Below are 71,200 nucleotides of genomic sequence, written 5' to 3'. Positions count from 1 at the left end.
CTCCTGGCTGCTTTTTGCAAAGTGTTACAAGAGAGCGAGCAGGCGTTCTTTCAAGTGTTGGCCGAGAGAGAGAAGTCCACAGAGGAGAGTTCTCAGAGTCGCAGAAGCCGGCCGATGCTCGTCTCTCAGATAGTGGTTAGTAGGGCCATTGCCCTCCATAGCGTAAGAGGCTGATCCTAAGCTCTTGGTGCCGAGGCATCCATTTCAAAAGATATCGTCTTGAATAAACATATTGCCAGCTGTATAACACAGCTGCTGACAAAACAATCAGGTAAGGAGCCTGGCTGCCCCCGCGCGAGACGTTCCCTCCGTCAGGAAGCCCTGGGTGACCTGGGTCACTGACCGCCTGGGGATCTCTGCTTCCTAATTCTCCCTCTTAGGCTTTACACTGGCCACTGAAGAGAGAACCCTTGAAACCCAGGCACCTCACCCTTGGGCCTCAATAAAGTCAGAGATCCAGGTCCACGCTCCTTCCCTCTCTTTGACATCCGCATCGCTGTGTGGCCCTCAGGCTTGCCGTGACCCTCCAGGACTTGGAGCAATAAACCTTGTTCCTCAAAGCTCCCTGATGGTGCTGCTGAAATGCATCCTGCCATCATCATAAGAATAAGAAGAAGAACGAGGGCCAACCACCCGCAACATTGGCTCTGGTGGGGGAAGTGTCTGTGGGGGCTGCCACAAGTGGTACCAACTATTTGTGAGTTCGTACTACTCACAAGGTGAGTGACTCAGGTGTTCCCAGGAGAAATATCACTATCAATAGGCTGGGACCAACACACCTTCCCACCCAAGACCTTTGTTTCAAATGACCTCAGGTAGCCACCATTAACATGATAGGGAGACCTGAGTAAATCAAGAAAAGTAAAGCCAGTCCACGAAGGAACTTTGGGTGTGGTTACTGACTCAAAGCAAATAGCCTACTAAGTTTTCTGGAGAATCATTCTGAAACCAAGACCCCAGCCCCTGCCTGTTTGAGCCTCAAAGCCATACCCAACTTCCTAATTTGCACCAGAGGAATCAGTGTCTGATGGCCCGATTTGCGCAGCAGAAGTCCCAAGAAGGGCATCTCCCCCGCTGTTCAGTTCAAATGTGGCCACGGAGGGGAAATGGACAAGGAAGAGCTGCTCCAGAGGGAGGAGCAGGCAATGGAGTCTCGCCCAGAGAGCCAATGAATTTATTCCACTTCATAGCAGGGAACTTTTAAAGAAATCCTGCCCCACGAGATTTGATCCTTATTATGGACTAGCAGCTGGTCTTATATTGTACATTGGGTGAGGGGATGGCCAGATAAATGGACTTTTAGTTCACAAATTATTGGATCATGGGGGAAACATTCCATCCTGATGAAGAAGACTGCATCACCCAGAGATTTTGGACTCTAAATGCATCCGCTGGACAGGACTTCAGGTTGCCTTCTTCAGGGCGGGCTGTCAGTGGATTCTATGGGTGGGAAGAAGCATGCTTCCATGTATTTGGTGGTTTGAAGGATGGAAGGTGGACTTCTGGCTTTCCACAAAAATCTACTCTTTCCTTCTTCTGTAATGATAGAATCGCAGCCTGGCCACATGGCTGACCACCTACACCACACTTCCCAGCCTCTCTTGCCGCTAGGCAAAACCCAGTGTGGAATGTGAGAAGTATGTGGGGCTTCAAGATCGTGGGCTTGCCTCCCCTGTGCTCTGTTACTATTTATTTTTGTAATCTAGAGTTCGCAGCTTCAATCTTATAGACAAGACTAATGCCCTGGGAAATGGGCAAGAAATAAGACATAATGGGTCTGAGTCTCTGAACGACGGAAAGGAGCAGAGTCGTCCACTGACCTAGACTCTGTTATATGAGAGAGAAATGAACCTCTATCTTGCTTGAGCCATAACTCTTTTAGTCTTTTTTTAAAGCAAATATTATAGGTTGAATTATGTCCTCTCCCCAAATTTATATGTTGAAGTCCTACCCCCCAGTATTTCAGAATGTGACCTTATTTGGAAATAGGACTGTTTTGTATATAATAGTTAAGACGAGGCCATACTGGAGTAGGGTGGGCTCCTAATCCAAGATAGCAGGTGTCCTTATAGAAAGGGGACATTTGGAGATAGACATGCACACAGGGAGGATGCCTTGAAAGATGAAGGCAGACATCTACAAGTCAAGGGACACCAGAGATGACCAGCAAACCACCACAAGTTAAGGGAGAGGCATGGAACAGATTCTCTCCCAGCCTCAGAGGGGACCAACCTACTGACACCTTGATTTCGTACTTCTGGTCTCCAGAACTGAGACAATACTTTTCCATTATTCAAGCCACCTGGTTTGTTGTATGTTACGGGAGCCCTAGGAACCTATTACAGCAAGTAAGCTCTTCATCCTGAGTAATACAGAAGTTGATACAAGAATTGGGGTGCTGCCAACACAAAAATGGAAAATCAGTTTCATTAGCTTAGTGACCTGGTGGTAAGGACATAAATATTGCAAGCTGGAAAGCTGGTGACTCTCACTATGCCAAATAAGGACATTTGGTAATACTGTCACTGTGATAACCTGGAAGACAGATCGTGTCTACTCACCCTGTGTTTCTAGAAGTGAATGGGAAGAGCTAGAACGTCACTATGAGGTGGCAAGGAATTACAAGGAAGAGCTGATCTTAGACAGGAATTGGCCACTTTTCAGAGTCAGAAACATCACAAGATTGGAAGAGCTTCCTGTCCCCCAAAACAGTATAGGCAGGGCCCTTGCCTCCACCCAAGGCTATTGTTTCAGATGACCATTAACTGACAGTGACAAAGATGTAGGCTTCAAGGAAGTGAATACTGCAAATTAAATAGACACAAGAGCTCTGGCTTGGAAAGAACATTGGATGTGGTTCCTATGAACGGAACTAACTAGAAGCAACTAGACCAGATGCCAGCTAAGTTCTTTGAAGGTACTATGCTGCTAAAGAAACCAAGAATTCAGTCTGGAAAATCTTATGACTTTTGAGCATTTGCATTTGTGTCTCTTGGTTATAACTGCTTAATCTGAACCTTAACCCACAGTGGGACTTGAATCCTGGTCTCTCTGGTTTCTGGAGCACTTCCTTCTAACTATGATTGTTCTTCAGGCTGCAGCATAAGCACCACAAGGTCAGGGATTTTGTTTGTTCCCTGCTGGACCTCAGCCCTTAAAAGCATGCCTAGAATGGAATACTACTCAACAAATAGCTGTTGGAAGGGTGGAGTAATAAACAAATGAGCCGAAAGTGATGCGAAAGAGATATCTAAGATTGAGACTACGCAGGGAAATTCAGGACAGATGGGCACTGCATTTGGATGCTCAGAAGTTCCAGTGCTGTGGTCACTGAATAAAAACTGGCCTCTTGCTGATGAGGGCCCCCAAGGCACTCTTCATGTCGTTGTTGCGTAGGCTGTAGATGAAGGGGTTCAGCATGGGAGTGACCACACTGTACATGACCGCAGCAGCTGTGTCCTTCTGGGCCGTGTGGGAGGACGTGGGGCTGAAATAAACCCCAATGAGCGTCCCGTAGAACAGAGACACCACACAGAGATGAGAGCCACAGGTGGAGAAAGCCTTCCGCTTGCCTCTCGTGGATGGGATCCTCAGCACAGCGGCAAAGATGTGTGTGTAGGAGACCAAGATGCCCACGAAGGGGGCGATGACAGAAAGGGCACCCACAGTGTACACCATTGCATTGTTGAGAAAGATGTCGGAGCAGGCCAGCTTCAGCAGAGGGCTGAGGTCACAGAAGAAATGGGGGACCCGGTTGTAGGAGCAGAATGAGAGGCGGGTCAGTAATACTGTGTGAGTCAAGGCATTCCCGAAGGCTGCAGTCCAGGATGCCGCCACCAGGAGGCCACAGAGCTGCGGTGTTACAGATGTGGCATAGTGCAGAGGGTGACATATGGCTGCATAGCGATCGTAGGCCATGGCAGTCAGCAGGAAGCTGTCGATGCCAGCAAACCAGATGAAGAAGAAGATCTGGGTCAGGCAGCCTGCAGAAGGGATCCCTTTGTGTCCTGACACGTGGTTGGCCAGCATCTTGGGGATGGTGGTGGAGGTGAAGCAAATGTCCACGAAGGCCAGGTTGGCCAGGAAGAAGTACATGGGAGTGTGGAGTCGGATGTCGCTGGTGATGACCAGGACGATGAGCAGGTTCCCCAGCCCTGTGACCAGATACACGCTCAGGAAGAGTATAAACAGAAGCTGCTGTTGTTTGGGGTCCTCTGAGAGGCCCAGGAGCAGGAACTCAGAGACCCAGGTGAGGTTTGCCCCTTCCATGGCCATCCTGCGTCAATCAGAAAGGAAACAGAGGAGCTGTCCATGGTCCTGGCCAAGCACCCCGCCCCTCCCCCGCTCCCCCCCTCCCCCGCCCCCCCCCCCCCCCCCCCCCCCCCCGCCCCGCGCCCATGGCGCCCTGGATCTCAGCTCCTCTGGTTAGTTCGGACATTCATCAATTCTTCCCACTCTCTCCTGCAACAGGATCCCTCCACTCATTTGCTGCATCATTGCCATCAGTGGACACACCATTCATTCCCCACAGGCCCCCTGCAGGGTGTCACCTGCAGCTTGGTACACAGCTCCCAAGTACGCTGACCATTTCTCACCTCCACCACCCACATCTCTATGCCCCAGGCTTTGTCTGGCTACAGGAGGAAGCTCAGCCTGCACACAGGGTAAAGAGGAAGCACTGGGAGTTGACACCCCCGGGAGTGAACTTGGGCCAATGAGGAACAGGGCTCGTTGGGTGAATCCCCTGACCTTAGCACTCCTGAGTGGGGCAGTTCTGGGGTGTGCGCTCCAAGGGGTCCCTATAAGGATCACCCCTCAGTTGCCTGGAGCAGGGAGCTTCTTATCCACACCTCCCTTCCCCAAATGCCCATTGGGTCTCCCGGGATTATCTCTCAAGTGAACTATTTGCACTCAAGTCCTTGACACAGAACCTGCTTTGAGGAGAATCCAGACTAAGATGCAAGGATTCCAAAATTCCTTCTGTCTTTGAAGGAATCCCTTCTTTGTCCCAAGTACCCCTCCAGCTCCTGTGTCCTTTCTCTGGCTCCATTGGACCTCAACACTCCTCAAAAGCATTGTCTGTCCTTTCATGTCAAGAGCAACCATGACCTATTGCTGCTAATCCAAGGCTAGGGTACCACCGGTACGCACCAGTACGATTGTCTCATTGCTGAAATCCGGAAGTGTTTGGCAAACGCTGGAAAATACCCTTATAGTAGTTCCAAAGAATAGTAACAATAGGGGCTGGCCCCGTGGCCGAGTGGTTAAGTTCGCGTGCTCCGCTGCAGGCAGCCCAGTGTTTCGTTGGTTCGAATCCTGGGTGCAGACATCGCACTGCTCATCAAACCATGCTGAGGCAGCGTCCCACATGCCACAACTAGAAGGACCCACACGAAGAATATACAACTATGTACCAGGGGGCTTTGGGGAGAAAAAGGAAAAAAATGAAATCTTTTTTAAAAAAAAGAGTAGTAACAATACAAATTATAATGTAAACATAATTTCAAGTTAATCGTTGTTGAATGCTGCAATGAGCTTTGATACAGGGGTGACAGTTGAGAAACATTCGTGTAACTCTTTGCCAGTTTGGCTACGGTCACTGGGAGCAGTGTGTGCTTGTGGTTGTGTGCTTATGAAGTGCTCTGTGCTATAGGAGAGGTAACAGTTTATCATTACCCTTAAATTTTGAGGTTGGTTCTGGTTTTAAATAGTTAAGATTTACTTTGGTGTTTGTGGTTGTAATTTTTGTGTAAGTTGTAAGTGTGCAATGTTTTGATAATTATAAAAGCAAAAGTTTATAATAAAACATTAGAAGAAAGCATTCATAATGAAAAGGCAACAAGGCTTGGACAGCTTTTCAACGTTCCTATTAAATATCACGAACCATGCTCTGCTGGATGTGAGGGAGAACAGAGAAGAACTGGTGTCCATGGTGGACTCCAGCCGGCACGCCGGGCACTTGCAGAGGTCAGAGCATCCTGGAAGAGTTCCGCTATTGTGTACGACTCACTGTTAAATGTAAGAGTTAATTTACATTTTTGGAATAAAAATTCATTTTTAAAAATAAAAATATGGTAGTTTATGGTAACAGGTGATTAAATATTGGATGCAAATGCTGCTCAAAAGCTCCATTTAACTGGGGCTGGCCCCGTGGCCGAGTGGTTAAGTTCGCGCGCTCCGCTGCAGGCGGCCCAGTGTTTCGTCGGTTTGAATCCTGGGCGCGGACATAGCACTGCTCGTCAGACCACGCTGAGGCAGCGTCCCACATGCCACAACTAGAGGAACCCACAACGAAGAATACACAACTATGTACCGGGGGGCTTTGGGGAGAAAAAGAAAAAAATAAAATCTTTAAAAAAAAAAAAAGCTCCATTTAACTATCATTAAAGTTGGAAATGCTGATACTTAAATACTTCATCTGAATGGCAATCACGTTTTGTTAGTTTTTGGCTCACATCAAGAAAATTTGTGATAGTTGATGAGGAAAAATTAAAAGAACATCATTATTCAGTGTCACACTAAAAAGCATTTGAATAGCAAAAACTTCCAGGAAAAAACTGTTTTCTGTCAAAGTATGTTGGTAAAGCAGACAGAAACCATGTAGAAAGCAGTGTAAGAATTTTTAAACACTCTAATATACAGTTAAAAGTAATTGACACCCTTCAGATAAGAAATAATTAGTAGAACTTCAAAAAATGTAAGATCGATATGGGCATGACGTTGCCATTTAGACTCGTGAACCTGCTCGTGGCAAAACCCATCTACTGAAAAGAGAAAACAGCTTTGTGGAAAACCACATCAAGTCAGTAAACCGTTAACCATCATTAGTGAGGGTTCAATGATGTCACTAAAATTGTTTCCGTAATTTATTTAAAAAGCGAAATTCAAGACTTGGAAGATAGTTTAAGGTTTGTTCTTGACCGCACAAGGATGTGTGATTTATTTCAGAACAACATGGTCAATAAAATCTGCAAAAAGTCAAATAATGGAATTAAATTTGTTGAATCTAAAACGTGGTCAAATGATGTTTGTGAAGCTTTGGTGGCATTTTAGAAGATGTCATTTCAATAAAAATACGAAATGCGTGAAAACTTTCTTGGACTTTGTTCAGCTCCAGTGTAAGTCTGGAGTTTCAGGCAAAATTGGCAAAACTTTCTGGGTGTTTTGATTCTGTGTCATTCAGTCTCTTTGTTCAGTCATCTCTGGATGAGACACTAAACATTTTTCTCAGCACTCTGTGTATGCCGCCATGCATCCGACAAACGCGGAGAGAATAAACCAGTGTGTCGGGAGAGCTGGGGATGGGAAGAGTGGAACCCGGTGGAGTGTTTGGGGCCAGACGGACGGTCTGACAGCCTGGAGCCTCAGGAGTGCCGGGAAATCACGTCACCTCCTGTAAATTCTCCTCAGTAGAAATGGTGAGAAAGTAGATAAGCATTTAGAAAATAAGAGTGTTGTGTTTGGGTTTTTTTTCCTATTTATATTTGGCTTTAATAAATGCAATTCTAACAGGGTTGTCAATACTTTCTTTGGTTTTACAAGAAAGCAATGTTTCAGTTTTTAAAGCTGACAGTAATTTGGTACATAAAAAGTATCGAACACTTTAAAGCAAAGAAAACGATGAAATAGAAGAGTGAGGTATTGTAGAAGTGAAGAAATGTCACGCGCCATTTGAAAACCAACAAAATACAAGTCATTCGTGAGGTGCCGGGGCGGGGGGACAGTAAGGAGGTCTGCTACTCAATGTCATAAAAATAAATTTCTTGCTTGATGACAAGAGTTAAAAAATAAATTGATTGAATCCTAGAAGTTGATCAAAGTATATTCATGAAGCTCTGTGGAACAAATATTAATAAAATTAAGCTCATCAAACAAATAGGACAATTACACCATTGCTCAGACTTAATCTCTAGGAGTGTTAATGCGTCTATAAAAATCTCAGACAGGATTATGAAGGCTAGGACTTTGCTTTTGATTTTAATTCTGCTAGTTCAGTAGAAGCTGAGAGAGGACTCAGCACCTTGAACAACGCTACTGATGTTAAAAGAAAATAACTGACTTTTTGACGCTTCAAGAGACCTTCTGTTGATCACCTTGAATTGTTCCTCTCTCCATCTTTCCCTCTCATTCCTGTTCTCATCTTCTCCTCTCCCCTGCACTCATTCTGGTGTCACTGATGGTCCTTGAACAAGCCAGGCACACGACTGCCTCAGGGCCTTTGCACTAGCTGTTCCCTCTGCTTAGAGCACTCTCTTCCCCAGACATCCACATGGCTCTGTTTGCCACTTCAGGCCCCTATATTAAGGGCTCCATTAGGCAGGCAGGAGGAGCTTTTCCAGAAGTAAATTGGATTTTTGTCCTTCACATAGCACCTTCCTCCACATAACATTCAGAGTGAAGTTCCAAATCCCAGTGCGGCTGCTATGGAAAACAGTATGAAGCTTCCTCAAAATATTAAAAATAGAGCTATCACATGATCCAGCAATCCCACTTCTGGGGACATATCCAAAGGAAATGAAAACAGGATATCAAAGAAATATCTGCATCGCTATGTCCATTAAGCACTATAGTCAAGATATGGAGACAGCCTCAGTGCCCAGCGACAGACGGACGGATAAAGAAGATGCGAGATATATAAATGCATATTATTCAGCGCTGAGGAAGAAGGAAATCTTGTTATTTGCAACAACGTGGATGGACCTTGAGGGCATTATGCTAAGTGAGATAAGCCAGACAGAGAAAGACAAATACTGTATGGTATCACTTATGCATGGAATCTAAAAAAAAAAACGCCTAACCCTGCAAAGTCTAACCCCTTCTGACCTCCCCAATCTCCACTCACTTTATCGTCGCCCAGCCACACAGGTCTCTTGGTTCAAGACTGGTCCTGCCTCAGGGCCTTTGCACTTGCTGTTTCCTTTGACTTGGATGCTCTTCCCTTATGACTTCTCTCTAGCTTTCAAGACCCACTTCAAATCCTTCCCTCCCCTATAGCTCAGCCCACAGCGGCCGCTGGAACCTCTGTCTTCCTAGGAACTGTGTTCTCTGGACCTGGAGAGGAGCTTTCTCTCTGGGTCCCTCTGCCTGCTGCCCTGTTTCTCTCTTCCTCTTCCCAGGAAGTCTACATGTCCTGCCTCGCTTCCTTGTTGATTAGTCCACCACTTATTGAGCATCTCCAGTGAGGCATTCCTCGAGCTATGGAAAGAAATTTTGAGACGATGACAAAGACAGGGTCGCCCTGCGGACCCAGCAATTCCACCGCAGAGGGATTCTCTCCAAGGCGCACAGTGAGCACGTTCAAGGACGGTTAGAAAGAGAAGTGTCCCTCCCCAGTAGGAATGCGTCCATCCAATGGGGACCCTCACTCGGGGGACTTTCCTACAGTCGTAGAAATGGGAGCAATGTGGACCTGGTGTCCTTCGACCAGACTGGATGCGTCTCAAAGGCGTGGGCAGAGGAACAGCAACTGGAGAAGGACCTGTGCAGAGCAGTGCCATTCATGGAAGGTTTAAAATCACGCAGCACAGTTCTGTATGTCGTTGGTGGACACATCCCGTGTTGTGAGCATGGAAGTGTGCGGCGGGTGATGAACACTCAAGGTGGGATGCTGGTGACCTCAGAGAGGGAGGGAGGGGGCAGGGAGAGAGACGGGCAGACGGAAGTATGGGGGTGGGAGGTGGACGTGGAAGTTTGATTTCTTTGACTGGGGGTGAACACAAGCTGTGTTCCGGCTGGAATTACAATCTGTGCCTTTTTTGAATGTCACACACAAATGCGTGCACGCACACACATGCAGTGTGGTCCCCACCGACCCTCAGGGACTCGCCAGGAGAGGGCTGGGTGGTGGGAGATGGATGATGGATTCTACTCCCATTCTCTTGTCAAGGTCACTTGTCCCCCGAGCTCCCCTCCCGAGGGTCCAGGTGCCGCGCCTTTGCTGAGCTGGCTCAGGCCCCCACAGACCCCGTGTGGAACCCAGCTCAGCGTCTGCCCCAGTCCTGTCTTCCTCAGTACCTGAGCTTAGCACCAGTGCCGCTAGCCGCCCAGTCACCCCAGCCAGAGACGCGGGTGGCAGCTGGGTCTCCTTCTGCCCCACTCACTGCTTCCTGACGGTTTCCCCCGACCTCTCTCTTCCTCCTGACCCCCGTCCTTCCCAGCACCCTCCCTGATTCTCCTCTTGTCACTCTTCACTTCAGACCTGCCGTCTCTCTGCCCTCTGGCTCCAGGCTCGCTCTTCTAGTTCAACATCCACAAAGGCCACCACGAGGGTGAAATGACCTGCCTCTCCCTTGCTTAAAATCCTGCCCTGGCTCCCTATCGCCCTGCTGCTAATGACTAACATTTCTTTCATGCTTCCAGCACACCTGACACCATGACAAGGCGTTCGAGATGCTTCATGTTACCTGATCCTCTAAGATAGGCACTCTTACCTCCATTTACAGGATGAGGAGGTGTGAGGAGAATAATCCACTACCCGGGATCTTACAGTCTCTCTTGTTCCAAAACTCTTAACACGCTGCGAGGCAGGACCCAGAAGCTGAAATCTCTTAGCAGGGCTTATACACACAGGGTGATTCCTGTTTTATTTTGTTCTTATTATAAACAGTCAAATGAACTGAGGCCCAGAGGGGCAAAGTCCCTTCTCCGAGGTCATCCAGCAGGCCTGGCTGAGGACTCGCAGCCTGCTGTTTCCTTTCCCTGCCTGCCTCCCTCTCTCCCCACTCACCTGTGGCAGGTGTGCCCCTGGCTGCACAGATATCTGGCAGGAAGGGCACTAGCTCCTGCTGGGAGAGCGTCTGAGGCTGCATGTGACGTGGAGGCAGGTCTTTGGCCCCACAGGAGGGAACGCGCAGACCTGGCAGAGCCCAGTTCCCCCTCCATCTGCGCACCTTGGGCTCAGTCCCCCGTGTCTTGTTACGGCCCCAGCTAACTGTCGCTCAGCACTCTGTCCCTGCTGGCCTGTCTCTTTGGGGAGGAGGCGACCACAGCTGGGCATCCCCTCTACGCCTGGGCCCGGGGAGGTGGGGACTCTGGGCCTCTTTGGGGGACCTCCCTGAGGGGCCTGGGCCCAGCAGGATTCCCCCAACTCTGCTGGACCCTCCTGATCACTGGGGTGTGTCCGTGGCTCCCCGCTGCTGGAGCGATGGCCTCCTCACATTCAGTTTTTAATTGAGGTGAGATTCACAGAACATCAAATTAACCATTTTAAAGTGGGCTTTGGTGCAATCACAATGTTGTGTGGCTGCCACTTCCGTCTAGAACATTTCCATCGCCTGAGAGAAAGCTCCTTCCCCTTCAGCAGTCCCTCCGCATTCTTCCTCCTGCCAGCCCCGGCCACCACTCGTCGACTTTTCTGTCTTTATGGATTTGCCCATTCTGGACATTGCATATAGACGGAATCATACAATGCATGGCCTTCTGTGTCTGGCTTCTTTCACTCAGCGTGGTCTTCTCAAGACTGCTTCCTGTCGCAGGGCGTGTCAGGGCTTCACTCCCTTTCACGGCTGAGCGCTAGTCCACTTAGGGATGGACCACATTGTGTTTATCCACTCACCTGTTGACAGACATTCAGGTTCTTCCCCCTTTTTGGCTGCTGCAACTGTGACCGTGCAGGCGCCTGTGGGAGCCCCTGTTTTGGCTCATTTGGGTGTATCCCGGAAGCATAGCTGCTGGATCCCGGAGCAGTTCTGCGCTTGACTTTTTGAGGAACCATCAAACTGTTTTCCCCAGTGGCCACACCATTGTCCACCCCACCAGCAATGCACAAGGGTTCCAATTTCTCCACATCCTCGCCGACATTTGTTATTGTCTGTCTTTTTTATTATAGCCACCCTAACGGCTGTGAAGTGCTCATTGTGGGGTTTTTCCCCACATTTTTTATTGTGTTGAAATACACATAACATTTCCCGTCTTAACCGTTTCTAAGCATACAGTTCAGTGGTTTCAAATGCATTCATGTTGTGCAGCCATCACCACTGTCCATCCCCATGACTCTCTTCATCTGGTAGATCTGAAACTCGATGCCTATTACACACTGACTCTGCATTCTGCTCTCCCCAGCACCGGCATCCCCGTCCCACTCCTGTCTCTATGAATCTGACCCCTCTAGGGACCTCATATAAGTGGAATCACACCGTGTTTGTCCTTTTGTGACTGGCTTATTTCATGTGGCATTATGCACTCAAAGCTCATGGTGTGCGTGTGTCAGAATGCCCTTCCTCTTTAAGGCTGTGGAATATTCTGTGGAAAGGATAGACACGTTTGGTTTACCCATCCACAAGCACTCGGGCTGTTTCCACGTTTTAGCTATTGTAAGTAAGGTTGCCAGGAGCACGGGCGTACAATATCTCTTCAAGAGCCGACTTTCAATTCTTTTGGGAGTATACCCAGGCGGGGACACCGGGGTCATATAATAGTTCTATTGTCTTTATTTTTCGAGGAATCTCCACGCTGTTTTCCACGCTCGCTGCACCAGTTTGCATTGCCACCAGCAGTGTGTGAGGACTCCAATTTCCCCACGCCCTCTCCAACATTCATTTGCAGTTTTTGAGAAGAGCCGTGCTGATGGATGTGAAGTGTCAGCTCTCTGAGGTTTCAATTTGCATTTCCCTGATGAATAACCACGTTGAGCATTTGTTCATGTTCCAAATATTTTTGATCTTGCATGTCTACTGGGGAAACATATTTGAGCACATACCTCTGCTGTATGCATATTTATTTAAAAACTGAATATCGCACTGCTGTAGTAATGTTATGAACATTGCACGCCTCCCAAATTGAAACGAAAAAGACGAGCTCTTAGACTGAAATAAACTTTTGGGTGTTTCAAACCATCCTAAAAAGACACTTATAGTAGCTGATACTTTGAGGTGCCCCAGGGCAAGGGTCACAGTTAAGGGTCATGGATAGAAATGCTTGTCACAAATAGGCTTTTCGACAGTTGGACAATGTTTGGCTATCGTCATCGCGCCTGAGCGCTTTGCCGTTGCCTCCTTCCTCTCGGTGCGCCCGGTACAGAGTTCATTTTAGGGGTAGAAGTGTCCCCACCAGCATTTTTTGGACCGCATTGGGGCACCCTATGGTCTTTCAGGTCACAGCTTCATTTTTGATGATTGGGTGAAATAAAAGTGAATGATGCAATCTGTAAATCTACTCGTCTGGGCACGTGGAAACTGTGACACACGTCAAAATGGGCTGAAAGCTAGAGTCAGTCTGATGAAATATAAAATGTCAGTAAGTACAGCTTCTTTTTTAAAAACTTTTTATTTTGAAATAATTTCAGACCCACATGGAAGTGGCAAACACAGGACGGAGAGGCGCTGTATATCCTTCACTCAGCTTCCCGCAATAAAAGCGTCTTACATTTGTATAATCACAGCCGCTGGTCGCTGAGGACGGGACACGTTCCGAGAAACGCCTCGTTAGGCGATCCTGTCGTTGTGCGAACACCGTAGCAGGTACTTCCCCAAACCTAGATGGTGTGGCCCACCACATGCCTAGGACCTGTGGTGCCCATCTTTTAAAATTTTTTTCAGGTGTACATCGTTGTATATTTGGATTTCTGTGTGGATTACATCATGTTCACCACCCAAAGACCACCATCCACCACCACACACCTGTGCCTAATCACCCCTGCCACCTGCACCCCTCCCCCTTCCCCTCTGGTAACCACCAATCCAATCTCTGTCTCTATGTGTTTGCTTGTCATTGTTTTTATCTTCTACTTATGAGTGAGAGCATACGGTATCTGACTTTCTCCCTCTGACTTATTTCGCTTAGCATAATACCCTCAAGGTCTGTTGCGGTACTGATCTTATGGGACCACCGTTGTCTATGAGTCCACCATTGACCAAAACTTTGTTATGTGGCATACAACTATATATATAATTTATATATATAAATATAAATATATAAAATTAAATATGTTATTTTCATTATGTTTCTAGAATTATATATAAAAATTATTATATATAATTATATAATATTTATACAAATTATATATTATATTTTAGAAATGTACAATATAAAATATATAAATAATATGCTAATATCGAAATAATATCTAAATGCATATAATATATGTAACTATTTTTATATTATATATGATTATATATTATTTATGCATTATTCATTTATATTTATATTAATATATATTATATTCTATATTATATTTAATGTTATATCATATGATAAAAGTTTATATTGTATTTATATATTATATATTATTATATGTATATTTATATATATCTAAATAATACCTAAATATAGTAATATAATTATATACAAATATTATTATTTATAATTTTATAATTGCATATTATACATAAAGTATATTTTATTTATAATATTATATATATAATTATTTAATAAGAGTACAATTACAAAAACCAGGACTTTGACTTTGGCACACTGCTATTAACTAAAGGCCTCATTTGGTGTTCACCCAGTTTTACACGTACTTGATGCTTTGAAACGCTCTGTGAAACTGTGTCACCTGCATAGATTCATGGGGCGACCACCACAGTCAGGGCACAGAGCTGCTCCATTGTCCAAAGAAATCCCATCCTGCTGCCTATTGAGGTCAGCTCCCCACTCCCTAACCCTCGGCAAGCATAGTCTTGTCAACATAACCCTCATAATTCTGTCATTTTGAGAATGTTATGTAAAAAGTATATACAGTGTTTGACCTTTTGAGTTGGCTTGTTGTGCTCAGCACAATACACTACCTTTGAGAACCGTGCTGGTGCCACATGTGTCACTAGTCCATTCCTGTCTACTTCTGGGTAGTATTCCATGGTAGGGATGGACCACTGTTTACACATTCACCAGCTCAAGGACATTGGGCTGTTTCCACACACCATTTTGCATTCCCATCAGTAATGCATGAGAGTTGTGGTTGCTCTGCATCCTTGTCAGCACTTGGTATTATCAGCGTTTTTATTTTACCCATTCTAATAGGTCGTGGCATCTCATCATGGCTGTAATTTGCATTTCCCTATGGCTAGTGATGTTGAGCATCTTTTCATGTGCTGCTTTCTTTTCTGTATATTCTCTTTGGCAGATTGTTCAAGTTCAAGTCTTTTGTCCATTCTCTAATTATTACTATAGAAACTTTTTTGAAGATAAAAATGAGTGTAAGAAATAAACAATTTGATTAAAAAACGGTCAGAGGACCTGAATAGACATTTTTCCAAAGAAGACACACAGATGACCAACAGGCACATGAAAAGATGCTCAACATCCTTAATCTTCAATGAAATGCAAATCAAAACCACAGAGAGATACCACCTCACACCTGTCAGAATGGCTATTATGAAAAAGGCAAGAGATAACAGGTGTTGGCAAGGGTGTGGAGAAAAGGGAACCTTTGCGCATTGTTGGTAGGAATGTAAATTGGTGAAGCTACTATGGAAAACAGTATGGAGGCACCTCAAAAACTGAGAAACAGAACTACCACAGGCTCCAGCTATTCTACTGCTGGATGTTTATCAGAAGAAAATGAAAGCACTAACTCGAAGAGATATGTCTGTGCCCCCATGTTCACTGCAGCATTATTCACAACAGCCAAGATATGGAAACAACCTGAGTGTCCACTGATGGATGAATGGATAAAGAAATTGTGGCACACCCCCCCCCCCGAAATATTATGCAGCCATAAAAAAAGAATGAAATCTTACCATGTGCAACAACATGGATGGGCTTCAAGGGCTTTATGCTGAGTGGAAATAAGTCAGACAGAGAAAGACAAGTACTGTACGATCTCTGTTATATGTGGAATCTAAAAAACCAAAGAAACCCCTAAGCACATAAAAAATGTCAATGAAAGTTCTTCAGTTTTCTCCTACATGCAGGGCCACTATACCGCATAATTCCCCTGTGTGTGTGTGTGCGTGTGTGTGTACATGTGTGTAAGTACCCTACTCATTGCAGTCTGTGTGCATGGCACCCCCGCCCCCCTTAGGTTAGTGTAGTGTGCGACCTGTTCCACTCTTCCTAGCCACCCTGTCTGATTCTTACTGGAACATCTTGCCTGCCCTACTTTGACAACAGCTGACGCTAGTTTATTCTCTTCCTGTGGGACGTAGTTCAACCTCATCTGCTTGGCCTTAGGGTCCGTTACAACCTGCCTCTAATGGACCTAGCCAGTCCCCTCTGTAGCCATTTCCCCTGGCTCCTCTATCCTAAAACCACCATTTCTCAAGCCTCAGGGCCTTTGCATATGCAGTCCCTCTGCTAGGAATGCCTCCACCCTTCCAGACTAATAATTCTTCATGCTCTGCTCTCCATGCCAAGTCAAGGCCCTTCTCCAGGACACTCTCCCTTCCCTACTCCCCAGCCCTGAGACCCTCATTTTACCCTCAACACTTGGGCTGGCAGTGTCTGTGTCCAGCTCTGTGCTCCCACCCTCAGACTGGAACTTCTCATGGGCAGGATCTGGGACTGAGCTTTCTCTGCTGCCCCAGGACCACTCAGCGAGGGGCTGGGCACAGAGGGGCAGCAGGAGGAGAGGCGTTGTTGTTGAAATAAGAAGCATGAGTTTCAAAGAGGACTCTGTGAGCCAGCACTCAAAGTTCTGCAATGGGCTCATAAGAATTTTGAGTTGGGCAGGAAGACTGCACAAGAGCAGGTCTGTTATGCACATGCATCTGTTCGTTGGTTCTCTGAGCACCTTCTGTGTGCCAGGCCCTGGGCCAGGTGAAGAAAGACAGCACCTCACCCCTCGTCCAGCTCATGTCTGAGAGGAGAAGACAGACAGAAACCCAATAATTGCACAAATAATAAATTTATGGTTACAAGCTGACATGGGCATTGGAGCACGCGATGGCAAGGGGAGCCTGTGTTGCAGTGAGAGAAAGCTTCCCTGAGGAGGTGACACTGAGCTGAGCTATGAAGGGTGACAGGGAGGTGAGTTGGCCAAAGAGGGGAGAGAAGAGTGATTCAGGCTAAAGGAACAGCATGTGCGAAGGCAGGAGGCTGGGCAGGACGGCCGTGGGCTGCTGTCCTCTCGGAGCCGGCCTTGCCTCAGGGCAAACATAGGACAAGCACTCCCTTTTGTGTATTCCTTCCTCTGCTTAGGAAAAAGGAGAAAGGATAGTTACACTTTAGCTTTTGAAGTTATTTAGGCGCCATGAAAACCCCATTTACTCGTGCATCTACAGGAATTCGTGCAAACGGAAAACATCAAACCCACGAGTAACTTTCCCACCTAACGACGCTTTGGCGGAAGGTTAAAGCCGTGACACCACGTTAGCTTAAGAGGACATTTCATCCAAATGTTTGCTTTTGATTTTTCAGCCTTACCTTTATGCTTTCAAACATCGGATTGTGTGGTCTTTAATCTTTTCCTCCTGCACATTTTCGGATTTCTGGAAAACTTACAGTTCGGCGAGGCCCTGGCGCCCCCCAGCGTCCCGACTGGGAAGCGCAGCCTGCGCGTCCCACCCCCGCCTCGCCGCGCCCCTGCGCTCGCCTCTGCCTAGGCGCGCGAAGCTCCCGCTCGGTTCTCTGATTTGTTTTATTTCTAAACTAGTCCAGATTCCAGTGTCTCCAACTGCCCCCGTGTCTAGAGTTTAGGGCCGTTTTCTTCTCTGACCCAAGACCCAGAAGGTAGAGGCAGGATCGGTGCTTCTCTGCTTGTCGTGCTTCTTCTGTTTCCTTTTGCACGGGCCAGTTCCTCAGCTTTTCAGGATTTTTCATGACATTGAAACTTAAAAAATATATTTATTTTTTTGCTATAAAACTTTCTAATGGTTACAGACGTTAAGAGAGTTTTACAATGAACCCCAATACGTCTTTCACTGAGATTCACTCGCACAGAGTTGGTGGAAATGAACCACAGACGTGGTGTGGGTCCTTCTCGTGCATCATTTCAGGAAGCACGTGGTGCTCCACCCCCCCCCGCCCCCCCCTCCCCCCACTGTGGACCTGGAAATCTCATGCTCAGCTGTCTCTGGGGAGAGCAGGAGGGAGGAGCGTCTTGGGGGAGAGCCAGAAGAGGCTGTCCCCGCAGAAGCTTTTGTGGGCAGAGGGGGTGCAGGGCTGTGCGCCAGGCTGGTGAGGACACAGTGCTTCCCAGGGCGCGAGGAAGAACATGTTCTTTCATTCCCACGTCTCACTCTCTGCTTCTCTGAATCGGTGCCATGTCTGTTTCCAGCTCTTTCTGCCAACTGAGTGCATCACGAAGGACCAGAAGGTTGGAGGAAGCTAGAGGCAGAGACAGGGGACTGTGGCGCTGCTGGAGGCCCCACGGCCCATGGCAGGCGACTGGGGCGCTGGCCTGGAGGCAGCTGTGGCTCTGGCAGGGAAGGGCAGAATCCTGCAGCGCGAGGTCAGAAGACCATGCAGCGCAGAAGGAGGGCTCCGGGGGGAAGCCACTTGCCAAGGGCCAAGCGCTTCTGTGGAGTTTGAGTGGCCGCGTGGGGACAGACCAGGGTAGTTTCTTGTAGGAATGGCAGCGCTTTTCTGTGGTTGCTGATGTTTGGGTAACACCGTTGTTCTCTGCACGTCTGACAATTTTGTGACCTAGTCCCTTTTGTTAAATCCTCCTCTGTTTGAAGTACCCAAAGTGGTTTCTGTTTTCCTGACTGAAGCCAGACTGAATAGGTGTTTGGTACCAGCAGTTGCCCCAGGAAATGGACTCTCAAAGAGACCACTTTGGGGTTGGTTGGCTTTTTGCTTGGGCTTTGGTGCAGGGTTGACCTACTTGCCGTGGCCAGATGGGGCCTGGGAGTCCACGGTTTGCAGTCACAAAAGAATAACTTCCGTGGTGGCCTGTGGCTGTCGGCTGTGAGCGCGCAGGTGGCTGCTGAGGGGCTTTGCTGGGCTGTGGATGACAACCACGAGCGTGCCGGGTGAGACGGCTGTTTTTGACTCTATTGAGAGTTTACGGAAAGAGAATGGCCGACTCGGACTTTAAACTTAGCCGGGATCGTGGCCAGAGGATGAGAGCTTGTCTATGACAGCCTGAGAAGGGTCTCTTATCCTTTGTAGCCGAAAATGGACCCAGAATCTGGTCCTGTGAGTGGCAGAGCAGCAGTGTGAGTTGGATTCACGGCCTTGAAAGATCATTCGGTTTGAGGTCTTCTGGTTCTTGGTTTGATGAGTGATTTTCAGTCACAATCTGGACTTTCAAATTGTGTTCTGAGGCTCTGGGTCTTATTAAGCTTCTGCTCTAGCTGCCTTTCTCTGACGCTGCTCTGCCAGGGGAGGGGGGTAGAAGTGGAAGCACAGGGTCTGGACTCGGCCTCCGTTGACACTTACGGGGAGACTCCTTGTTATTGCTGGGGGAAGGCCCCAGACCGTCCTCTGTGGCCTCACCGACACTGTGGGGGGGCGTGTTAGTGCTGGGAGCTGGTGAGAGTCTTGACTTTCCACTGGGCTTGCTCTGGTCCCGCTGCAGTGGGGAGGGAGCCTCTTTATGCCGAGTGGGGGTGGGGTAGAAGTGCAGGCTCCCTGATGCCGCCTGGTTAGTGGCTGGTGGGAACAGAAGTCTTGGCCCCTCGGTGGTCTTCTCAGACTCTGCTCCAGTGGGGGTGTCAAGGCGCCTTGTTCCAGTCTCACAGGGGGAAAGCCTTTGCCGGCGTGGAGGAGAGTGCGGCACCTTCTTCTCTCCTGTGCTGTTTGGCTGGAGTACAGTGGCTGCTGTGGACTGAATATCTGGGCCGCCCCCCAAGTTTCATATGTTGGAGCCCTAACCCCTGCGGCGATGGCTTGGGAGGTGATTAGGTCAGAGGGTGCAGCCCCCCGAATGGCATTGGCGCCTTATAAGAAGAGACACGGGAGAGCTTGCTCTCTCTTGTCACCACGTGAGGACATGGCAAGAAGACCACTATTTGCAAACCAGGAAAGGAGCCCTCGCCAGAACCCAAGCATACTGGCGCTCTGATCTCGGACTTCCCAGCCTCCGGAAATGTGAGAAATAAATTTCTGTGGTTAAGTGCCCCGGGCCATGGTGTTTTGTTAAAGCAGCTTGAACTAAGACTGTGTAGCTGTCTAAACAGTTTCTGTCTTGCTGCCTGCCCCTCTCTCGCTCCTTTGGCTGAGAGACAGGATTTTGTTGGGGCTCTTTCTCGGGGGAGGGTCTGTACCTGCTGGTGTTCCGGGTTGCCAGCTTCTTCAGATCCAAGTCTGGGATCTATGAGGCCAGAAGCAAGCCCGGGAACCCACGGCTGTGTCACTCCTTGGGTCCCGAGGTTCCTGGCTTGTCTGCCTTCTTCTTTCCACCATTCAGAGTTTCTTGTTGTTTTACAGCTAATGTGCAGGGTTTTTAGCTGTGCTTAGTGCAAAGAATGGGAAAAGTGTGTTCACTCTGTCTTCCTCCCTCCATCTGGATGGGTTCTGAGATACATATATAATCACGTCTATGATAATAATACATATATACATGATCATCTGTTTGGATCATATGTATATAATAAAAACATAGAGATTTCGGTCAATGATGGCTACTTCTCTCCTTTTTCTCCCTCCCTCTCCTCCTCTGTGTCCAGTTCTCTCCATCTTCAGGACTCATGTACCCCCTCTTCCTCTCCCACAGATTACCCCAGGTGTTCCCTCCTGTTGTCCGCAGGCGCGAAGGGCAAGGACTGACAGGTACCGCCGAGGCTGCTTGGTTGTTTAAGCAATCGGAGTTTATTGATAGAGGGAAACAGAACGAGGAGCAGGGAAGCAAACAACAGATCGGTGCTTACCACATCCACACCACGTCAGCCGGGAAGTCCCAACAGTTCCTATGCGGGCAGGATGCCGATTGTCCGGGTCTGAGGCAAAGCGTCCTTTCCTCAGTGAGACTCCCAATTGTTCCATGCCTGTGACTCCCTTTTATCCTAAGGTTTCTCAGGGTTTTGACTCAGGGTTTCAGACATTTGGATAGTTTGAGTCATTTCTTTTTGTTCCCACGGATGGGGTGCTTCTATCTCTTTTGTTCCCATGGATGAGATGTTTCTAAAGTCCTGCAGGTGCCCCTTGGGGTGGCCAGCCCAAACAAGGAACATGACACAGGACATCATCTTTGTAACTTGTGCCTTAGAGGCAGGGCCGAAGTGGTCATCTTTGGTCCCTAGCCTAGACACATTCCTTCACATAGGGCCCAGGCCCAGGGTCCTTGGAAGGCTGGGAGGTCAATGAACTCTGTACACCTACTGTTCCCTCCTTTGCTTGGCGTGGTCCAGACTTCAAAGAACCCTTTATGGCCCATGGGCTCCTCTGCCAGTGGCCCTGCCTCTCTGTCCTTTCCAGTGAATCTGCACTCATAGCCTCCGCTCCATCGTTCCTTCATCAAACACTTATTAAGCATCTCATTTCGGGGTACCCCTAAACCTGTGACCAGACACTCGGAGACGACCAGTGTAAGAGCCCCCTTTCCTGCAGCGGAGACATGAAGACAGGCAGGGGAACCCAGATGGCACATGAAAACACACAGGGTGCTCAACCTCCCCAACAACGAGGGACTGGAAACCACTGGGAGATGTCATTTCACCCTCCTCACCCAAGACGGATAAAAAAAGTCTGGCAACAGGAGTTCTGAGGGCATAGAGCAAAGAAATCCTTATGTACTTCTGGTGGGGGAGCAAATCAGGAAGATCACTTTGGAGAATAGCTTGCAATATCTCGAAAAGTTGAAAATGCATATATTCTAAAATTTAGCAATTCCCCCCTTTGTTTTAAGCCCTACAGAGATGTAGGATGTATAGACATGCCTTACAGAAAGTGTAGGGTATATGCATACAGGTAAGCACGTAAGAAGACGGAATCAAGAATGCACCTCGTGGACAAGCACAATGGGGCCCATCCACACAGTGGAATGTCATTCAGCCTTAAGAAGGAGGTAAATTCTGACCATGTTACAACACGGATGAACCCTGAGGACATTATGCTGCTTGAAATAAACCAGTCACAACAGGACAAATACTTCATGACTACACTTACAACAGGTCCCTGGAGGAGTGACATTCACTGAGACAGAAAGTGGGATGGTGGGCGCCAGGGGCTGGGGTGGGGAGTTAGTGTTCAATGGGACAGGGTCTCAATTTTACAAGATGAACGAGTTCTGGAGACGGATGGTGGTGACGGCTGCCCAACAATGTGGTTGTGCTTAACGCCACTGAACTGTACACTTAAAAATAGTTAAGATGGTAAATTTTATGTCATGTGTATTTTGCAATTTAAGAAATTGGAGCAGGCCAGCCGGGTGGCATAGTGGTTAAGTTCGCGTGCTCTACTTTGGCGACCCAGAGTTCCCTGGTGTGGACCTATGAGTTGCTCATCAAGCCATGCTGTGGTGGCGTCTCATGTACAAAATAGAGAAGGGTTGGTACAGATGTTCATTCAGGGCCCATCTTCCTCACCAAAAAAAAAAAAAAAAAATTGGACAAAAGAATATACATTGCGACACTGCTCATAATTGTGGAAAATTAGAAAACACTTAGCTGTCCATCAGCAGCAAAATGGACAAATGCATCAGGGTAGCTTCCCACAATGGAATACTATATCACTCTGGAAATGAACGAACTACAGCCATGCGTACTGACAGACATAAATCTTGGAAGTAGAATTCTAAGCAAAACCCAGCAGGTTGCAGAAGGATGTGTAGAATGATCTTATTTATATAAAATTTAAACACCCATTGGGGCACGATAAATCCCACATTCAGGATAGTGGTTACCTTGGAGGAGGAAGAAAAATGGGACAGAAGAAGCTACACATGGGGTTTCAACTGTAGCTGTGATATCTTACATCTTTTTTTTTTTTTTTTTTAAGATTGGCCCTGAGCTAACATGTTGCCAATCTTCCTCTTTTTTTGTTTTCTTCTTCTTCTCTCCAAAGCCCCCCGGTACACAGTTGCATATTTTAGTTGTGCGTCCTTCTAGTTGTGGCATGTGGGATGCTACCTCAGCATGGCTTAATGAGTGGTGCCATGTCCGCGCTCACGATCCGAACCAGTGAAACCCTGGGCCACCAAGGTGGAGCGTGAGAGCTTAACCACTCGGCCACGGGCAGCCCTGATACTTTACTTCTTAATGGGGGTGATGTGTGTCATATCATAAACTATGAAGTTTTTTCCTTCGGACCTTTGTTACTACTTTATTGAAATACACCTTACGTGCAGTAAAGGGCACGTGTTTAATTGTAGGATTTGATGAGTTCTGATTTACTCATGGCCTGTGAGACTATCACTGCAATCAAGATGCTGAACATGTTTTGAATGCCTGAGCTCTAAATGCTTCTCCTTCTGTCTCTGTCCCGCTCTGTCTCTCTGTGTCTCTGTTCGTCTCTCTGACTCTCTGTGTCTCTGTCTCTGTGTTTCTGTGTCGGTTTCTCTCTCTCTGTGCCTCTGTGTCTCTGTCTCTGTCTCTGTATCCGTCTGTCTGTCTCTCACTCACACTCAATGTGGTTCCTGGTTCCTGTCTTCCATTCTAAGGATGAGTGTGGGAACAAGGGAAATGGATCCACTGTCCTATATCTCTGGGTTCTGTCCACAGTGCTTGAGCTTATGTCATCCTCCTGGGCATCTCCAGGTGAATCTTCTTCAGGACTTTCTGCCTCCTTCATAATCCCCCCACCCCCAAATCAGAGACCAGGTATTGTCCACTCCCCCTTACCCTCTTGGCTAATTGGTCCCCACTCTGCTAATCTGACCTCCTATAATGGCCCTCCCTCCTGTCCCCTACCTTCCTTCCTAGTACCTAGTGCCTAATACCTCCACCAGATTTGCATCCACTCACCCTGGACTGCCCGTCTGTCCCCTCACTGGTCGGCCTAATGTCTCTTCTGACTCCTCCTTCACCCCGACAGTCCCCAGATCAGCCTCTCCTGCCTCTCCCATGCTGGAAACCTGCAGTGGCTCCCCTTCGTTCTGCAGCCGACAGCTCACAGGCACTGAGGCTCACTGGGTGCGTGAGTCCACGCGCAGGACCGTCTCTAATTCTCCAGGGGAGCTGCTGCTCCTCCTGTTCTCTAGAGGAAGACTGTGAGGTGCAGGAAGGTCAACTTGCTCAGGTCTCTTTGGTTCCGAAGCCCACTCTTAGTAAACATTACGACAGAGCAGCTCGCATGGCTTACACATACGGAGACTTTCCTGTCCCACTTATACAGTATGAAGACTAAATAGTCAGGGCTCAGAGAGGCAAAGTCACTTGCCCAAGGTCACACAACAGGTCTGGCTGACTCCAGAACTTCTGCTCTTTCTTTCTGCTTCCACCTTCTACTTCTCTCCCCACGTAAGAGCTGAAGTCAGACACTCGTCCCAGGGTGACGCATGCGCCTCTGCCGTCTGGATCTGAACCGCCTGCTGGGCAGTAGCCCAGCTGCACCCAGAATGGGATTTGGGGCTTTGAGCGATTGGGGTAAGTCTGCGGCCCCTCACGAAGGAGCTTAAGCACTCACACCCCATCCCCTGCAGCCCGAGTGGGGTCCCGAGAGCCTTGTTAAGGAGCCAGATGCCAAAAAATTGTCCGCCCCCAGTGGAACCACTGCTAGAGGTGCCCTCTGAGGGGAAGAGCGCAACACTCACCATTCCTTTCTTTTTCCTTTTCCTGTACTTTCATTGAACTCAGGGTGGGGAGAGATCCTTGTCTCTGAGGCACTCATCTTGGCAGAACCTTCCTCAAGGGCCCCAGAAATGGCAGAATTCCCTTGGCACTTCTAGGTCATTGGTGACAAAGCCATGGTGCCCCTCATTGCTCCGAATGCCACCGTGGCTCGCATCTAGACAGGGCCTCCACGCATCCCCCACACAGACTTTTAGAAGTGAAAGCATTTGAGCCAGGTTTCATGCTTACTTAGAAACGATGTACATCGACTACAGAGATAATATACAATATTTTATAAACCATCTCCTGCAACTATTCATTTACAAAATCAAGAATGAAACAAATATTATTTAAGTGGCTATGTAATTGTGGTGCTCCATAGTATTCTTAGTTTAAACTTCAAGGTGCAGACCCTGGTCCCGTCACTGCGTCCATACCTGTATGTGTGATAGTCTTCTCGATGTTTTCCAGTTTGTTGTGGGGTAGGCTGACTTCTGTCCCAGCTGTCTCAGTTCTCAGTTGCTGTGTAACAAATAACCTCCAAGGTTAGTGGGCTGAAACAATAACACCATTTATTTTGCTTACAAATTTCCTTTTTTTTAATAGGTGGAATCCATTTTCACCCCAGCTTTATAAAATTGTATTTATTTAAGGTGTGCAATGTGATTATTTGGTATATGTATATATTGTGAAATGATTGCCACAATCAAGTTAATTAACACATGCATTACCTCATATAATTACCTTTTTCTTTTTGAGGAAGATTAGCCCTGACCTAACATCCGTTGCCAATCCTCCTCTTTTTGCTGAGGAAGACTGGCCCTGAGCTAACGTCTGTGCCCATCTTCCTCTACTTTATATGTGGGACGCCTGCCACAGCGTGCTTGTCAAGTGGTGCCATGTCTGTACCAGGGATCCGAACCGGGGGACCCCGGGCCACCAAAGCGAAATGTGTACACTTAACTGCTGCACCACCAGGCCAGCCCCAATATAATTAACATTTTTTTGTGATGAGAACACTTAAGATCTGCTTTCTTAGCAAATTTCAAGTGTACACTACAGTAGTATTAACTATAGTCACCATATTGTATATTAGATCCTCAGAACTCGTTTATCTGATAACAAACTTTGTACCCTTTGACCAGCATGTTCTCATTCCTCCCACTTCTAATCCTGGCAACTACCATTCTACTCTATTTCTATGAGTTTGACTTTTTCTTTTTTAGATCCCACATATTAGTGACATTATACAGTATTGTCTTCGTCTGGCTTGTAGTACTTAGGATAAAGTCCTCCAAGTTCATCTATATTGTTGGAAATGGCAGAATTTCCATCTTTTTAATGGCTGAGTAATATTCCATTATAAATATATATACAACATTTCTTTATCCATTCATCTGTCGATGACCACTTAATGTTGTTTCCACATCTTGGCTATTGTGAATAATGCTGTAATGAACATGGGAATGCAGATATCTCTTTGAAATGCAGGCTAATATCCCTGGTGAATATAGACGTAAAAAGCCTCAACAAAATACTAGCAAACCACATTCAGTAGAACATTAAAAGGACCATACACTATAAACAAGTGGGATTAATACCTGAGATACACCGCATTAACAAAACGAGGTATAAAAACCACATGATCATCCCAATGCAGAGAAAGCATCTCATGAGATACAATATCCGTTTATGACAAAACTCTCAATAAAATGGACATAGAAGGAAAGTATCTCAACATAATAAAGGCCATATATGACAAAGCCACAGCCAACATCCTACTCAATGGAGAAAAACTGAAAGCCATCCCTCTGAGAACAGGAACAAGACAAGCGTGCCCACTCTTGCCACTCTTATTCACCATAGTACTGGAGGTTTTGGCCAGAGCAATTAGGCAAGAAAAAGATATAAAATGTATCCAAATTGGAAAGGAAGAAGTGACATTCTTGCTGTTTGTTGATGATATGATTCTGTCTATAGAAAATCCTAAAGAATCCACCAGAAAACTATTGGGAATAATCAACAACTACAGCAAAATTGCAGGGTATAAAATCAACTTACAAAATCAGTTGCATTTCTATACATTAATAATGCACTACTAGGAAGAGAAATCAAGAATTCAATCCCACCTACAATTGCAACTGAAACAAATAACATCTAGGAATAAATGTAACCAAGGAGGTGAAAGACCTATACACTGAAAACTATGAGACATTACTGAAAGAAATCGAAGAATACGTAAAGAAATGGAAAGATATTCCATGCTCACGGATTGGAAAAATAAGCATTGCTAAAATGTCCTACCTTGTTAAAATATCTACCTACATTGTTAAAATGCTACTACCTGAAGCAGTCTACAGATTCAAGGCAACCCCAGTCAGAATCCCAATGACATTCTTCATGGAAATGGAGCAAAGAATCCTAAAATTCATATGGGGCAACCAAAGACCCCAAATTGCTAAAGAAATCCTGAGAAAAAAGAACAAAGCTGGAGGCACCACAACCCCTGGCTTCAAAATGTACTACAAAGCTGTAGTGATCAAAACAGCATGGTACTGGTACAAAAACAGACACACAGATCAACGGAACGGACTTGAAAGCCCAGAAATAAAACCACACATCTAAGGACAGTTAATCTTTGACGAAGGAGCCAAGAACATGAAATGGAGAAAGGAAAGTCTCTTGAATAAATGGTGTTGGGAAAACTGGACAGCCACATGCAAAAGAATGAAAGTAGACCATTATCTCATGCCATACACAAAAATTAACTCAAAATGGATTAAAGACTTGAATGTAAAACCTGAAACCATAAAAATCCTAGAAGAAAATAGAGGTAGTATACTCTTCAATATCAATTTTAGCAGCATCTTTTTGAATATTATGTCTAATAAGGCAAGGGAAACAAAAGAAAAAATAAATAAATGGAAGTACATCAGACTAAAATAGTTCTGAAAGGCAAAGGAAACCAGGAACAAAATGAAAAGACAATCCATCAACTGGGAGAAAATATTTGAAAATCATGTATCTGACAAGGAGTTAATCTCCAAAATATATGAATAACTCACACAGGAGCCAGCCTGGGGCTGTAGTGGTTAGTTTCACGTCCTCTGCTTCAGTGGCCCCCGGGTTCAGATCCCGGGTGTGGACCTACGCACGGCTCAGCAAGTCATGCTGTGGCAGCGCCCACATACAAAATAGAGGAAGATTGGCACAAAAGTTAGCTCAGGGACAAGCTTCCTCAAGCAAAAAGAGGAAGATTGGGGAAAGGGGTTAGCTATGGGCCAATCTTTCTCACCAAAAGGAAAAAAAAAGAACTCATACAACTCAACAACAAAAAACCAAACTACCTGATCAAAAAGTAGGCAGAGGATCTGAACAGACATTTTTCCAAGGAAGATAAACAGATGGCCACCAGGAACATGAAAAGATGTTCAACATCACTAATTATCAGGGAAATGCAAATCAAAACTACAGTGAGATACCACATCACACCTGTCAGAATGGCTATAATTAACAAGCCGAGAATGGATAAGTCTTGGAGAGAATGTGGAGAAAAGGGAACCCTCATATACTGCTGGTGGGAATGTGAACTCGTGCAACCACTATGGAAAACAGTATGGAGCTTTCTCAAGAAATTAAAGATAGAAATACTGTATGATCCCCCTACTGGGTATTTATCCAAAGTAAATGAAATCAATAATACAAGGAGATCTATGCACCTCTATGTTCACTGAAGCATTATTTACAATAGCCAAGACATGGAAGCAACCAAAGTGCCCATCAACTGATGAATAGATAAGGAAGATGTGGCATATATATATATATGTATATATGTATTATATATATATATATATATATATATATATATATATATATATATATATATAATGGAATACTACTCAGCCATAAAAAAGACAAAATGTCCCATTTGCAATGTCATGGATGGACCTTGAGGGACCTTAAGTGAAATAAGCTAGATGGAGAAAGACAAACACTGCGTGATTTCACTCATATGTGGAAGATAAACAAACACTTGTATAAAGAAAACAGATTAGTCGTTAATAGAGGGGAAGGGGGTTTGGGGGTGGGTGAAGGGGGTAAAGGGGCACATGATGCAGTCTATACAGAAACTGATATATAATAAAGTACAAGTGAAAGTATACAATATTATAAACCAATATGACTTCAATAAAATGATAAAAAAATTAAAAACTCCCACTCAACAACCCCTTTCTTCAACACACACAATACCCCCACACAATGATTGGCACCTGCTATTCAAAATACTTAGGATGACATGTCAACTCAGCCTTCATATGGATAGAAATGGCTTTAATTCTTTTTTTTTTTTTTAAGATTGGCCCTGAGATCACATCTGCTGCTGGTCTTTTCTTTTTTTCTCGTTCTTCTCTCCAAAGCCCCCCAGGATGTAGCTGGATATTCTAGTTGTAGGTCCTTCTAATTCTACAATGTGGGACCCCACCTCAGCATGGCTTTATGAGTGGTGCTAGGTCCGTACCCACGATCTGAACGAGAGAAACCCTGGGCCGCCAAAGCAGAGTGCTTGAACTCAACCACTTGGCCATGGGGCTGGCCCCAAAATGGCTCTAATTCTTCATCCAAAGATACATTAGATAAACGTCTCTGCAAAGACAAGGAACAGAGATGCATCATTCCATGGAAATCATTAACTGAGTAATCTTAACTCTTGTGCAATTGGGTGATGATAATAGGAGTTTAAAAATGGCAGCATCTAATCTTAGATGGCCCTGATGTTCCATTAAGAATGGGTTTCACCATTTTATATCTCTGCACGATAATAATGGAGTCAGCAAAAGTAACACATGTGTGGACTGAACAGCTAGGGTCATCTTGAGTGACAGCCTTCCACTTCTGTAAAACCTGAAAATATGACTCAAACAAAGACACAGCTAAGAACCATCAGGGTCAGGGACTCTCTGAGCATCACTGTAAGAGTAACAGCCTCTGGATCCCTTTTCATGCTTGGATTTCAATGTTTGGATCCCAGATTCATCACTCACTGTGATGAAATGTATAAGAATGGAGTGTAAGGCAGGACACTAAGGCGTGGTGAAAATACCCAGAAGCTGGGGTTCATTTCCCTTGTTGGGTTGGCGTTCTTCAAGTAAAAATTCCTACTGTTTAAGACTGAAAAAAAAACCCCTCCTTTTGTTTAAGTGATTGGGATCACTATGTTTGTTTCCTATAAATCCACAAGATCAGAAGTGAGGCTGGGAGGAGGAATGGAGCTGGTCATAGTACATCTTGCACCACATGGACGGTGAATGAAAGAGGTTTCTACTGTAAGGGAGGGCCCCTGGGACAACACAACATCCCCCTTGAGCTCATCTCTTTGACCTGAAGCCAGCTCTGTCAAGGACCTTGACCAGAGCCGTTCGAACTTCTCGATTCCTTAGGCTATAGATGAGGGGGTTGAGTGTTGGAGTGACAAGACTGTAGAAGAGGGAGACCACGTTGTCCTGCTGTGGGCTGTGGTAAGTGCCTGGCACCATGTACATGAACACGGCTGCCCCATAAAACAGCCCCACCACAGCGATGTGCGAGGAGCAGGTGGTGAAGGCCTTGTGTCGGGCCTCAGCTGAGTGCATTCGGAAAATAGCCCCCAGTACTTGGCTGTAGGAGGTGGCTATGAGTGACAGGGGCAGCAGCAAGATCAGCACCCCCGAGATGGACAGCGCCAAGTCATAAGCTGAGGTGTCAGCGCAAGAGAGCTTCAGCAGGGCAGGCAGTTCACAGAAGAAGTGGTCCACAGCGCGTGAGGCACAGTAGGGGAAGTGCAGGATGATGGAAGTCTGGATGCACGCCACAAGCACACCTGACAACCAGGAGGTGCGCATCATGAGCAGGCAGACCTGACGTCTCATGAGTAAGGGATAATGCAGGGGGTGGCACACGGCAACATAGCGGTCATAAGACATGAAGGATAGCACGACACCCTCAGAGACACCCATCAGCATCAGAAAGAACATCTGAGCTCCACAACCTTGGAAGGAGATGGAACTCTCGCCCTGCAGGAAGTCGACTGCCATCTTGGGGATGGTGACCAGTGGAAAGCCAACATCCAACAGGGAGAGTTGGCTGAGCAGGAAGTACATGGGGGTGTGGAGCCTGGAGTCTGTGCAGACCAGGAAGAGCAGGATGGCGTTACCCAGAAGGCCCACGGTGAATATGGTGACCACAAGGGAGAATAGGACCAGAGGTGGCCCTGAGTGGCTGAAGAGTCCCATTAGAGTGAAGTCCGAGGTCACGGACAGGTTTGATTCCCCCATCTTCCTGAAGGTGTCATTATCTGTACGAAGAACAGGCTATTTGGCAAGGAGTGTCACTGGAGGTTAGACTCATCTCAAATGCCAACTACAGTCGTTTGATATTGGCTGCCTGGGGTCTCTTGAGAAGGATGATGAGCACATTCAGGTTCAGTGGGAAAAAATACCATGATTGGTTCATTATGTCTGCTCTGGTCAGGAGATGAGGAACAACAAAAGGATATCTTCTTTTACCATTTATGAATAAAAGTCATGCTTTCACCCTTCAGGCAAACACTACCCACCAACACTTTCAGTTACACCCTCTGTCCCAAGCTAGACAGTGCAAGTCAGCCCCAGTGGAATATTGAACTACACCCCATCCTAGAGGCCATGAGGCAAAGCAGAAGTGGGATTATGCAGAGAGTAGAAGATGAAGTTGGAGAATTGCAAGGATGATAGGGGATGATGAGGCTGGATCAAAAATTAAGTCCAAAGCCATGAGGAAATTCTTGTTTCCAAATTCTGGAATGAGAGAAGGGAAGGGATAATGTCTGATGAGAGTCGGAGGTGGGATGACATTTAGGATGTGGACCCAAGGCATCTATACCATAAAGGGACACATGAGGTTGGAAACAAATGGTCGGGGGTGGTGGGGGTCAAGTTGTCCAGAATATCAGATGGCTTTTTGAGGCTTGATTCCACAGGGTGGGAGTGGAGAACATTTTGCTTAGCGTGTATTAAGTATTCAACAAAAATCTGCAGAACGAATGCAGTGAACAAGGAAGATGTCTGAGGGATCGGGGGGACTGCCTCCACCTAACTAAAAATACTGATACTTGACCTTCTTAGCTTCAACATGACCTCCAGGGAAACTCAAACTGCCCTGGAATACTATTCACACACATCACCTCCAACACTGAGAACTTCTGGGCCAAAGTGGCATCTGTCACCATCATCAGTGGGGAAGTACAGAGAAGTGTGTAGAGAACTGTAGAGGAGCCAGCCTTTTGAGACCAGGAGGGTTCGACCTTGGAAAGATCCAGAAGAGGTCTGCTTTATCAGATGTGCAAAGGGAGTGGGCTACTTCGAGACCAAGATGGGTCAGTGCTGAGTGGGTGTCTACTCAAGACCTCTGGTGCCCAAATCATTGATGACACTTATCCTGCATGTCTTTCAGCTTCTCTGACTTGATTCCCTCTAATCATGAAATGTGACCAAGAGTTTTCCCCTTGCCTAACTGATGACTGCTGGTTTCTCTCCATCTGTCTCTCTTTGTATTGCCTGTGCCAGTGTCACACTAAAGCTGACATTGAAGGCCTTCTTAAATGACTGCCCATCCAGATTTCCCATCACATCAAGGTCCTTCACTATGCTGTCCACAACCATTCATTTAATTCATTCTTTCCTTCAATGAAAATTGAGTTTCTTCTAAGTGCCAGTCACTGAAGGAGGCATAAGCGACATAGTGGTTAAAATAATGGACAAAATCCCTGCTCTCATGAGAGTTATAAGAAACAAGGAAACAAATAAACCATATAGTTTTTACTAGAAATAAATATGAAGAAACAAGCAGGGAGATCCTATAGGAAGTCACTAGAGCAACCATCTTTGGATGAAGTGGTTGAGGGAGGCCTCTCTGCACCGGTGAGAGCTGCTCTCAAAATCAAACTGTTATAAGAAGGAGAGGGAAGCCGTAACTATCTCATTCGACCTGTGGGTGGAATTCAGACAGGCCGATTATGGTTCTGGCTGACATGGAATTCTTTAAGAGTGAAATCTACCCCAAATGGAATGAGAGCTTCATGAGGTAGTGTCAGTTGTATTCAATCAATGATGTGTGGGGTGGAAACAGAAAGACCTCTTAGAGCTGCCCTCAAAGAACTTAGAGTTTGGTTGGGGTGCAAGTAGATAAGCAAATCACTTTACGACAGCATGAAAAGGGATGCAACAAAGACATGTGTATTGAGCTGGGTGTTCCCATGGGGTCTAGTGCCCAAGTCTGCCTGCAAAGGTGGGAGGGTCAGAAAATGATTTGCAGGAGAGGAGACATTTGAGCTGAGTGTTGAAAGTCAGCTAAGGTCATTTTCTAGGTAGATAGAGAAATAAGGTCATTCCAAGGAGAAGCAATATGGTGAGTGTGGATTGTTTGGCATATAGTTAAGAGAATACACTCTGGGCTTAGAGCAAGATTTGAATGCCAACTCAACTGCATCCTAGCTACGTGACTTCAGGTACATTATTCAATCTTTCTGGGACTCAGTTTCCCAACCTGTCTATGGGGATAAATAACACTTTCCGTATAGGAGTAGCTATGAGCATTAAATGAGATAATGAATTCAAGAGCTTAGCACGACGACAACCGTATGGTAATTTCTTGATTTAAGGTCACAACTATTATTCTTACGGTAGAGGAAGGGTAAACATTAAAAACATGGGCTGGGTGACTTCTAAGATCCCTTCCTATGGTAGGATAATGATGCCTGCTGCTCAGTTCAGTGTCTGCAGGTAGTAAGAGTATTCATTACATATTGGCTCTTTTTGTTCATGTTATTTCACATAACTCTTGTCTGGTTGCATGGCAAAAATCAGTCAATTCAAGTCCATTCTGTCATGCTCTTCTGAAATGGCAGTTCCTCTGTTTTCACTCTAATGAGGTGGGTCTCAGCCAGAGGTAACTGCCTTCTCCCTGCCCAGGGGACACTGGCAATGTCTGGAGACATTTTTGCTTGTCACAACTGGGGGCGTTCCTGGCATCTAATTGGTCGAAGCCAGGGATGCTGCTAAACACCCTACAATGCACAAATGGCCCCACCTCAAAGAATTATCTGGCCCCAAATTTCAATGGTTCCAAGATTGAGAAACCCTTCAACTGAAATCCATCGGCCCTTCTCTGACCCTGAATGGAGCCTCTGGGATGTTGCTTGAGTCCACTGACTTGGTCTGTCAGCAGAGATGAGCTTCGTGTCCCATGCATCCCTGGAAATCAATCTGTGAATTTGGATTTTCAGATGCATTTTAAAGGAGATATTCATATAACTAGTGCCAACTTAAATCCCTGGAGAATTGCATTGTTTCCACGTCTCTCTACAGAGAAGGGTTTGTCTTTTAATCATTGTCTTTGGGGCCAACTCATAGTGAAACAGTCCCTCTGGATCTTGTCAAAAGATTTTCACGTGCACAGTGTACTTGGTTCTTTCTATTCACCCATATCTCACCCCTTGTAAGGGGAAGAAAGGGAAGCTTATTCTTATTAAGCATTCACTATGTATGGGGCACCATGCTAGGGTCAGAGAGCGACTGATGGGTTTTGTTGAAGGGTTTCTCGACCTTGGCCCTATGGGCATCTCGGGCTAGATAATTTGGAGTATTTCACAGGCACGTTGTTTTCACTTGGTCCTTATCCGTAGGTGTTGGTATTATCTGCCTTGGATGGAGAAGGAACTGAGTTTAAAGCAGTGCAGCAGCTGACTGTCCTGTGGGGAATAGTGCTGCCCCCAACTGCGCGTCCACTGCAGCCTCAGAGTGTGGCCTGATTGGCAAGAGGGTCTTTGCGGATGTACTTAGTTAAGGATCTGGAGATGAAATCATCCTGGATTTAGGGTGTGCCCTAAATCCAATGACCAGTGACCTTATAAGCAGAGGAGGGGACACACAGAGATGCTGAGAAGATGCCGTGTGAAGACGGAGGCAGAGATTGAAGTGACCCAGCTACATGCCAAGGGGCACAGGATTGCCGGAAGCCACTAGAATCCAGGAGAGAGGCCTGGGACAGATTCCCCCTCAGAGCCCCCAGAAGGAATCCATGCTGCCAACCCCTCGATTTTGGATTTCTGGCCTCCAGAACTGCGAGAGAATAAATCTCTGTTGTCTGAGACCATCCAGTTGGTGGTACTCTGTTTCAGCAGCCATAGGAAAATAATATATCAACCCAAGATCACGCAGTAAACAAGAGGTGGAATCAATTTAAAACCACAGCTGGTGTAACTCCAGAATCCTTGCTTTTCTCTTCACATCTTACTTTCCAACAAAGAACAATGTATTGTTCATGTCCTGCTTCCCTAAGGAAACCGTTGGCTCTTCTGCCCCAATCATGGTGGGTTTATCTCCTCTGTCTGATGACTGTCTTACTGCCTGGCCTGGGGCAGAAACCACCTCACCAGCCACGGGTCCCGGGTCTCCTTGGATGTTCTTGCCCTGGCACACCCCCAGTCACTCACCTGGCTCTGTTACGCTGGTCCTTTCAGCTGATTGGTCAACAGCCCCCCAGTCTCCACCTCGAGAAGATACCATGCAGCTCGACTCTGGTTTACCTTCAAGAACTGTCGATTGGTCTGGAACACAAAGTGAACTCAATGTCACTGGCCCAGGACCTTCAGATCTTCCACCACTGCAGACTATATGGTATCTCCCCAATGTCTTAGCCGTTGAAGGCCCCCTTCCTTCCATTGGGCAGTCAGCACTGCGTTTCCCTGACCTCCTCTTCCCTTCTAGAATTACCAGGTGGTCCCCTTTCTACTGATGCATCCACAGAGCAGCACATTCACCTCACTGGCTTTTGAAATCTCCTGCAAGCAGCTTCTCCAATAGGATTGGATCCCTATGTCATGGTTGGCCTTGGGCTTCACACATATTCTTCCTTCAGGACATTTTAGGAAAAAGGCGGTTCCCTGCACTAAACCCACCTTCCCCAGTCAGGCGAGCAGGGCTGGACACAGATAAGGCTTGGCTTCAGGTGGGTTATCGCCTTGTCTTAAATCACCTCCCTCACACCTCAGGATGAGGAGTCTCTACAACCCGTTTTTTGAGTTGACTTTTAAGACTCCTCCTCTTCATATTCTCCTGTTGCTGCTTGTATTTCAGATCTGATGCCCTTTGCTGAAAATGAGAGATGAGAGAAGAGGCATTGGGGTTAGCCGACTCCCTGTAGCCAATAAAACCTTTCTAGCATCTCCTACCTGTGATGGACCATGGACGAGTCCTTCCTCCATCAGGCAGAGGAGATCCAGGCCCAGTGAAAATGTTCTGATTTCTTCTAAATTCAGAAGAAAAGAGATAACTCTATGCAACCTGGAGTATGTGTCATTATACCAGAAACAAGCTATGAAATATATTTAAAAAAATATATATGTACATATAGTTTATAGAAGAAAGAGCCATAGAGGCAAAAGTTCCTCTGGTCCATCCAAGTTACCCTGCAATTCTGCCTTTTCGTCTCTTTGCTAGTTTGCTAATCAAATAATGAGTCCTTGAGACCCAGTTCTCAGAGTTTTGCTCTTTTATTGTCTATTCTGCCCTCACTCGCAACCACAGAGCACCAAGTGCATAGCAAGGGCTCCATAAGCATCTTCTGTACGAATAAAATCTGAAAGAGAAATGCTTAGTGTGATGACATGTCTAAGGTGACAGCGTGATTGACTGGCCGAGCTGGGAGTCAAACCCACCCTGACTGATTCCTAATCACGTGTGTTCTCTATTCTGCCAAGTGGCTCTCCAGGCCAGTCTGATTTGATCTCTGAAAACTGCTTCAGAGCATCAGATATCTAATCTGCCCCTGGAAGGAGAGCCGAAGGTGTGTCTGGGCTGTGCCAGGGAGCAGGTCCTAAGTCCAATCTCTCAGCGATGGCCACAGCTCCAGGTCTTCCTAGCTCAGCAGCTGCTATGGAAGTTCAAGCATGGACTTTGAAGTAGATGACATCCCCTGAGGGTCTGGCACGCTCAGGCTTGTGCGGGGCTGACTGACTGAGATAAAAGTAATGGTCAGATGCCCACCTCAGAGCTGGGGGAGATTAAGAGGCAAACACAATCTGTCTTTCCCTCCAACTGCCTTCATAGACTCAGACTCCACAGGATCATGAAAATGAATGTAAAATCATCAGCTCCGAGGGCTCTTTCTTGCCTTCAGTGTCTCCTCTCTAATCATGCCTAGACCCCAGAAAGCCCCACCAGCAGGGGGTTCCAGACTCTCACCCCTACTTGTTCGGGTCTGAGAGACTCCCTCGTGGCCTTTACACACACTTCCATTCTCCTCCTCCTGGGATGCCTTCTCAGTAAAACCTCCCTGGAATCCAGCATCTTTGCCTAATGAATCTTGCTCGGCCTTTGGGATGACTGACAAAACTGTGTGAGGATAGAGGCTCTGGGGGACGGGGTTACATCAGAAAGTCCCTTTTTGTCAGAGGGGAAATTAACAGCCATGGGAGCTAGAGCCCCGGGGACTAGAGTTATCCCTGGAGGAGTGTGGGATCTTATTCCAGGAAGGTGGAAAGCGCTGTGACCGGTGACTGAACTTTCCAGAGATTCCAAATCCAAACTGTTGTGTCAGGCAATTCAAGTCTTTATTTGTCCTCCTTTGGGAGAAGGGGGTGTGAGAATCTTGTTTTTCTTAGCATCGACACATATGTACACACACAAAATAACCTTTCTGATCTTCAGAGAATCTCTTATGAATGAAATAATGAAGCTGTGATGTTGGAAGGACTGCCAGGAAGTAGCCCAGCTTTCTTATTCCGCCTATTCTAGAGTAATTCTCTTCTCAAATCCATATTCTCTGAGAGTATTCACAGAACTCACAGACACAAGGGAAATCAGTAAACGCTGGCGGTCTCGGTTTCCATGGGGACCTTGGCAACGTTGCTGAAGAAATGGGAAAGGGCTTAGTGTATATGCAGTGATATCTAGACCCAAACCAGGTGATGAAGCAGAGAGTACAAAGGAGTAATGAACCAAGATACAAAACTAGCTGGGTCCAGAACTGTAAGCTCATAACATCATAAATACAGCCAAGACCAACGGCTACACATGAATCATAGTCAAGGAGTCAGTTGCTCATCCCACTAAAACCATGGCAAAGGATATCCAGGTGAGGCAATCTGTAAGAGTGATTGCTTTGTACCCTTCTGGATGTTCTCTGGCATTTTGGGGACCCTTGTGGAGTTAAAATGTCAGCAAAGGAGAAGTTGGAGGAGGGCCTGCCCCATGGCTGAGTGGTTAAGGTCAAACCCTCTGCTTCAGCAGCCCAGGGCTCATGGGTTCAGATTCTGGGCGTGGATGTACACACCACTCATCAGCCTTGCTGTGGCAGCATCCCACATAGAACTAGAATGACTTACAACTAGGATATACAACTATGTACTGGGGCTGTGGGGAGGAAAACAATGGTTAGGATGGCAAACATAAAAAACAGAAGTTGGAGAAGACCAAGCCCAAGGGAGCATGGAGGTGGGAGTCAGAGATGATAATAAGGGAGTACTCAACCACGAAGACCAAGTTCAGCCCAAAGAGAAGCTCCTGATCCTTTGGCTCTTCCGGGAACCCCAGGAGTAATTCCTTAGTCGTTATTTGTTTTTATGGTTCCATGAACCTGCCCGTGCCTCATGGGAGAGACCACCAGGTCAGGGAATGAGACAGAGAGAGTCATTTATCCAGCAAGGCCATTTTCCAAAATGAAAGTGAAATAAAGACATTCCACAATTAAACCTGGGACAATTTTTTTACCAGAGGCCTTTTACAAGAAACTCTAAGGGAAGTTCTTCAAGCTGAAAGCAACTGACCCCAGATGGTAACGTAGATCTGTTACCGAAACCAAAGCGGACTCCCTCCTGGTGAGTTAAATCAGACTCTCCACCAGAGGGAGCTGTCTCAAAAGGGAAGCATACAGGAAACAGCAAATGGGAGAGCAGGAAGAGTCGTGTCCAGAGTCATGGCATCCCCAAACAGAGGGAAGCAGGGACTTTCATTGTGGACGGGAAAGGAATATTCAAAAGGGAGAGGTGGGTGTTCGCTTGTGCAAGCTCAGTGACAAACACGCTGCCACATACATTACAGGTTACAGCAAGAAGGCCTAAGCTCCTCTTGGAGAAATCCCAGCATTAAAAATAAGGAAAAGGTCATAGGTGAAACTCTTGTGGTGAGGCTCGGCCTCGGTCTGTGGTTGGTGATTGCATCTTCTTAACATAACAAAAGGGAAAAAAACAATTTGGAAAAATAGTTAAATGCTTCCAAACCCACCCTTGAGTTCCATGGGGCAATTAGTTGGCAACAAATCCACTGTAAAAAAAAAAAAAAATGAAAAGAAGTAAACATACACAAGCTAATTGTATAACTATAAAAGAGTATACAGTCATGTGTCCCTTAAAGATGGGGTACATTTTGAGAAATGCATCATTACGTGATTTTGTCATTGTGCAAACATCACAGAGGGTGCTTTCACAAACCTAGATGGTTTAGCCTACTGCACACCTAGGCTCCATGGGCTAGCCTATTGCTCCCAGGCTACAGACCTGTACAGCATGTTACTGTCATGAATACTGTAGGCAATTGTAACTCAGTGGTAAGTATTTGTGCATTTAAATATAGAAAAGGTACAGTAAAAATATGGTATAAAAGATAAAAATGGTATACCTCTATAGGACACTTACTGTGAATGGAGCTTGCAGGACTGGAAGTTGCTCTGGGTGAGTCAGTGAGTGAGTGGTGAGTGAAGGTGATGGCCTAGGACATCACTGGACACTGCTGTCGACTTTATAACACTGTACGCTTAGGGTACACTAAATTTACAAAAAACACTTTTCTTTCTTCAATAATAAATTAACTTTAGCTTACTGTAACTTTTTTAAAATAAACTTTTAATTTTTTTAAACTTTTTGACTTTCTAATAACACTTAGCTTAAAACACAAACACATTGTACAGCTGTCCAAAACTATTTTCTTTCTTTATATCCTTATTCTATAAGGTTTCTTCTATTTGTAACATTTTTACTTTATAAATTTTTGTTAAAAGCTAAGACACAAACACACACATTAGCTTAGGCCTCCACAGGGTCAGGATAGTCAGTATCACTGTCTTCCACCTCCACGTCTTGTGCCACTGGGTGGTTCTTCAGGGGCAAAACATCCATGAAGCTGTCATCTCCTATGATAACAATGGCTTCTTCTAGAATATCTTCTAAAGACCTGAAGGTTTCTTTACATCAGCATCACCCCAAACACGTCAGTAATGTGTTGTACAGTGATGATAAGATGGCCACGACACTAGGTGAAGAGGATTTCTCAGCTCCATTGTGCTCTTATGGGATCATCTTGTGCATGTGGTCCATCATTGAATAAAATGTGGTGATGTGGCACATGACTGTGTTTTCAACGATGCCCTGTGGCGTAAGTGGCTCTGCAGAGGTACGCAATCAAATTTGGTGTCCTTTGAAGGAATAGTTCCTGAGAAGAGCATTGGAGATTTCTTCTGACCCCAGTAGGGCTCCTCTCAGCTGTCTTTTTCCTGCTTCTCTCGTGAAAACTAGTGGGCCTACACGTTCGCCTATGTACTCCAAGAACCTACCAATCTCCTCCCAACTGCCCTTCAACACAACCTCCACTATTTATGAGACTGACCTTAGGCTTGAACTTCTCCGTGCCGTGTTGCAGATGAAGGCAGTTCCTCTGGGAAGAGATTAGGAGCTTCCCCACTGAGGTAAAGTATCCCAGCCAGCCATGGACCTGCGGATGGGAACAAGGGCACACTTACGTCTGAGTGACACTTCCACTCTAGAATTGCATGCTCAGTGGAGGTGGGGGGAGTAGCTGCAGGTCTCCGTGGCTTGCTTCTTCTGATGTGGATCTGTTTCCAAACCAAAGAGGGTCTGCTTCTTAGTGAATTGAAATCAGAGGCTTCATCAGATGTAGTTGTCACACAGAGTAAAATTTATCTGCTGCAAATAAGGCGACCACATGGAATCCTTTCCAAAGTCGTGGCTCCCCAAGCACAGGACAGCAAGGGCATTTTATTTTGGATGCGGAATGAACATTGAAAAGGGAGAGGTGGTTATTCACTTGCTCAGGCTCAGGAGGAAAACATGCTTCTGAAATCTCACTCGAGTTCCTCAAGGCAATTAGTCGGTGACAAGAGCCCTCCTCTAGTTTGATCCTGCTCCTCCATTTCTGTAATGGCTTCCTGCTGGGTGTGAGTGTTGTCACAGGGACCACTAGAGGAGCAGAACTTTCCCCAGCTAATCTATGACAGGTTTGTGGGTCACCAGGCATAACCCCCTGTTGTTTGTATCCTTGTGTAACAACCAGGTGTAATTTCACAGCCTCAATAAGCTACCAGACAATTGAATATGCGGGGTCCAAAGAGCAGGAGAAGAAGGACAGTTGTTCAGGGGCTCAGGAGCAGGTGGTCTGACTGGCTTCTTCCTGTCAGCCAAGTGGCCTTTTCCAGTGACCCGGTTTCACTCTCTTCTGTAGTGCCACTAGTAGTAACATAGAGACAGCAAGACATATCAGCTAAGACTCCTCCCGGGTCTGCCATGATGTGGGAGAAGACCACCAACGGCTGTATGTCTATCTGTAACCTTCCACAGTAAGCTAGCCGTTCTAACTTTTATGGTCCTTATTAGGGGTAGGAGTGAGTCATCGTAATCTCTTTATGAAGAGCAGACTAAAAGTTTAGGAAAATTATCCTTTTAAGAGAAGGAAAGAACCAAATTCTAATTTTGTACTGACCTGCTTTTGACATTAAAACTCACTCCCTTAATTAAATTCATTTTAATCTTAGCCAACTTGGCCATTCACAAAACTCTCTCCTCAGGGTTCCTCTTCCACAAACCTTTTCTAAGTTTCTTTTTCCATTCAGAATTTGTCCCATGCCCTCTTCTTCTCTTCTAGTGTTTTAGGACAAATTTATCTTTCTTAACAAAACAACATAAATGTTTCCATTCTTTATACCTTCTTTACTGAAAACACACACCTTACTTTTCTTGAATACAAAGATGTGTTTCTTATTAATTTTTACTAGGTTTTTTTTTAAAGATTTTATTTTTCCTTTTTCTCCTCAAAGCCCCCCGGTACATAGTTGTGTATTTTTTTCTTTTGTGGGTCCCTGTTGTTGTGGCATGTGGGATGCCACCTCAGCATGGCTTGATGAGCCGTGCCATGATGCTCCCAGGATCGGAACTGGTGAAACCCTGGGCCGCCAAAGCAGAGCACACGAACTTAAACAGTCGGTCACAGGGCTGGCCCCTAATTTTTAGTAGTTTTAATTACCAATATTAATAAGAATTCTTAACCTTCATAGACCTTAGTTTTCAGTGAAAACTAAGAAGTAAGCTATTATAAACTATCTTTTACATTAGCATTCTGTGACTTTACAACATATATTACTTTTCACAATTTCTAGGAACATGCTACTTCACAGTACAATCTTCTAATAAAAGTACAAGTCATGTTTACCAACAGACCCAAACATCTTGTAGTTTATCTGTAATGAGAAGCCAAAAGTAGACAAACTTATATTTACTAATTAATGTCTAATGTTTTATCTAGTTTAGAGATGAGTCAATGAATTTCCCATCATTTAATTTAACATAGAAAAATTTCAAAGTTTCAAATTTCCAAAGAGATTTTGGAAGTTATTTTAAAGACACATGCCATAAAATATAATTATTGCTAAAAGCTTATCTATAAACTTTTATCTCACTTACATCTAAGTCATTTCTTCTCAGCAATTATGTTTAGATTACCCACAAAACTTTATGAGACATCAGACAAAATTAACTATCACTTTAAGTGATTGCTATTGCTAACCAGTTTTGTGACAGAGATAACCTGAGCTTATTTGACTAGTAAACCCAGGCTGCATGTCTGTATTATAACCAATGTTCATAACTGTGAGGACATGCCTATTTAATCAAACCAACAAAGTTTAACAAGCTTTTGTTTACCAAAGATTATTTCACATCATGTTAACCTGAAAGACATTTGGGTTAGTTCCTATTATATTTAGAAATAATTTATATAAGTGCTTACTTTAAGCCAATTAAATGGAGTTTTAAAAGAATTATACCATCTGGAGGTAAAACATCACACATATGTAACATAGATGTAGACACGCATCCACAAAGACTCCACAGCTATCGTTTTAAAACTTTAGGACAGTGTGCCCCTCCTTTAAAAGTCTCCACGAAGTGTTAAACAAAGGCTGTCTTTCCAAGAGATGTCCTTCAGTCTTTAGTAGGCTAGAGACTTGGTGGAGGTGATCAAACCTCTTATCTCAGGTTCCTGTGCCTGATGTGCAGCAAGCCAAGCACTGAGACATTGGTGCTTGGAGCTGGAGAAGGGTTTATTCAGACTGACCAAAACGAGAAGGTGGGAGCCGGGGTTTGCTCAAATCTCCTCCCCAAGAACTGAAAGCAGGGGGTTTTATGGAGCTAAGGGTCTTGGCAGGAGGAGCTTTGGAGAAACAAAGGGGTCGCTCCTGATAAGCCCCTGGGCAATCTGACTTCTGGGCATCGGTACCTTCTGAGGGCCCGACATCCTCCCCAAAGGCATTCTCTTTCTTCTGCAAAGTAAACTCACAAATCCTCGAGACCTGAGTCACCTCACAAGCTAAACAAGAAAACAGCCAATCGACAAGATTCATCTAGGTCTGCATTGGGAACAAGGTCAAGGGCAATCCTATTCTCACGGAATATCTACAGTAACCCCCAGGTACCCAGCTTCAATCCCCACTGTCTTTTTTCCATCCTCATTCTTGCAGGAAGAAGGCCACTGATTGTTCTCACTACTTCCTGCCGGAAAGGGGGCAAAGATGGCTAAACTGAGGAAGGAAATTTTTAAAATGTTCTCGGGTACCGGGTTATATTTTGCTTTACCATTGTTTGAGTGCCTTTCTCTACAGTCTTAGAACAGCAGGTTATTCCATATTTGATTAACCCAAAATTCCAGAACCCAAAATGCCGGAACCTGACTCATTTTACTTATATGACTGTTTGATGTCAGCTGCCTTAATCCATAACAGCAGCTTAAGGTTTTTCAGCAGCTCAAAAGACCAGTTTATTTTCTTTTCAGCTTCTGAGTTCTCTGGTCATGGGGTGGGGAGCCAGGACTGACTCGGGTGTGATGAGTCTGCAGCTTGACTCTGGCCAGTTTGGCTGATGGGTGGGTGGTCAGGAGGGCTTCATAATGCCTGGTCCACTTGGGGGGTAGTTGATCCTCTGGAAGTCTCCTTCCAAGACTTAAGGAGAACCTGGTCACCTGCCTTGGTGTGGTGGAGTGCAACATCTGACGGGAACACGGAGCTGTGAGAGGCAAACTCATGAACAGAAGTTAGACTTTCATTTAAAAATTTTAAGCACTGCCTGATCGCTATTTCCTTCTGTTGTATGTAATCTCCCCCATGGGTGAAGCCAAGAATCTTCTCAACACCTTGTCCCAGGTTAAGTAGTTTCTTGGTTCATCTTTTCAGTCTTTCCTGTGGACTGGGGCCAGCGTGAGGCATGGAGTTTCCCAGTGATGTCCAAGGCTCTTGATACTTCCTGGCTTCTAGGATAGATAAATGCAGCTCCGTTGTCACTCTGGATTGACAGTGGGAACCTCTACCTAGGAATGATCTTCCAAAATGTCAAGACATGTGGAGAAGGGATGTGGAGCTCCCAGGATCCCTCTGCATGTGCCACTCTCCCCAAATTTTCCATGTGTTCACCAACCTGGGAGTTCTCTGAACCCCATGTTGAACTCAATCTTCAGCCCTTCTCCCCACCTTGGAGATGTGGTGAAGGCGATGGGGCTGAGAGTTCCAACCCACCTATCACACAATTGGTTCCCCTAGCAACAAGCCCCCACCCTTATGGTTCTCCTGAAGTCACCCCATTAACATAAATTCAGGTGTGGTTGAAAGGGGCTTGTTATGAATAACAAAAGATATCTATTTCACCTTTATTGCTCTGGAGTTATTTCTGGAACTGAGGACAAAAGTAATTATTGTAACAAAAGATGCCCCTATAGCTCCCATATCAGAAATTTTACAAGAGTTTTAGGAGCTCTGCTCCAGAAATGAAGTGAAGGCATTTCTTATTATAAATCACAATATCTCTCCAACCTAACAGCATTCCTGCTGAAGGCAGGGCAGGGTGATCAGACATCACCTGGGGGGATGGAGTGGGGCATGAGGATCCAAACGCACCTTGACAGCCCTGAGCTCTTGAAGAAATCTATATTTCGCTGTTTCCAGCCTTTTAACTGGTAAAATGGGGGTGTTTCATGGGAATCTCCGTGGCCTGATCAATCCTTGTTCTAAAAGCCTATTGATCACAGGTAAGATTCCTCTTATGGCTTCTGGCTTCAAGGGGAGTATTTCACGCAGGGCCAGTGATCTATCTGCTTCGATTTTATCTTTACTGGCATGGCACTGGTGATACTGACTCAACACAAGGTTGGCATAAAGGAAGCCATATTGTAGAAAACAGACCATATTGTAACTTTGAATGACCTTTGACTAATGAACCCAGCTGGATATGCACCCTCCAGGAGAACCAACTGCTCTGGAGATTTTACGACCCCTCCTTGTCTATTTACCTCCCAGCTGTGGTAAGACAATAACTTTGTTCTTTTGAGTTCCTTAGAAACGTGATGACCTATGAAAAGAGAGTCTAAGCTGACAGCCATCATCAATGACAACTGAAAGATCTGGTGTGGGGACTCCCAGTCTGTAACACCAGAGGGTCAACATTGCCAACCCCCTCCCCTGTATCCCACTGGCTTATATAACTGCTTCAAGATTCTGTTCCCCCTTAAGATGGTTCTTTTGGACATTCAGTTGGCATCTTCCCCTTGGCTAGCAAGCTGTAATAAAATGCCCTTTCTCTGCCACCATGTTGCCTCTTGACAATGGCTTTTGTCTGACAGCAAGCCAATTGTGCCCTTTGTGCAGTAACACTGGCTGCTCTTCCCACCTGTCCTTGTGCCCATACTTCCAACTTAATTAGGTTCAATACATTTAGGAGAATCTCTTCCTTCTCACTTTGAATGACCTTTGACTAATGAACCCGGCTGGATATGCACCCTCCAGGAGAGCCAACTGCTCTGGAGATTTTATGACCCCTCCTTGTCTATTTACCTCCCAGCTGTGATAAGACAATAACTTTATTCTTTTGAGTTCCTTAGAAATGTGATGACCTATGAACAGAGAGTCTAACCTGACAGCCATCATCAATGACAACTGAAAGATCTGGTGTGGGGACTCCCAGTCTGTAACACCAGAGGGTCAACATGGTGGTGTATCTTGCAGGAGGGCCACGAGCTCAATTCCCCCACCTTTAGGAACTTGGATCTCTATTTTACCTTCTTCCCAGCTTATTGAGGCCCCTAACTTAGCATGCCCCTACCCAGGAAGGAACAGGACATTCTGATACATATAGAGAAGAATGCTTCAGCGTTTTCATTCTATGTCACTGGTCAAGGTTTCTGGAAATCTTTTCATCTCTTTTTCCTGATACCTTTTTATGTCACACTTTCCTTTAATGTGGCTCCAGTATTGAGCAAAAATTCAGCATGTTCTCCTCCCACTGCCAAGGTAAGCTGAGGCTCCTGGAGCCAACTGGGGAGTTCCATGGCCCCATCACATCTCATCTGTAGTCAAGGGATGTTGGCATGACCCCCTCCTGTTCAATGCCCTCCCTCTCTGGGGACAGTTCAGACAGTCCCACCACCAATGCTGATGCTGGGCAGTGGGCTCGCTCTGCTCACTTTGATCTGAGCCGATGAATCACAATGAGCTAGAGATCAAGAAAGGCAGCTTTAATTCAGTTGCCGGCGTAATTAGGAGGACGGCAGACTAATGTCTCCGAAACACCATCTTCAAGCATTATGGAATCATGAGGCAGTTATATACGGAAAATGGGCAGTAAGAGGGGCTTAGAAATGCCGGCCTTCAGGTATGACACATTCCGGGGTCTTTCATTGTTCTTTTCTTTTGTCAGTCATGATGAGTCTCTGGTAGGTGTGTTTCCTGCCTATGGTCAGCCTCTTCCGAGAGAGAAATTCACAGAAAAAAGTTTTAATTTATCAAGCTATAGGGGAGTACATACATAAGTGGAGGCCATAAATCTGGAGAGCATGTGAATTATTTTGGAGTACATGCAGAGCAGCGAGTGCTCACACAGAGGAGAGGCTGAGGTCATGCAGCCTAACAAGATGACCTCACTTATGTTCACTTACAATGCCCTTCCTGCCAGCGGTATGCACATGGATTAGCCTCAACTTTGTTGGTAGCCTTGTGGTCCATTGGTGGGGGCCGGGGTCACTCAACCATAGCATCTTCCTTTCCCTCAGGTCACCTTGAACAGTCTTGAGGGCCACAGCTAACAGGATGCTATGACTTCTCATCTTGCCTTCTTTTTCATCCTACGTTACATCCCAATTTTTAACACCCCAAAGGAGCCTCTGCTAGCTGTGCAGAATCAGTCTCAGGACCTGTGGCCGACTTGTGGAGTTTCCTAAGGACATCTGGAGCACTCTGAGATATGAAATAGGTATTAAGAATCACTGTACCACCCTGGGTCTCAGGGTATATCACCTGAGCAGTCCCCAGCCTCTAGAAAGAAAGGTGGAGGGGTTTTCCACAGGGCCTTGTTGGACCTCTCTTAATTTAGACCAGTTAATGGAAGGCTGGTTTCCTGTTTGCATGGCTTTCAAAAGCAGACCCTGAAATGTCCTAGGTTTAACAGCACAGCTGACTTTCCCTTGGCTTTGAGGAGGATGGGTAACAGCCTTTGACTATCTGCCCAGGTAGGAGCGTTTGTGGAAAAGCTTTGCTTTGTCAGGCTTATGAATTCCCATGGGTCAGCCCTCCATCTAGTGTGTGCTTTCCACTGTAAATAAAAGGGCTGGAAGGACCCCTGGCTTTACAAGCCTGCATGTACTGCACAGTGCTGACAGCTCTTCCAGCTCTAGCCTGATCTCGGTGTCCAGCCTGCAGAGAAGTGACTGGATGCCGAGCCCCCTCCACTGCCACTCTTGCTGCTCACGTCACTGGGGCTGAGCTGGGCCATGGGGAGTGCAGAGCCCCTGCAGCAGGGCACCTGCCTGGCCTCAGGCTGCCCCTCCCACTGCTGCCACCCCACTACTACTGCAGCTGGGACCCCACTCCCAGCCCTGGCATGATCTGTGCTTCCACCGTGGCTGCAGCGATGGGGCAGGGGGGCACCAGGCCACCTGGTGCTGCATCCTGGATGCTTTCCCTCTGTGCCACCACCTACGAGGGCTGTGTCAGAGATTGTCTGTAGAAGGGCGGAAAGAGCTATGGAGAGCCCCCACCCCCCATATGCTGGGGTCTTTTCTTTTTTTTTTTTTTTTTTAAAGATTTTATTTTTTCCTTTTTCTCCCCAAAGCCCCCCAGTACATAGTTGTCTATTCTTCATTGTGGGTCCTTCTGGTTGTGGCATGTGGGACGCTGCCTCAGCGTGGTCTGACGAGCAGTGCCATGTCCGCGCCCAGGATTCGAACCAACGAAACACTGGGCCGCCTGCAGCGGAGCGCGCGAACTTAACCACTCGGCCATGGGGCCAGCCCCTGGGGTCTTTTCTTATGGTCCTGTTCCAACCTCCCAGGAGCAGCTTATAATGGTTAGTGGTGATGGAGATGCTACCAAATTTTGCTAATAGGAGGTTTAGCACTGTAGTATCCTGAAAGCAGACCCAAGCCAAGTAACAAAATCCTTAAATGGAAAAGAAAAGTGATAGAAGCTGGGTTTTACCCAGGGACTACCCATAAAGAGGACAAGGAAAAGAGGGGAACATAGCAGTTTGGAAAGCCAGACACGAAAAAACTAGATCAACATCAGGCATCCCCAAACTCAAAGACAGACTCAACTACTCGAGAGGGAGTTTAACCCCACCTAAGAGGACCCCTCCTCCTGTCACAGACATAACACAAGAGGGACTTGACCTCATGCTCAGTGATTACACAAACTCAGCAGTTCCAAGCGGCCTCAAGCCCACATAAGACAGACTCAGAGTCTCCAGGGGCACCTCGAATCCACACCTCATCACTCCAGAGGGGACTCAACCTCCAGAGGGGACTCAAACCCTACTAATGACTCATCAAGGGTTAGATTGCTCCCATTTTGCCAGATCCCAAGTACTGGGCCTCTCCAATGACCGGGTCGTGCAATCCCTCAATTACTTCAGAGGAGACTCGAACCCCGAAAAGACAGCCAGAGTGGACTTGAACCCCGCAAAGACAGAGCCAGTATTGGTAACGCCCATAACAGAACACCTAAGGATAAATTCCCTTTCCTGGACATCAGCGTCATGTAGACCTGCTAATTTGCAACTGAAAATCTACTTGAAACTTTGATGAATATGTATTCTGGGCATGTTTCATGTATGTTCTTTGTTCTAAAAATGTATAAAACTATACTGAAAACCATGTTTCTCTGGAACACTTTCTTTATCGAGACTGCCTTCCTGGATTATAGTCCTCAGCCTGGGTCAAGTAAATGTCACCTTATCTCTCTTATCTGTAGAATGGTCATTGGTTATTTGCAGTGACACCAAGCTGTAGTAGATTTTCTTGAACAATGTTTCATTTGTCTCTAGGACCATTTCCAGAGATCTAAAATGGATTTGCATTTATAATTTTCACTCTGCTCACAAGAGAATAGGTACACAGAGTTCTTCATGCTATCATGCCAGAGGTCAACCTTTATGTCTGATATTTTTAAAACCAGGTTTCACATATTGCTAAATTAAAATGAATATGAAATCTAAGGTTATGGAAAAGAGGAAGGAAGTCAATTAAAACAGAAAGTGTGAAAAAAAAAAACAGCCCAGAAAAGTGGTAGATCAAGTTATCTCCCAATGAAACGAAATTGAGTAACACCTGCAGTGTGTCGTAATAGGACATCTAGCATTTCCACCCCAGAGAGAAGGCAGAGGGCAGCAGGGTCTTGATCAGCCCAGTAAAGGCTGCTATGGGACTTCTCCTATGGGAATTCAAATAGGAAACTCAGACTCAATACGTCTAAACTGAACTCCTAATTTCCACCCAAGACTTGCCCCTCTGCTGGTTCCAAAATGATTCCATTGACCTATTTTCCAGTCATGCATATTTTTGAAGTTTGTTGTTATTTTTCAATATACTTCATTGCAGTCAGAGTATAGGTACTATGGTATGGATCCTTTGGGATCTGTTGAGTGATTCTTTGGCCTCATACAGGAATACTACTTTCAAAGAGTCAATATATATTAAATATGAATAAACATTTATGAAATACTCATAATTAAAAAATTTAAAATAAATATGTATTATAAATAGTGATATAAAATTTATATGCATTATAAAATTTATACAGTTTTATTAAAACTATATACATTTAGTATAAAAATATACTTTTTAAATGTTTCTATTTTTTTTAAGAAAATTGTTTTATTGAGGTCATATTGGTTCATAATATTGTGCACATTTCAGGTACACATTATTATGTTTCAGTTTCCGTATAGACCGCATTGTGTTCACGACCAAGAGTCTAGTTTTTACCCATCAGCCAGCGTGTGTGTCCCTTTACCCCTTTCATCCTCCCCCTCCCCCTTCCACTCTGGTAACCACTAACCTGTTCTCATCTATGTGTTTGTTTATCTTCTAATATATGAGTGAATTCATACCGTATTTGTCTTTCTCTGTCTGACTTATTTCACTTAGCATAATACCTTCAAGGTCCATTGATATTGTCATAAACAGCACAATTTTGCCTTTTATGGCTAGTAGTACACCATTGTGTGTATACATGTATACACACCTTCTTTATCCATTCATCCATTGATGGGAGATTGGGTTGCTTTCACATCTTGACTATTGTGAATAATGCTGTGATGAACATAGGGGTGCATAAATATTCTTGAATTATTGATTTCATGTTCTTTGGTTATTCAGTAGTGGAATAGTTGGATCATATGGTATTTTAATTTTTAATTTTTTGATAAATTTCCATACTGTTTTCCATAGTGGCTGCACCAGTTTGCATTCCCACCAGCAGTGTATGAGAGCTCCCTTTTCCCCACATCCTCTCCAACACTTGTTATTTCCTGTCTTGTTAATTATAGCCATTCTGACAGTTGTGAGGTGACATCTCATTTGTAGTTTTGAATTGCCTTTCCCTAATAATTATTGATGTTGAATATCTTTTCACTTGTTTGTTGGCCATCTGTATATCTTCTTAGAGAAGTGTTCATATCCTCCACTCTTTTTTTGATTGAGTTCTTTTTTTTTGAGATGTGTATGTACTGGAGATTATATATTTTGAAAATTAATCCCTTGTCCCATATAAGATTTGCAAATATTCTCTCCCATTTGGTGAACTTTCTTTTCATTCTGCTAATGGTTTCCTTTCCCTTGCAGAAGGTTTTTAGTCTGATCTAGTCCCATTTGTTTACTTTTCCTTCAGTTTCCCTTGCCTGAGTAGACATGGTATTTGAAAACTTACTGCTAATTCTGACAGCAAAAAGTGAACTGCCTGTGTTATCTTTCTTTCTTTTTTTCTTATGTTTTCAGGTCTTACATTCAAGTCTTTAATTCATTTTGAGTTAATTTTTGTGTATGGTGTAAGAAAATGGTCTGCTTTCATTATTTTGTATGTGGCTGTCCAGTTTTCTCAACACCATATTGAAGAGACTTTCTTTTCTCCATTATTTGTCCTCGATTCCTTTGTGAAGGATGAACTGACTGTAGATGTGTGATTTTATTTCTGGGTTCTCAATTCTTCCATTGATCTGCATGTCTGTTTTTCTGCCAGTACCATGATGTTTTTTTGACTACCATAGCTTTGCAGCATATTTTGAATTCAGGAAGTGTGATATCTCCAACATTGTTCTTTTTTCTCAGGATTGCTTTGTCTATTCAGGGTCTTTTGCTGTTCCATTAGAGTTTTAAGATTCTTTGTTCTATTTCTGTGAAGAAGGTCATTGGGATTCTGACTGGAATTGCACTGAATCTGTAGTTTGCTTTAGGTGATATGGACATTTTAACTTATGTTTGCTCTTCCAGTCCATGAGCATGGAACATCCTTCTGCTTCTTGATGTCTTCTTTGATTTCTTTCAATCGTATCTTATATTTTTCAGTGTATAGGTCTTTCACCTCCTTGGTTAAACTTATTCCTAGGGATTTTATTCTTTTTGTTGTGATTGTAAATGGGATTGTATTCTTGAGTTCCCTTTCTACAAGTCTGTCGTTAGTGTATAGAAACAGAACTGATTTTTGTATGTTGATTTTGTACCAAGCAACTTTACTGTATTCATTGCTTATTTCTAAAAGTTTTTCTGGTGAATTCTTTAGGAGTTTCTATATATAGAATTCTGTCATCCATAAATAGTGCCAGTTTTCCTTCTTCTTTTCCAATTTGGATCTCTTTTATTTCTTTTTCTTGCCTAATTGCTCTGGCTAGGACTTCTATTACTTGTTAAATAAACGTGGCAAGAGTGGACATGCTTACCTTTCCCCTCATTTTAAAGGAACAGCTTTCACTTTTTCACCATGGAGTATGATGTTGGCTGTGAGTTTTTCATATATGGCCTTTATTATGTTCAGGCATTTTCCTTCTATACCCAGTTTATCAAGAGTTTGTATCGTAAATGGTTATTTGATCTTGTCAAATGCTTTCACTACGTCTGTTGAGATGATCATGTGATTTTTATTCTTCATTTTGCTAATGTGGTGTATCACATAGATTGATTTGCAGATGTTGCACCCCCGTTGCATCCCTAGAATAAATCCCAGTTGATTGTGGTGTATGATCCTTTTAATGTATGGTCGTATTCAATTTGATTATATTATGTTGAGGCTTTTTGCATATATGTCCATTAGCTATATTGGCCAGTAATTTTCCTTCTTTGTGTTGTCCTTGTCTGGTTTTAGTATCCAGGTAATGTTGGCTTTGTAAAATGAGGTAGGAAGCATCCTCTCCTCTTTAATTTTTTGAATGGTTTGAGTAGAACAGATGCTAAACCTTATTTGAATGTTTGGTGGAATTCACTAGAGAAGGTATCTGGCCCAGGACTTTTATTTTTTTGGAGGTTTTTGATGACGGTTTCAGTCTCTTTACTTGTGATTGGCCTATTCAGAGTCTCGATTTCTTCTTGATTTAGTTTTGGGAGATTGTATGATGATAAGAATTTATCCAATTCTTTTAGGTTATCCAATTTGTTGGCATATAGGTTTTCATAATATTTTCTTTTATAATCCTTTGTATTTCTGTGGTGTCCATTGTGATTTCTCCTCTTCATTTCTGATTTTATTTATTTGAGTCTTTTCTCTTTGTTTCTTAGGGAGTCTTGCTAAAGGTTTGTCAATTTTGTGTATCGTCTCGAAGAACCAGCTCTTAGTTTCATTGATCCTTTCTACTGTATTTTTGGTCTGTATTTCATTAATTTCTGCTCATATTTTTATTATTTCCTTCCTTCTACTGACTTTGGGCTTCATTTGTTCTTCTTTTTCTAGTTCTTTTAGGTACGGTGTAAGATTTTTTTATTTGCGATGTTTCTTGTTTCTTGATGGAGGCCTGTATTGGTATAAACTTCCCACTTCGTAGCACTTTTGCTGCATCTCTTAAGTTTTGGCATGCTGTGTTTTCATCTTCATAGATCCAACAGTTGTTAAGTAGCACGTTGCTTAGTCTCCACTTATTTGTGACTTTTTCAGCTTTTTTCTTGTCATTGATTTCTACTTTCATAGCATTGTGGTTGAAAAAGATGCTTTATATGATTTCAATCTTCTTAAATTTATTGAGGCTTGGCTTGTTTCCCAACATATGGTCTATCTTTGAGAATGTTCCATGTGCACTTGAGAAGAATGTGTTTTCTGCTCTTTTTGGATGGAATGTTTTATATGTGTATCTATTAAGTCTTTCTGGTCTAGTGTTTCATTTAAGGCCACTGTTTCCTTGTTGACTTTCTGTCTGGATGATCTATCCATTGACATAAGTGGGGTCTTAGGATCCCCTACTACTATTGTGTTGCTGTCAACTTCTCCCTTTAGGTCTGCTAATATTTGCTTTATACTTTGGTGCTCCCGTGTTAGGTACATATATATTAATAAGTGTTATGTCTTCTTTGTGGAATGTCCCTTTTATAATTATATAATGCTCAACTTTGTCTCTTGTCATCTTTTTTATCTTAAAGTTTGCTTTGTCTGATGTAAATGTGGCAACACTTGCTTTCTTTTGCTTGCCGTTTGCCCTGAGTAGCATCTTCCATCTCTTCACTTTGAGCCTGTGTTTGTCTTTAGAGCTGAGATGTGTTTCCCACATGCAGCATGTTGTTGGTTCCTGTTTTTCAGTCCATCTAACTCCTCTGTGTCGTTTGATTGGCGCATTCAACCTGTTTATATTTAGAATGATTATTGATTTGTGCAGGCTTAATACTGCTATTTTATCGTTTATTTTCTGGTTGTTCTATATTTCCACTGTTTGTTTTCCCTTGTATTTCTGTCAGCCATTTCAGTTTTGTGTTTTTTTGTGATGTTTTTCTCAGTTTCCTCTTTACTTATGATTTGTGACTCTGCTCTGATTTTTTGTTTTCTGGTTACCATGAAGATCGTATACAGATCTCATAGATGGGATAGTCCATTTTCTGACAGCTTCTTATCTCCATCAGCCTAGCTGGTTCCTTTACATTCCTCTTCACCTTCTTTGTTTTTGTTGTCACAAATCATTCTTTTTCTGTTGATGCTTTGTGACCAAATTGAGGTGGCTATATTTATTTTTGATGCTTTCTTTCCCTTTATCCTTTATTTTATAATTAAATCTTTGCTAACCTATTCTGACATACAGCTGCACTTTTCTGATTTTTTGTGTCTATTCATCTCCTTGCTCAATGCTTTGTAAACCTTTGCCTTTCTGTTTCAGGTGGGAGGGCATCCTTCATCATTTCTTTTAAAGCAGGACTAATGGCAATTAACTCCCTCAGCTTTTGTTTATCTGTGAAAGATTTTATTTCTCTGTCATATTTGGAGGATAATTTCACTGGATAGATTATTCTTCGCTGATAGTTTCCGTCTTTCAGTATTTTGAATATATCATTCCACTGTCTTCTCACCTTCAAGGTTTCTGCTGAGAAATCTACTGAGAGCCTGATAGGTGTTCCTTGGTAGGTTATTTTCTTCTCTCTTGCTGCCCTCAATATTTTTTCTTTGTCATTGACTTTTGGCAGTTTTAATATTAAATGCCTTGGAGAAGGCCTATTTGCATTGATTTAATTAGGAGTTCTATTGGCTTTGTGTACTTGTAATTTCACCCCAGGTGTGGGAAGTTCTCAGCTTTTATTTTCTTGAATACATTCTCTGCTCCTTTCTCCTTCTCATCTTCCTCTAGGATGCCTATAATCCTTATGTCATGTTTCCTAATTGGGTTGGTATTTCACAAAGAATTTCTTCCTTTTTTAAAAGTCTTAGTTCTCTCTCCCTTTCCACTTGGATCATTTGTAGGTTTCCATCCTCTAGCTCACTGGTTCTCTCCTCCATAATGTCTGCATCATTGTTTATGCCTTCTACATCATTTTATTCCTCATAATTGTCTTCTTCATATCCAGAATTTCTGTTTGGCTTCTTTTTAGAGTTTCAAACTCTTTGTTGAAGTGTTCCTTCTGTTCACTAATTTTATTCCTGAGCTCATTGAAGTGTCTATCTGACTTTTCTTGTAACTCATCGAGTTTCTTTATGACAGCTATTTTGAATTCTCTTGAGGTAGATTATAATCGTCTTTGACTTCAATTTTATTTTTTTAGGAACTGTTGTTCTTCTTTCTGCAGTTTTACTGTAGTTTCTTCATGGTGTTGATGAATAGGTCCTCTGCCTGTGCATTTGTCCTAGTAACCATCTTTCTTATTTGGGCATGGCTGTGGTTGCTTTGGATCTAAGCTGTTCTGGTTGTATTTCAGAGTCTGCACTTTCCACCTTCCACTGCCTCTACTAGAATGCTGGTGGTGGCCACCATTCCTGCTCTAGGCTGCCTGCATATTCCTGGCACACAGTAGGTCCACAGTGAGCTGAAGACGTCTGGGCACTGGGGGCTCTTTCTGCTGTGTGTCCCAGGACTCTGCCTGGTTTATCATCGTCTGACCTTGTCCCCCTGATCCTGACATGGATGGACCTGCCAGCAAGTGGTCTGCCCCAGTGAGGGGGAGGATATTCTGGGGGCGATGGCACACCCCACTGCACTGAGGGCTCTAGGACCTGAATACCCCAGCCAGTGGGAGGGGAAGAAGGAGGTTTGGGGTCTCCCCAACATGCCACCAGTGTCAGGAAGACTGTCTTTCCCCCACTCTCCTGCTCAGTAGCTATGCCAGGAGCCCCATCCTTCAAGCTCCTCACCTGAGACCATCCCACAGGGCCATACTGGACAGGATCGGGCAGGCCCAAGAGGGGAGAACTAGATCCTTTGGGTGGTGCCTCCTGGATGTGGGAGGGTGATCCGCGGGGTGACACAAGGTCCTCAAGATATCCCCTCTGGGGTCACCACATTGCCTGAGATTCCACCATCACAATGTCCCTGGGTTAATAGGGCATTGTTCCTTATGAGTGGGAGTGGAGCAGCACGGAAGAGGGAAAGGTTTGGACTTGGGGGCATGACCAGCCATGCAACTTGGGCTTGAGGCTTGCCCCCTCTGTGCCTCCATTCACTCTTCAGTTAAATAGGCATCTTCACTCCTGCAGATGCATCGCCTGGGTCTCTCTGCCTGATCCCAGGGGGCTGGCCCAGAGATTGAGGGGAGGGTGATGCTTTATCCTGCTGGCAGGACATCTGGCACACAGTAGGTTTACCTTATGTAGATCACCTGAAACACAGGAGGAGCATTTCACATATAGTACCCTGCACACAGTAGGCACACAATGTAGTATACCTGGTCCTCAATAGGCATGCTATATGTAGAACACCTGGCATGCAGTAGACAGGATTTATGTACAGTACTTGGCACATAGTTGGTACACTTTTGAAGAGTACTTGACACACAGTAGGCATGCTTTACATAATTTGAACAGAGTAGGTTTACTTTCTTTAGAGTACCTAACACAGATAATAGGCATACTTTACATAGAGCATGCAACACCCAGTGGGGATGCTTTATGTTGAACACCTGGAATACAGTTGGCAGGATTTATGTAGCACACTTGGCACACAGTAGACACACTTTTTGGAGAGTACTTGGCACACAGTACATGCACTTTATATAGTATACCTGCCACACAGTAGGCATGCCTTATGTAGAGCTCCTGACTGGCTGTAGGGATGCTTTTTGAGGTACCCAGCACATGGTAGGCATCCTTTACATACTGTCCTCTGCACAGAGTAGGTCTACTTTATGTGGAGTATTGGCACACAGCAGCACAAGACTAGTTACTGGCCCTTTCCCTTCATTCTGTCTTTTTGGGGCCCCTGATCCTTCTCACCTTCCTGTGGAACCCTCCTCTGCCTCCCTCAGGCACTCATCTGACATCCCATTTTGCAGATGGAACCCTGAGCCCAGAGAGGGCCAGCACAGCCCACGGTCAGAGTGAGGATGAGCAGGACTCCACCCAGGCTCTCTCAGCTCTGCCCTCTGCTGTCTGCACCCAGTGCTTTCATGGCCCCCTGCAGCCTCACCTCACACTCCTCCATGTGACCTCGCCTGATGGGACTCCTTACCCCAGAGTCTGGTGTGAGTGATCCCCACGAGGCTGGTGTCTTTGTTCCTGCTCCCAGCACTCACGTCTCAGCCCAGGCCCTGGGCTGCCTGGAGGAAGGTCTTGAACTCCTGCCAGGCTGTGCTGTCCTGGGACCAGAGCCTCCCTGTCTCTGAGCTTCCCGATTCTGCTCCAAGAAACGGTGCATGACACCCACCTGGCCCCTCACGTGGACAAGAGCCCAGGAGATGTGTGGGGACAAGGCTTGGCCTGGCCTTGCTCACCTGGCACCTGAACTCTCAATTGCAACCTTTTACCTCCCACACCCTGGACTGGGAAGGCCAGGGGCAGCTGTAAACTTGGGGCCCAGAGTCACCTTTGCCCGCCCCGCAAGTTGCCCACTCCACCCCACAATGAAGGTGCTCAGTTCTGAGGATCCAGCATCCACACTGTGTGACCCTGAGCTGGTTCATAAGCCTCTCTTGCCAACACTGGCTCCCTTCCCCCACCTCCCTCTGGGCCTCCTGCCAGGTGGGGAGGAGGTAAGCAGACAGGTGGAGATAGGCTAGCCCAGCCTGGCCCTGCCAGCCTCCCAAGGTCAGGGCCCAGGGGCTGAGACTTCCCAGGAACAGGGGAGAGAAGGCTGTGTGCAGCTGCAGACAGGAGGTGCGGGCTGGGGTCCAGGGAAGGAGGTACTGGCTTGGAGTGGGGAGGGCACTGCCCATGACAGTCCAGAGCAAGCAGCCCTGGACTTCCTGTAACTGGAGGCTCTGGCGGCCTCCCACTGATTCCCTTTGGGCCTTTCCTCCTTTGTCTCTCTTCCTCTTTATCTCTTCTCCTCTGTCAGTCTCTGTGTCTCTGTCTGTCTGTCTTTCTGTTTGTCTCTCTCTCTCCCTCTGGATTTCCATGGACCCCCTCCCCTCTCTGAGCCCTTCTCTGAGCCCTCCCTGCCCTGGCCCCAGCCCACACCATTCCTGCCCCTCCCTCACACCCTTGGTCCTCGCCCTCTTTATGAGCTGTCTGTCTCTGCCTCGAGCTCACCAATACTCACTTTTCCTGGGCCCCAGGAGCTCGCCCTCCACCCTGTGTGCACGGCAGGATGCCACAGCTGAGCCTGTCCTGGCTGGGGCTCGGGCCTGTGGCAGCCTCCCCGTGGCTGCTCCTGCTGCTGGTCGGGGCCTCCTGGCTCCTGGCCCGCATCCGGGCCTGGACCTACACCTTCTATGACAACCTTCGTCACCTCCAATGTTTCCCGCAGCCCCCCAAACAGAACTGGTTTTGGGGTCACCTGGGCCTGGTGAGTGTGGCAGCAGGAGGGGTCTGGGGCATCAGGGTGTGTGGACTTCCTGAGGGGTTGGGAATGGGGGTTGGGGTTGGGCTGGGATCTAGGAGAGTGGAAGTGAGAGCGAGGATCAGGTGACCCCTCCTTGCTCACTCACTCGTTCCTCTGCTCTGCCATCACACGCCTTTCCCATGTCCTTGTGCCCCACCCCAAACCTGCTCTGGATCCATCAATGCAGCTCTGAGGGGCTCCCAGGGCGGGCTGCACAGAGCGAGACCCCCTGTCATCCCCAGTCTCCACCAGTGAGCTTGAGATGGCCTTTGGGGCACTGTTCAGGGTCCGCTCTGCCTGGCCCGTTTCCTTGAGTCTGCTAACGCTGGGCTGCAGTTTCCCCACAGAAATTAGCTATGGCCTCCCCACCCCCACCCACTGGGCACAGCTCCCCACCCCTTCCTGGGACCCCTTCCTCTCATCTGACTCTTCCCCCCAAGGTGTCCCATTGGGCCCCGTTGTCCAACCTGGAGGAACTAGGCCACTCACTTCCCCTTTCAGAGGCCTGTTCCACTGTCTGCCCACACCCAGGCCTTGATGTTTACTTGGCCCTGCTCATGCTTAATTAAACGTTAATTGTCCAAGTACTTATTATCTATCTCTCCACCTTGATGGCAGCTCTGGGAGCAGACATGGCAGGGCCAGCCCAAGGGTGAGAGGACAGGGGGCGCTCACAACAAGCATTGACGACGTGAGTGGAGAACATGCCTTCGCCCCTCTCTGTCACGGCCACAGAGCTGACCGCCTACTCCTCCTGTCCTCTGGACCAGCTGAGGGATGAGCACAGCTTTCCTTCCCTCCCGGGGCGAGAGCTGCAGCTCAGTGGAGCACTTCCTGTGATTTCACTGTTCTCGTGACAAAGTTCAGAACGGGGATGTTCCAAAGCTCATCGTGAGGCATTCCTGGGATTCTGGGTCTTGGGATGTTCTCTGGGCCCTGGGGGCAGTGGGAATGCCGTGGTCCCTGCAAGTCTGCCTCCTGCTCTGAGGGCTAAGCTGTGAGGGCTCATCATGGACACTCTTCCCACCTCCAGCCCCTCTCTCTATGTTACCTTGGCTGAGTGACTATTCCTCTCTGGGTCAATTTGTTGAAATGCTTTGAGTCTTTGTCTCAGCATCCTTGGGAGCAGGGAGGGGTCACAGGTGAAAAGTTCAACTGCCTGGAGCACCGGGGGTATTTGTCAGGCTTGGGAATCCTGAAGGACTGGAGAGGACAATTTACCAGGAGCCAACCCTCCACTAGTTCGCATTTTAGAGGATATAGTCTCAGTTTTTTCACTTGTAAAGAGCACTATTTATGTGTGTGTCTACTGTTGAAAAGAGACAGTCAGGAGGCAAGGTGAGAAACAGAGACAGACAGGACCCACTGTGAGAGACAGAGAGACAGACAGGACCTACTGTGAGAGATAGAGAGACAGACAGGATGCACTGTGAGAGATGGAGAGACAGGACGCTCTGTGAGAGACAGAGAGACAGGCGCGAAGCTGTATGCACAGAGCCTGGCCATCAGAAGGGGTGGGAGATGCCCTCTGATTGATGGGCAGGTCTCAAGTGTGTTCCCTGGGGTCTGCCTGGCCTGGTACATCCTTTGTCTGCAAACCCATCACCACTGGGGCAACCAGAGACCCCCTAGGCATGTCAGGACTTGAAAAGGATGTGAGAATGAGCCCCTGGGTCTAGTCCTGAGTTCACTCTCCTGCCCACAAACCTCCCCCGTAATCACCTCCCGCTGTGGCCGCCCCGGGGCTGCAACCTCTCCCAGGATGAGGGAAATCCATCTTCTGGAGGCAAGGTCGGCCTCTGTGTGCAGAGCGTGTCTTCTCCCTGTGCCCTGGTTGCACCCTTGGGACTTGGAGAGGCCTCAGGAACCCTCCTGCCCTAAGAGGAAAGGAGCAGGAAGAAGCAGGGATTCCTCCATCCCTGCAGAATCTGGACACAGCAGAGGCGGCAGGGGGACAGGCAGTGGCTGCTTCTGGGGAGTGACGGCCCCTCCTTGCTTGCAGGTCACCTCCACTGAGCAAGGCATGAGAGTCGTTACTCAGCTGGTGGCCAACTACCCTCAGGGATTTGTGAACTGGATGGGCCCCGTCATGCCCCTTGTCACTCTCTGCCACCCCGACATGGTCCGGACTGTCCTCAGTGCCTCAGGTACCCATGCAGAGCTTGTGGTGGTGGCGCCGTGGTGCATCCGAGGGCTTCTAGCTGCTCCCTGCAAGCTTCTGTGTGGCCCCTCCAGGACCCCGGCCCTCTGCCCCTCTCCTCTCAGTTGTCTTCCTCTTTCCTTCCTGTTTTCACCAACCCCCATCTCACCAATCCTCCCTCCACTGCTGGTTGCCCCCTGTCCTGCTGTCCTGGGCACCCCTGGGGCCCCAAGAGGCCTGAATCCAAGGCCTTGTTCTAGGGGAATCCCCACTTGTAGAAGACAGATCTAGGCAGAGAGATCCCCGACCTCGAGTGGTGAGGAATGGGCTGGAAGGAGAGGAGTGAGGCAACCCAGAGGAGAAGCAAGGTCTCTGCTGGGCCAGGCTGGAAGGTTTCCTGGAGGAGGGGTTTCTGGAACTGGGTCTGAAACAATGAGCAGAAATTTTCTAAAGCAGAGGGCAGAGGGGTGCAGTGGGCAAGATAGCATCTGAGGCCCCCTGCCAGTCCTGGCCTCGGCCCCGCCCACCCCCAGGCCAGAGCTTGAGGGCTTGAGGCTGGTGCAGGATCTGGGCTGCTATTTTCATGGCGTCCGCCTTTGATGGGTTGATTCCTTCTACCCTCTCCTGTGGCTTGTCCTCTTAAAGCTCAACTCCCTCCTGCTCTAGGCCCCAGGAATCACCCCAAGCAGACCCCACCCCAGCCAGGCTCCCTTCTGCTGCCCTCCGCCTTTCTCGCTTCCAGATGGACCAGGCTGAACAGGGGAACAGGCAGCAGCCAACAGGGACCTTGGCTCCAACACTGAAATACTGGGTGACTCTGGGCAGGTCCCCAGCTCTCTGGCTGCCAGGGTCTCTTTCAGCTGTGAGTGGTGGAACGTCTACCCTGTATGGTCTAAGCAAAGAAAGGGAATTTACTGACTGTTCAGGCCAGGGATCTTGTCTTCAGGCATGGCTGGATCCAGGTCTCAGACAGTGTCATCAGGAGTCGGTCTTCGTCTGTTAGTTCTGTGTCCCTCTGTGCTGGCTTCACTCTCACGCTGGTCAAGATGAGTCCCAGAAGCTCAGCTCCCATGGAAACACAAGCTTATTCCCAACAGTTCCAGGAAGAGCTGCAGGACTCGCTTTAGTTTGCCTGCTTAGGTCACAGGACCAGTTCCTCATCCAGTCACTGTGACTCCGATTGCCTGGATCGGCAGGCATAGGGTTCTCAGAGCTATTGTTCTGGGGTTCAAGGCAGTTCGATGGGTAAGAACTCAGGCCCTGGATTCAGACAGACCTGGGCTCAGGTCTCAGGCACACCACTTACGACCTGGAAGGCTGTGGGCAAGTGACTTCATATCGTTCAGAGCCTCAGTCTCCTTATCTGGAAAATGGGGATAGGAGAGAATTCAGGTGAACACGGATTCGGGATTCAAATGGGGAAGGACCCTTTCTGTCCCTGTAACTGAGGGACCTCAGTTGTCGTGTATGGAAGGTGTAGGGAGGGACCCCCAGAGCAGGATGAGCTGCTGGGTGGGATTCACGGGGCTCAGGTCTGGGTCTGCCCTGCAGGTCCTTCCCTCTGGCCACCTGGAAGAGTAGTTCTGTTCCTCTTTGTTCCTCTCCAGATTCGGAGCTCGGAGGAAGGTCTCCTGTACACAGGGCCTGGTGAGGACTTATGGGGACGTGTGCTGCTGGTGGGTGGGGCCCTGGCATGCGGACATCAGCATCTCTCACCCCACCTGCATCAAGCCAGTGCTCTTTGTTTCCAGTAGACACCCTGCTGACCACAGCTTGCCTGCTGCTGAGGTCTCTGTGCCGCCCCCAGCTGGGCAGGTGACCCGGCGCAGACAGGAGAGGCTGTGGTGGAGATGACACTGCCTCTGTCTTACCTGGATCCCCACTTGCCTGACACCTGGTTGTGTCTGCTCACGCTGAGGCTGTGTCTGTGTGATGTCTGCTGTATGGCCATGCCTGGTCACATTTGAGTTTCCACCTGGGTCCTAGTTACAGCTGGTATATGTTACACTTATTACAGCTGGTGCATGTTACACTTGGTTACGGCTGGTGCGTGTTACACTTGATTATGGCTGGTGCGTGTTACACTTGGTTACGGCTGGTATATGTTATACTTGGTTACGGCTGGTGCATGTTACACTTGGTTATGGCTGGTGCATGTTACACTTGGTTATGGCTGGTGCATGTTGCATTTGGTTACGGCTGGTGCACCTTAAACTTTGTTACGACTGGTGCGTGTTACACTTTGTTACGGCTTGTATATGTTACACTTGGTTACACAGTTACAGATGGTATATGTTATGCTTGGTTACAGCTGGTGTATGTTACACTTGGTTACACCAGGTATGTGTTACACTTGGTTACAGCTGGTCTATGTTACCCTTGGTTACACCTGGTATATGTTACACTTGGTTACACAGTTACAGCTGGTGTATGTCACACTTGGTTACACCTGGTATGTGTTACACTTGGTCACAGCTGATCTATGCTACCCTTGGTTACACCTGGTGTATGTTACACTTTGTTATGGCTGGTATATGTTACACTTGGTTACAGTGGGTATATGTTTACTCCTCAGATCACATGGTGATGGTCTGAGTCACATCTTGGGCTTGGCTGTAGCCAAGGACATTCGAGGCATAGTGGAGTCTGTCTGGGTCTTGTCTGATGCCACCCGAGATTGTCTGGTTCTCCTGCTGGTCATGTCTGGGCCACATTTGGGGTTTGTCTGATCTCTGAGACCTGGGTCCTTCTGAGAAATGCCTGAGACCTTATGTGAGTCTTGTCTGAGGCAGGTCTTAGCATATTTCTGGGTCATGTCTGGTCCACCTCTGTAACATTAATGGGACTGCATTTCAGTCCTATCTGTGAGATACACTGAGGTTATCTTCAGGTCCATGTCAGAGCATGTTGTGTGATGTGAGGGTGTGTCATGCATGTTGTTTCATGTCAGGACATGTTAATGCATGGTGGGGTCATGTCAGATGTCCCAGGAGATCTGAGAGAGTGTTGGGCAGACACAGTGTCCTAGTTCCCTGTGAAGGCGTTTTGTAGAGTGCTGGGCTGTGCTCGGGTGTTTAGAACATGTTGGACCCTGTAGGAGCCATTCTGAGCCATACTGGGGCATGTTGTGCCATGTTGGGGTGCATCTAAGCACGTAGGGGTGTGTCTGTGGGCTCTGCCTTTGCTCTACTGTGTGCTTCTGCCTGGTCTTGGCCCCCTTTGCCTCGCCGCTCGTCCCAGCTTTGTCTGCCCTTGCCCCACTTCTGCTATGCTGCTCCTGGAGGGGGAGTGCAGACCCCTGGCTGAGGCTCCACCTTGCCTCAAAAGTCCCTCCCCTCCCCCTCTCCATGGCCCCTGATGGCTTATCTCTCGTCAGCTGCCATTGCACCCAAGGACATGATCCTCTCCAGATTCCTGAAGCCCTGGCTGGGTGAGTAACTGCGTGTGAGGGGATTGGGGACAACCTTGGGGGCCAGTGGAAGGCCCTCCCTTGCTCACTCTCTGTGGCTGCCCCTACCAGGGGATGGGCTCCTGCTGAGTGGCGGTGACAAGTGGAGCAGGCACCGCCGCATGCTGACACCCGCCTTCCACTTCAACATCCTGAAGTCCTACGTGAGGATTTTCAATGACAGTGTGAACATCATGCATGTGAGTCTCTTGAACCCAAGGTCCTACCTGGAGCCTTGGGAGCAATGGGGGCTCAGAGACATCTTGTCTGGAATTCTGGTTCTTCTGGGTAGCTTTGGGGCGATTGCTTCTCCTTTCTGAACCTCGGTTTCCTCAGCTGTAAACTGGGGATAATGAGCCTCACTTTACAGGGTGATCAAGATGATGTAATGGACTCATGTCCCTGGCACACAGTAGGTGCTCATGTGCTAGTTTCTATGTTTCCCTCTCAGAAGCCTTGGAATCCTGAGACACTGTTGATGATAGTGATGAATATTGCATGTTGAATACTGAATATGGAGTAACAAACCACTTTTCAATATATAAGGTTTTATTATTGCTAACAAGTCTACAAGTCAGTGAGCTGCTTCTTCTGGACGTGGATGGGGTCACTCATGTATCTGTGACCAGCTGTGGGTCAGGTACTTTGCTGTTCTGGGCTCAGTCCTCTCATGTGTTTGGGGCTTGGTTGGCTGCAGGCTGGTCTAGGATGCTCTCAGCTGGGACAATCCTCTCATGTGGTTCCCTCCCTCCAGAAGTCATTTCAGGCTGTTCACATAGCACAGGCCAGGTTCCAAGAGGCTGAGAGGAAGCTGCAATGCCTCTTGAACTCAAGGTTTAGGATGATCACTCATCATTTTTACCACATTGGCCAAAGCAAGTCCAAAGGCCAGCCCAGAATGAAAGGGTGATGAAATGGGCTCCTCCTGCTCATGGAAGCTCACAGACTCGTTGCAAAGGGTGGATGTAGGGAGGTGAAGCATTGGAGGTGGGGGTTTTGTGAAGTGCCTGGGACTTTTCCACACTTGCAAGCTGACAAGTAAGCTCATTACTGTTTTGTGGATCCTGCCAGAAGACATGAGACTCCTGAACCAGAGACAAAGGACAGTTTATTACTGATGGCTCGGCAAGCGGCATGTGCCCATTGTTGGTTTGCATTCTTTCTCCAAGTCACCAAATCCCATGAGGATGAAACAGGTGGGCTTCCACGGATGCCTGCTCATGCAGTATGTTGCAATGCACAGGAGGAGCACTAGGTTTAGGAGCTGTGTGAGTTTCATAGCAATTGGAAGCAAGCCTGATATGTGCCCAGGAGGAGACATTTCCTCTTCCCTCAATGTTGTTTGCTGCAAACACAACTCTGAGAAATGGCCCAGGTAAAGAACATCAGGGCCTTGTGTTTTTGGCATACCCAGCAAGAATGTGCAGGGTGCTCATGGCCCATGGAGGACTACCGCTACAAGCATAGGGGAGAGTATCCTAGCCAATTTATAACAATAGGATGATGAAAGCTGGCATTTATTGAGCACTTTCTATATGCCAGAAGTTACATGGCAATTCCATGACGTGTATTGTCTAATTTAATTTTCACGTCCCTATGAGGTGGATATCCTTTTTCCCCATTACAGATGGTGAAACTGAGGCTGAGAGAGGTTAGGGTGTTGCTCAAGTTCACACGGCAAGTGAGCTAACAAGTGGAGCTGGGATTCCAACCTGGTTTGTCTGAAACAGAAGCAGGTCATCCGACCTGTCACTGAGGATTTGACAAGTGGAGCCCAGAGGTGGGCCATGAGCTGGCCAAGGGCACACAGAGTGTAGCAGGTGGAGCCAGGACTAGAATGGAGGTCGCCTGACTCCCAGCCGTGGGGTCTTCATGTCCTCACAGTAACAGTGTCCACTTCCGCTCATGCCTGTTCCTCCATAGGACAGGTGCCTGGGGCCAAGAGGCTGGGTCTGGGGTGCCCCATCCTGGTTTTGGGTTGGGGCCGGGCTCAGGGGAGGCCCATCCCAGCCCCGGCTCAGCCACTTCTCTGTCCAGGCCAAGTGGAAGCGCCTGACCTCGGAGGGCAGTGCCCATCTGGACATGTTTGAGCACATCAGCCTCATGACCCTCGACAGTCTGCAGAAATGTGTCTTCAGTTTTGACAGCAACTGCCAGGAGTGAGTCCTTGCCCAGGGGCTTGGAACAAGGGCCATAGATGCAAGGGAATAGACAGAGGGAGGACTTACCACGACAATCAGAAGGGTCTTCCTGGAGGAGAAGGGTCTGAGCTGGACACCAAAGTGCAGGGAAGGGGAAAGAGAGAGAGAAATCTTTTCAGGTAGGTAGAAATGTTTGATAGAGGACAGGAGGCTAGGATGAGCAGAGCGTGTGCAGCAATGAGGAGACACCTGGGAAGTGAGGGTGGAGGTGTAGGTGGGGGTAGATCTTAATGACATTCAAAACCCAGGCAAAGGGCTATGACCTTGACCCTGAGATTTCCAGGGAGCCGTGGAAGGTCTTTGAGCAGATGATGGTTGTGGTCAAAGCTGAGCTTGGACATCTGACTCTAGAGAAGACTGACTGTCATGTAGACACGTGTGGTGTTGACAATGGATGCACGGAGACTCAGGAGGGGCTAGGTCCATTGTCAGTTGGGAGAGGACAAAGTCTGAGCTGTGTGGACAGTTTCGGAAGGAGAAGGGGCAGATACTGGTAGGATAGAGGGGAGAGAAGCGTGATGTCTCAGCTGTGCCCTGGGCACCTGGCGCATGGAGGCAGCTCACAGAGACAGGATAGGAAGCAGGGAGAGAAGAAAGACTGGAGAGTCATGTCTCCTGCATCATCCCCACCATCCATCTGTGGGGCCATCTTTTCCTGGAGACTCTGTTTCCCCATTGGAAGTACGGCCTGGCTTCTGGTGGGAGGTGCTTCCTGGGCTTCAGGTGAGCTAAGTTGTTGCCTCCCTTCATGCGTGCATCCTGCAGGAAGCCGAGTGAATACATTTCTGCTGTCTTGGAGCTCAGTGCCCTTGTGACAAAGCAGCACCAGCAAATCATCCTGCACATGGACTTCCTGTACCACCTCACCAGTGACGGACGGCGCTTCCGTAGGATCTGCCGCCTGGTGCACGACTTCACAGATGCCATCATCCAGGAGCGGTGCCGCACCCTTCCCGATCAGGGTCTTGATGACCTCCTCAAGGCCAAAGCTAAGGTCAAGACTTTGGACTGCATCGATGTGCTCCTGTTGGCCAAGGTGGGCTTCTCTGGGACCTGAATTCAAGAGGGATGATGCACCTTGATTTCAAATGTCAGATAGGAGAACTTGGACTTGATCCAGACGGAACTGGGGAGCCATGGAAGGTGCTTGAGGAAGGGAGGGATGGGTCAGGGTATGTTTTAGAGATGACTATGTTGAATGCAGGCTCCGGGGGACTGCTAAGTCTGAAACTGATGCTGGGCAGGGCCTGGGACTTTACTTAATAAGTTAGTCATATACAGATATATAGATGACTAACTTATTAAGTCTAATATAGATACATTAGACTACACATATATATACCTCAGAAGCCTGGATCAGAGCAGCCCACTTATTGCTCACAGCAGTAACAGTAGCCAGAGCAGAAGTGTGGCTCTGGTTCCCCATCCCAAGTTCCAAGAGAGTGACATGATGCTTTTGCCTGTGCGTGCAGCCATGCTTGCATCACGAGAGAGGTGTCCCCACAGTATGTATCTTGGAACTTACAAGGGCTGACTCATCTGTCCCTTCTTCCTTATGGTGAGAGAGACAAGGAGAAGAGGAGAGGAAGGATGTTCTGGAATATAAGCAGATCTTCAGTGAGAAGGCAAAGTCTGTAGGGTTATCTCCAGGGGAGATAAGGAATCTCTGGATCTACCATCCAAGAATGTGAGCAAATGGCTCTGGAGCGATGCTCAATCTCTAACTTCCAAGGCAAGTTGCCAGTCAATCATCCTGCAGCCTGGGTTGCCAATATATTTTTCTCAGAAAGCCCTCATCATGTAGAACCATGGAAATATTCATGGATCATTGATTCCTCCCACCAGGGACAAGGGAGGAGGCGAGGATGCCAAGGAGGAGGCCTGTGGGGTGGGGCCTCTGGGGATAGGGACCAAGGGAGGTCCAGGAGTGCAGGGTTGGCTTGGGTTCCTGGGCGGATGATGGAGCTCAGAGATTGTCTCAGGGCCCCTAGGAACTGGTGATTTTGGGGGTCTTGCTTTCTCTCCAGGATGAAGATGGGAAGGAACTGTCAGATGAGGACATCCAAGCTGAAGCTGACACCTTTATGTTTGGGGGTGAGGCTACAGAAGGGGCAGGGGCATCTCTATTCCAGGGACTTGGCTGGTGGTCTCTGGACAACCTCATCGCCCCCCCCCATCCTCCCCACTCTCCCTGGGACCTTAATGTCAGTGCATGGTGCACCTTCTGGTGCTGAAGCCACCCAGAGACCCAAAGCTGTCTGGCTGCCTCTCAGGACATGACACCACAGCCAGCGGCCTCTCCTGGGTCCTGTACAACCTCGCGAGGCACCCAGAGCACCAGGAGCGCTGCCGGCAGGAGGTACGAGAGCTCCTGAGGGAACGCGAGCCTGAAGAGATTGAGTGGTGAGTGCAGGTGCACATGGTCTGTTCCTGAAACCCTCTCCTTGCCTCTGCTCCCCAGCTGGGAGTGGGAAGTTCTCTTCATTGATTCTGTCATTTTTGCTTAGTGGGAATAGGAGCAGAGCCCAGAGGCAGGGTCAGGTTCCCAGCCGGGATCACAGGGGAAAGGTTTCAGCCTTCTGGGTAGAAGATCTGGGCGGCTGAGAGAATTAGTGCAATGTGTGAGGGCAGATCATGCCCCTCAGGACATGTTCAGAGAGTGAACCTCCCTTCTGCTCCCTTACTTTTCTCTCTGAAATCACATTCTTTCAAACATCTTCACCGCCTGGATGTTTGCTGGGCTCCTAACTCCTACCATATTGTTCAGTCCAGGGTTCACAGGGGACACCTGGGGATTGAAGTCACTCAACTCTTGTCCATGAACACCTCTACCTTCATCCATCCAGTCCCCATTCAGAAAACACTGCCACACTGCCTGCCCATCCCCAATTCTGTGCCGTCCCCAACTCTTCCCAGCCCTATCCTGTGTCCTGGAGACCCGGGAAGCACCCAGACCCGGCCTGTGCCTTCCACGAGCTCCCAGCCTGGTGGGGGATCGTCTCAGGTCAGGACACTCCCTGTCCATGTGGGCAGGACCTGGGTTCAGAGCAGGACAGGCAAGACTGAGGGTGGAGAGAGTTCTCAGCTGAGACCTTGAATGCTGATCAGTAGACATTTGGGTGTAGTTGTGTGCGGTTCTGTCAAGAAGATAGTGTGGGCAAAAGTGGTTCCAGTCTGCACATTAAAAGTGTAACTTTGAACTCTCTACTTTTTTTACAAAAAATGAGTTTTGGAAAAGTAGTTTTGAATGAGATAAACGATGATGAGAACAAGTTCTTATTGCACTAAATGAGACATTACAGAGAAGACTAGGGTTATCCTTGACGCTGTAAGTTTGGTTAACATCCATCACCACACACAGTTACAAACTTTCCTTTCTTGTGATGAGAACTTTTAAGATCACTCTCTCAGTAGCTTTAAATATATAATACAGTATTGTTAACTAAACTCACCGTGTTGTACCTTACATCTGTTTGGGTACTTTTGGATAATTTTGATAAAGTCAAATTTGTGAGAATTTTCTTTTGCAGACATTCCCTTCATCCATACCCTAGGGTTCTGTGGGTTTCCTTTACCACTTTTAGAGTAAGTTTACCAAGTTTCTGAAAAGGTCAGGTGGATTTTCATTTGAATTGGATATATTCTACTGGTTGAGTTGAATGTATGATTGACCTGTGTAAAATGGATTATTGCACAATATTGACACACACTATCCCAGAGTGTGGAATGGATATCCATTTCTGGATATTCAAAATATCTTTAGTCACCTAATAGAGTCTAACATTTTTGCATAGAGATTTTTTTGCATATTTTGTTAATTTAACCCTTAGAATCTTTTGTTGCTACAGTGAATCATATCTTCTATTTGGACCGAGAGAAGTTTATAAGTCCATTTGGAATATACAGATTTCACTTTTCTCACTAAGTTTAATCCAGCTTTTATATTATTATTATTATCATGTTTTCTTTTATTATCTTTTCTAACTGGTTGTTATTTCTACATAGAAAAGCCAATCATTTATGCATATAAATTTTGTGCCTACTGAACAGAGTAAATGCCAAAGAGGGAGTCTTGTATCAGCAGGAAAAATCAAGATCATTTAATTAAAGCTCTTGGAACAACTGGGAAGCTAACTGGAAAACAGTTAATTCAACCTGCATCTCACATCTCATAACAAGATAAGATACAGATGAATCAAAGATCAAAAATAAACAATAAAAGAGTCTAAAAGCTCTAGAGGAAACCATGGAAAATTATTTTATAGTTCCAGGGTGGGGCAGGCCCTATTTTTATTTCTGATGAGTGAGATTCTCTCTGAGCTAGCATCTCTTGCCAATCTTCCTCTGTTTTTGCTTGAGGAAGATTAGCCCTGAGATAACCTCTGTGCCAGTCTTCATCTATTTTGTATGTGGCATGCTGCCACAGCATGGCTTGACAAGTAGTGTAGGTCCCTGCCAGGGATCCTGGCCTCTGTCCCAGGGCTGCCAAAGTAGAGGAGGCTGGACTTAACCACTATGCCCCAGGGCTGGCCCAGGAAGGCCGTATTTTTGACACAAATCCCAGGAGACAGACACGAAGAGATTGATATATTGTTAAATGAAAAAGATACAGAGCAGTGTATAATATATAGTATGCTACTATATAATTATTTTAAACTTTTTATTGAGATTATGATAGTTTACAACCTATGTAATTTTTTAAGATGCAAAAATCATAACTCTGGAAGGATACATAAAAAAATAACCTCAGCAAACTGTGAGGAGGGTAATGAGTGCTGGTGGGCCATAGGGACGGTATGTTGTAGTTTTCCAATGCAGAAGCAGTTAACTGTATCAGCTATT

General features: G+C 46.4%; 3 protein-coding genes and 1 long non-coding RNA gene across 4 annotated transcripts in view; 1 reads left to right on the top strand and 3 right to left on the bottom strand.

Moving 5' to 3' along the window:
• Positions 1-2,333: 2,333 nt before the first annotated feature.
• On the bottom strand, positions 2,334-4,275 carry LOC103540449 (olfactory receptor 1f45-like). The gene has a single exon (XM_008507041.2). The coding sequence runs from the start codon at positions 4,273-4,275 to the stop codon at positions 3,328-3,330; it is 948 nt and encodes a 315-aa protein (XP_008505263.2). The 3' UTR covers positions 2,334-3,327.
• Positions 4,276-24,808: 20,533 nt separating this feature from the next.
• LOC139077771 (uncharacterized) lies at positions 24,809-44,377 on the bottom strand. Its single transcript, XR_011530224.1, has 4 exons — positions 44,296-44,377; positions 35,503-35,695; positions 35,038-35,151; positions 24,809-25,052 (listed from the first exon to the last, which is right to left on the bottom strand). It is a non-coding gene; the product is annotated as an uncharacterized lncRNA (long non-coding RNA).
• LOC139077770 (olfactory receptor 2Z1-like) lies at positions 29,897-30,841 on the bottom strand. The gene has a single exon (XM_070586434.1). It carries the CDS (start codon positions 30,839-30,841, stop codon positions 29,897-29,899), a length of 945 nt encoding a protein of 314 aa, XP_070442535.1.
• Positions 44,378-58,225: 13,848 nt separating the features above from the next.
• LOC103545464 (cytochrome P450 4F11-like) overlaps positions 58,226-71,200 on the top strand; it is a 15,820-nt gene continuing 2,845 nt past the window's right edge. The window contains exons 1-8 of the mRNA XM_070586433.1: positions 58,226-58,533; positions 60,572-60,716; positions 64,086-64,139; positions 64,230-64,357; positions 66,195-66,316; positions 67,124-67,394; positions 68,386-68,452; positions 68,632-68,761. Of these exons, the coding sequence (XP_070442534.1) occupies positions 58,336-58,533; positions 60,572-60,716; positions 64,086-64,139; positions 64,230-64,357; positions 66,195-66,316; positions 67,124-67,394; positions 68,386-68,452; positions 68,632-68,761 (1,115 nt within the window). The 5' untranslated portion in view covers positions 58,226-58,335. The remainder of the gene's footprint in view (positions 58,534-60,571; positions 60,717-64,085; positions 64,140-64,229; positions 64,358-66,194; positions 66,317-67,123; positions 67,395-68,385; positions 68,453-68,631; positions 68,762-71,200) is intronic.

Source organism: Equus przewalskii, chromosome 20 (genome assembly GCF_037783145.1).
Source record: "Equus przewalskii isolate Varuska chromosome 20, EquPr2, whole genome shotgun sequence".
NCBI lineage: Eukaryota > Metazoa > Chordata > Mammalia > Perissodactyla > Equidae > Equus > Equus przewalskii.
The sequence above is the reverse complement of the archived record's forward strand: the minus strand, read 5'-3'. Positions and strand labels throughout refer to the sequence as shown.

Coding starts and splice junctions, on each gene's coding strand:
- LOC103540449 (XM_008507041.2), bottom strand. CDS start 4,275: ATGGCCATGGAAGGGGCAAACCTCACCTGGGTCTCTGAGTTCCTGCTC.
- LOC139077770 (XM_070586434.1), bottom strand. CDS start 30,841: ATGGGGGAATCAAACCTGTCCGTGACCTCGGACTTCACTCTAATGGGA.